Consider the following 72,089-nt stretch of genomic DNA (forward strand, 5'->3'; position numbering starts at 1 on the left):
ATGTGCCATCCTGGAGCATTTGGACTACCTGTGCCACCTCTGTAGGGTCCAGGTATCACCTGCAGTGACACTGATCTTGGCCAAATGCAAAACGAGTGAAAAACACAGTCTGAAAGGAGAGAATTTATTTATTTTTGTATCAATATTAAGGATTACCTCTCCAGTTTGACAACATACAGACTAAACAGGTGGGTGATGATACTGAATCCTTCTTCCTCCAACAGATGTAACAGTTGCACTAAATGTAGAGGCTTATTCACATTGTTTATCAGACTCAGTAAACCATATGTAGCAGTTTGGATACAACCAGATAGTGTAACTGCACGACTAAGAAGATTAGACTAGATTTACCTCCCGGGCGGTCGTCAGCAGCGCTCACACAGAGCTGGCGCATAGCAACAGGTCAGTGAGCCCTGTGTGGCACATTAGCCTTCACCATAGACTGGGACAGAGGCCCTTTTAGCAGAGATGGAAGCTACCATTTCCCTATGACTTCTAGCCTACAGTTAAGCTTCTACAAAAGGTCAGTGTCCTGCTTGAAGTCATAAGCTTTCAACCACATTTTAATTTCAATGTGGTTTTTGAGTGTGTTTATGTGTTACGAGGGCATAGCCTGGTAGCATTGACCTACAGATGGTACAACCTATTTTTTTCTTAGAAAACCTACAACTAGCCTTGAGTTTTCCGTAACCAAATCCACTCTTTTGTAAAGACATAATCTTTCAGCTGTAGTACTTACTGTACTAAAGAAAAACAATTCATTTGTCTGCTCAGGATAGCACAATGTGAGAGGACGGTGCTTTAACATGACAGTCCTATGGGCTGTGTTTACGTGGGCAGTCAAAGGGATACTCTGCACCTGCAGGTTCCTTTGGGTGAGTGTATGCTCATTATATTCACATCTGGGTAATCTGCTTACATCACAGTTTAATGAAGGCTCTTGTAAGTGGTGATTATAAAAATTTTAATCAGTGTTGATCTGCATTGCAGATATGTCCATACAATGCTATCAGATTCTTACCAAGGGAAAACCCCATTACAGAGGGCAAAAGCCATCAGTTGAAACAAGTTGTGGGTAAGAAACTCATAAAATCAAAGAGTGATCACCAGCACATTTAAAATATCTTAAAAATATTTAGTCAACTGTTAAACACTCAATTTCACAGTTTATTTTCTTAAAGCCTCTCTTCCTCCTTATGTAATCCTACTTCACATCCCCTTTGCTAATGTGCAGATTTAGATGATTACCTTATTTGATGTTATTTGTCAGGTGCCGAAAATAACAGGATTGCCGCCATACCAGGTAGCCCTGACCGTACATTTGCCCTCCAGAAGAGACTGACCAAAACTGAAAAAGAGGTGCTATCACTGAAGACCAGGATTGCTTGTGAGAGAGCATCATGGGAAAGGAGGTTTACAGAGCTGAAGAGAAAACAGGAAGAGCTGCATAATCAGGTGTGTTTGTGTGTGAAGTTGTGTGTGGGTGGCTGAGGTTCTGTAATTATACCTTTGCCTCCTTTCCCTCAGCTGGAGTCTGGAGTGTTGGTGAAAGTGGGCAGTTACAGTGACCAGGGAGAGTCAGGAGTGGACAATGGAGAAGCATTTGAAGAGTATTCAGGTAAATGGCAGTAACACAATTATGGCAATGACAGAACAAATTTTCATATGCGCATCCTTTTGTATTTAGCCATGATATCGGCTGCTAATGTCTCACGAGCAGGCGGCCTCCATCAGCGCAGAAGGTCTGAGATGTCATCAAGAAGTGATAGTTATGAATGCAGTTTGTCAGGCAGCCAGTTATCTTCATCCTCAGCACAGAGTTCAAGACCTTCCTCCTCCTCAACTTCAGCCTCGAGGTATTGCTTTCAAAGAAACAGTTTGGCAGAGAGTTGGATAAAAAATATTCTTATATCTATGCTCAGAAGTTTAACTGCAAACAGTGGAAACAGCAGGGACCATTTCAGAGTCATGTGAGGTCCTGTGTCCTATTGAAAATGTATTATGTAAAAAATCGTTCGGCAACAGTTATAATCTTCCCTCTTAAGAAATGCACAGGGTGTATATTCAAAATATAGTTCAAAAAGCAAATTTATTGATTACGTGGAATATATTTTAGGATCATAATTCCTGATTTATTGATGTGTGTGATTTTCTTTCTATTCACTAAGAGAAGTTTTCTTTCTGCAGTGTGAGATCATGGAGGAAATCTCAAGGGCCATATCGAGTTTTTGTTCCTCACTCCCCGATGGACTTACAGCTAGGCCATCGGGTCAGGATCATGCTGCCATCTGGGAGGATCAGCACAGGAGTAGTTCGTTTCCTCGGTCACCTGCAGGGGGAGGTAGATCTCCACCTTGGAGTTGAGCTGCAAACTCCTGATTCAGGGCTATGTGATGGGAGCCACCTGGGACACAGCTACTTTGAATGGTAACCAATGTCATTTTCCTACCTGCCGTACTCAAGCAACATGTACATGTTTTTGCTCTAAGGTTGTGCACCTTGACATTTAGTAATGTACTGTGATTTGGATGTGTGCAGTAAGTAATGCTTTTTACAATAATCTCAGTACCTATTTAAATTCAAATGCTTCTAAAACCTTTACATTTGTTTTGAAGCGTATTTACCTTAAGCACCATTCTTTCACACAATTACACAATGTATTAATACATTAACTTTGATGGATTTGATATTCCATGATTCAATATTTCACCCATCTCAAGGGTTTACATTAAATGATATGAAAGCAGAAGAAAATCTCTGAATACATAACATGTTGAACCTTGAAGCAACACCAAGAGACTACATAAGCATCTTTCAAGTGCCACAGCTTACCTGATAAATGTGGCTGACCATGTCACTGACCACGCCTTACCCATCGTCTGATGGTTGCTTCCAGCTCAGATTATCTCAAACTGGTTTACCGAACCTGAAGATGAGTTCACTATAGTCAAATGTTCTCCACAGTCACCAGATCTCAATCTAATAGACCGTGTTTTGGATGTGGTGAAATGGAAAACTTGCATCATGGATGTGCAGCTGACACATATGCAGCAACTATCTGTGAATATGGACCAAAATGTCTGAAGAATATTTCTTACAGCTTATTAAATTCATATCATGAAGAAGTAAGGCATTCCCGAAGGCAAAAGAAGGTCCAACATAATACTGCAAGGTGTGCTACAGCATCTCCAATCCTCTGGATGCCGTATATGTGCTGCACATGCAGCTGTCAGGTCATCTTAGCTGTCTTAAATTACAGCATTAAAGGCATGAGGTGCAACCTTGTAATGTGAACTCACTTTCCTACAATAACAAACTTGACTGACTGCGTTTGGAAATGTTACTTAAATGTAGTATTTTCTTACGAGACTGCAAAAAAACAAAACAAAAAAACAACAATAACAAACACACGACCTCCGCGACATCTAAAATATTAAAATTATAAATATAAGTTTGATTTTCTAACGTATAGTCTGTTTGAATAGTAACTTAATTTCCTTTTTTTTCCCAGCAAACCTGGATACGGGGCTTTTGTACCTTTCCACAAACTACTAATGGCATGGGAGTAACAAAAATACATACATCTTACCAAGCTCGCCATCGACTAGAGGACCAGGTGAATACAGAGCAGTATCATCAATCTGACACCGCAGCATAATGGTACATTTACACATGCATCTTGTCTGTGAATCGATATCAATTTCCTATTCACAATAAAAACATCAGTTCAACAAACAGTGCTGTGTGAAGGTTAATGTGTTACCAAGTAACTGATGATTGTTTGATGAACTAGTTTAAGTCTCCTAAAAAAATACCCCTTTCTCTAATGCCAAGAGAAATGCTAAATATCAAGTACACGGTCAAGTTTGGCTAAAAGCCTTCAGGTATGAGATTATTACTTGAAGCCGGTATCAGCATGACAAAGGAAGAGGCCATCATATTACAGGCCTGTGAAACACAACCTGTACTCAAGCTTTCATGTTCCTTGTCTTAACTGACAAAGTGACTCCATGTTGCAGAGAAATTGTCCAAAAAATAAAACATTCTTGATAAGCTAACAGCTATGTTTAAACAAAGGCTTTGAAGCCCAAGGTTGTTTGAGTATGCTAACCGAATTCCCTGTTTACACATCATGGTAAATGGCTTGTATTTGTATAGCGCTTTACTTAGTCCCTATGGACCCCAAAGCGCTTTACACTACATTTAGTCATCCATATGTTCACACACTGGTGATGGCAAGCATTGTAGCCACAGCTGCCCTGGGGCGTACTGACAGAGGCGAGGCTGCCGGACACTGGCGCCACCGGGCCCTCTGACCACCACCAGTAGGCAACGGGTGAAGTGTCTTGCCCAAGGACACGGAGACCGAGACCTTCCGATTACAAGACGAACTGCCAACTCTTGAGCCACGAATGCCCCCACATCAAGTAAAACATGGGACACATGTGTGCGAACATTGCACAAGTTATAGAAGTAAAGTTACATAAAGTAAATATTTACATTCATTCAACCGTAACACCCCACTCTAGCTGGTAATGGTAACTGTGTTTCTTGATTAAACAAATATTATTGTTGCATCTCCTGGATAGTTGGCATAGTTTAGATTTTTGAATTATCAAAAAAAAAGAGAAAAGAATCAAAAGCCAAGAAACAGAAGTGGTCCATCGAGTCTCAAAACAACATTAGATAACAAAGAATTGACATGTTGGGTAATATCTGCAACTCTGTGAACTTTAAAAATACACAGGACATTTCTCAGGGATATAGTCATAGAGTTAAGGTGTGAGAAAGGTTGGTGTATTTCCACAAAACGGTTACATATCGAGGTTTTGGAAGGCTAGCAGCTCTGTGAGGCTACATGTGAGCTACTGACCCTGCACACAATGATTATAATACCAATAACCGCAGCGATTAGCATGTTAACAGTTATAGTTTTCAATGTGCATTAGCATAATGATGATTCCCTTTATTTTAACATAAATCTAGTGTTCATGCTGCTTTAAAACAGCAGCATTTTGTTTAATTAATTCGTTCACAATTACCTTATTAGCGTGTAAAACTAACTGAGTTAAGGTGAGCGCTACATTGGAGAAACCAATAAACTCCATATAGACTTTGAAGTTAAGTTAAACGATCTGTCCCTGCAACCTGGACAATATAGAGAGAAATGGAAAAGTTGACTCTTAATATAAAAAACAACTCTCACCTTGTACCAGCATCAGTATGGATATGAGGCCTTTTCCCAGTGAGACAAATTACATCTGCAGGGACTGGTGATGCATGAAGTGCAAGATCCACCAACCGCATACCAGCTGTTTATTTTCTTTTGCAAATCCATTTCATGAACGCCGTTGAGCTGTAGCGTATCCTGTCTTTCATTGGGTGTAAAGTGGTAGCTGTGGACAGCAGGGCCAGCAAAGACAGCCAATCACACTTACATTCACACCAACAGCCAATTTAGAATCACCAATTAAACCAACATGCATGTCTTTGGACTGTGGGAGGAAGCCAGAGAGAGCCCACACAGGCATGAGGAAACATGAAAATTCCACACAGAAAACTGGATTTAAACCACTGGCTGGCTCTCCAAGCAACAGTGCTAATCCCCGTCCCTTTGTGTTGTAATAGACTTCACACATATTATTATTACAATAGACTTTAATAGGTAGTGACAATGCATTTCCTAAATATTCTTACAATGAGTTCTAACACTAAACATTTGAAGTTAATGATCCAATATAAGAATAGAGAATACAAATCATTTATGAGAACTAAATTCCATAACTGTCATTTTTATACGTTATACTGTAGTCTCTCCTACACACACACAGTTATTCAGAGAATGATTCATGAAGCTGATTCAGGTTTACAGAACAAATGATGATGACACATCAGCAAGTTCCTTTTGCTTGGGTCAAAGCCATTTTTTAAGTTCAGTTTCAATTTCCTAGCAAGATCAGCATTTACACTGTATGGTAAAAACATGCAATGTTAGCTTATCTTTGTGAACTACATGACTTTTATATTTACTTATGAAGCTCACAGAGCAAGGACACCAAAAGGTATTTCAGAAGTGGGGAACTAAAAGCAACAGAGTCGCTCTTTGGAGAGACGTATGCCGTGAATCAAACTACTGACTTTATACTACAGAGAAACATGCCCTCTGTGATGTAACCAACTACAGGTTTTCTCATGCCAGATCTCGTCAGGACAGAAACAAAATGCTGACAGGTAGGAACACTTCAAAATTATTGATATATCAGATGAAATACTCTTGAAAGTTTAAAGTTTGAGCTGGTTAATAAAGGAGAAACAAAATTCCCGACCAATAAAAACAATTTAAAAATGCAGCAGGACATCATGCGTTGCCTTTTCTAATGCAAAAACTCAAAAGTCACGATAGAAAAAATTCAGATAACGAATTCAACAATTAACTTTATTTTGGAAACCTCAGACAGAGGTGTAAAGTGGATGACTCAGTGCCTCTTTAGCTCCCAGTTTATGTTGAGGTGAGATCAAAGACTACCTTAAGCCTGCACATTTAAGATGTAATTTCCGAAATGCTGAAGGTTGGATAGATGCAAACATTTATTAAACATACGAGCTATGACAGAGACAGCATGCAGGAGTTCTATTTAGCTGTCTTTTTGTGGTGTTGTCTTTACAGTGAAGTAGATGAGCAGGATGTAGCTCTGAGGTTAACATGTTACCCTTACATGTAAAAGCTCTCTGGCCTGAGATGGAGAGGAGACATAGAGCCAACCTCACAGGGTAAATGCACTCCTAGTACTGGTTACATCAGGAAGGTCAAACATGCAGATCTATCTACTGTGGTGATAAGAAAGCAGCTGAAAATACCTTCTGTGTAACTTGTGTGACAAGTTACCATTGCATGAGCGTTTGGTGTCCTCATTTTCTCCGTCCTCACTTGTCATGTTTGTTTAAAAAAGAAAAAGAAAAGCAAGATAGCAACATCAAAAATGCTCTCAAAAAGGGGACTTCCCAAACCAGTTGGTTATGTCATGGTGGCTGTATCCATAGTTAAAGGTTTTTATAGCTCACCTACATAATTAGCGTTTCATTTTTCTTTTATTGTGGTATCTCAGCTACGTTGCTTTCAATAATATTTGGAAGCCTGGGTACTTTTCTGGACTGACTGCCAGTGTTTTTTAGTATACTGCAACTGTCCCTCGAAAGGATAATACTTGTCTGCAGGCTGTTTCTGAAGAACTAAGATTAAAAGTAGCACATAATACAGCAACAGGTTATTTCATGAGAACTTAACTTTGATGCAATATGCATAAACAAATATGCATAAATGTAACCGTTTTCCATCTAGAGGCACTTTTTATCCAAAACATGGATGACAAAGACATATGACTCCAGTGTCATAAAAAATATGTATAACCTATAACAGATTAACTAAATCATTCATAAATAAAACAAAATGTTTCATTTTTACAGTATAATAGCACATTGCACAGAATTAGTTTTTAAATGACTCAGCTATAGGCACTATGCAACCTTCTGAAAAGGTGATAAGGATGCTATTGAGGTCAAGGCAAGTAGTAATGACAGGTCTGAAAGAAGAATAATCAGAAAAGATCTCTTTGGGCTTTCAGCTTCAGTATCTCTGCAGCTAGTTTCTCAGCATTCATCAGATTTGGAAACATTTCCATGACAGTATCCACCAGATGTGGGTTGAAGATAGTTTTGAGCTTGTTGCGGAGTTCTAACCTTTGTGAGTCAAATGCAGCAGAAGATGGTTGTTGTCCCCTTGAATAGTACTGATGACTGTTGCTAGAGCAGCAAGAATTGTGGTAGTGTGAAGAATGAGTTGAAGAAGGGAGGCTATTTGGTCTGCTGGCTTGTGGTAACCCCTGAAAGGGATCTGACCAGTAATGTTGCTGAACATGGGTGCCTCCACTGTACTGGAAATGGCTGGGGAGGCTGCGCTGGTGGGAAGCAGTGGGTGTGAGGGCATTTGGGTGATAGGTGCTGTATTGGGGTTGTGCCTGAGAGTCCATGTTTCCATGAAATTGCTGGTGAACTGTCGAGGGCACTGCATGAGAACAGCACTTGCAAGGCTGATTGATGTTATTTTTCTCTAAATGTACGGGAGAATTTGTGGCTCCAGGAGGAGCACTCTGATACTGCGGCCTGAGCTTCTTTGAGTTGCGGAGGGAATGCGAAATATCAGAGTACTGACTCTCAAAAGAGCCAAGGCCTGAATCCAGGTACTCTTGAGACATGTTGGCATAGTAATGATTTGGCATCAAGTGCAACCCAGGCCACTCTTTCTGACACTGGGTTCCTGTTACAGAACACGGCATGTGATTTGGATTGTGTCTAGGATCCTCCCAGTACAGCAGCTTATTTTCACTAACCTGAGAAGGGGGTGAGGAAGTCTGCTGATCTCTTTTGAGCTCTTTGTTGGAGTCTCGAGGATGAAAATAGGCATTTTGAGCAAGTGTGGGATCAGACTGAAGCTGTCTGGGTGACAATCTGGCATTTCTCTCTTCTTTTACAGTAGAAATCTGGGCTTTCTCTCTCAGTTCATCAGCCAACGACAGATAGGGTTGGTTTACCCGCTCAGGATGGTAGAACTTACACTTTATGCCATACGTGCACTTTTTCTCTGTGATGGAGAAAAATAAGACACACAAGCAAAAAGATTTTTTGTTGATGAGATCTAATTTGGACAGCACATTCTCTGCTGCAGAAGAGGGTAACACTTCCTAATCGATATGCTAATCGTACCTACCGTATGGACAGAGTTGTCTCTTTTGCTCCGTAGGACGAGGCTTTTTCCGAAGGAAATTGTCAAGGCTGGGGCCGTGGCGACCCAAAGGGTCATCTGGGGGCATGAACCTGTAGAAAAACACAAAAATTGAAGAGTTCTTCATCCACTTGTACAACTCTGCTGTAAGCTGCAAATTCTTTTTCTGGAAAATTCACCACGGAAGGAAAATGTGGTATTTCACAGGCACATACAGAAGAACAGGCTTACTTGTCATTCACAAAGGAGTACATGAGCAGCCTCTCTTCAATGCATTTCTTCCACTCAGGTCTTTCTGCTTGGAGGTCTCGGTAGGTGTCGTTGGATACGATTATTCCATCGGACTCATACGCCAATTTGATAATAAAGCGGTCATCATAGCAAACCACTCGCTTGCCCCCAACACGGCGTGATGGAGTAAAGACAACGATTTTCCTTTTTTCAAGCTCCAGCAGAATGTGTTGATCTGAAAGTGCAACCAGTAATCAGTTACAGATCGAGGAGTTGACATTTTACGCTGTATTAAAATGATTTCTTGTATTCAACTGTACTGTGACACATTAAAAAGATGTGGATTTATTGAAAGATGCATGCCAAACCACAAGGTCAAAACAAAGTTTGTACAATTTTAACAAGGTTGAAAGTTAATATTTGCCTTTATTCTTTGAAAGAGCTTCAACTCTCTCAGGCAAGCTTTCTTGTCATTTCTTTATGTAGTCTTCAGGAATAGTTCTCCAGGCTTTTTAAAAGCTACCAACATCCAATAAGGACTTTATTGGATGTTGGCAGCCTTTTGTTCCCTTCTCTGTGAAGAGCATCCCACACTCCTTCCATAATGCTGATTTCAGTGCCTTGAGACAATTGTTGTTGTAATTTGGCACTATATAAATAAAACTAAAATTGAATTGAATTTCTAGGCCTGGGGAGGTCATTGTATTTTTTTCTTTTCTATCCAGGTATTTCTTTACAAACTTGGTAATGTGTTATGAATCACTGTCATGCTGAAACATGAAGCTGCTGCCAATCAGACACCTCTGGGATGCTATTGCATGGTGGATCAAGATTCTGACAGCACTTTTCTATGTTCATACTTCCACAAAGCACTGGATGAAATGCAGGCCAAAGCCATGACAGAGCCTGCACCATGTTTTACAGATGGCTGCAGACATGTACTGTTGCACCTTTCTCCTGATCTCTTCTGAACAGAACCAAAAATTCTAACAGGATTCATCACTCCATAAGACCTGTTGCCACTGATTTTCAGTCCAGGTATTGTGTATTTTGGCATACCTCAGCCTTTTCTCCCCGTTTCATTTCCTTAAGAATGGTTTTTGACAGCCACCATTTCACTGAAACCATTTCTGACGAGGCTTCAGTGAACAGAAGATGCATCTCTCTGGGCCTGTGTCAGATCTGGATTTTTTTCCTATTTCTTAAAGACACGACTTTCAGATATACTTTGCGTGCTTTAGATTTTTTTTAGGCCTGACACTTCTCCTTTTGTCTTCTGTTGTCCAGGTTCTTCGAATTTAAAGACATGCTGCAAAGATATGCCACATTTTCTGCTAATACCTCTTGGGAATCTACTTGTTATTGCAAAAATACTGGACTGAAAATGAGCAAAAAAGCAGGCAATTTCTAGAGAAAAACTTTGAAAAACCTTCATAAACCTTGGAGAATGATTGCTCAAGACCACTGATTTTTTGGAATTAGAACATAAGGAAATGAGGGGTAGCTTAAGATTACTCTAGATCATGCTACGTGCAAGCTGAGTGAATAAATGCACGACAAAGACACACACACACGCACACGCAAACACACACACACACACACACACACACACACACACACACACACACACACACACTGATAGTGCTTCAAAACAAGTTAAGGGTAAGTGAAATGAACCTTGAACTCTGTGTGATGAACAAAAGATAGAAAACCTTATGTGATAGAAAAGCACTTTTCTAACTTCTGTCAAAACTTAACAACTTACTGTAAATAGATACCAGTAGTTAACTACAACATCAAGTACATTAGGTGTGGAAAAAAAAAACAACACAAAAAAAACAAAACAAAAAAAATCCCCATCTCTACTTCCCGATGGGACTTTCCCATGAGTAACTACATGGTGATTTTTACTTCCTTGTTCAAAGATTGAAAAAAGAACCTTTGGATTGCTCCACCCAGGCTGCACAGCTATTAATTCTTGAGAGCAACAAGGGGCTTATGCTCCAGGATGTGCCATCCTTTTTATTTAGTTGTTGTGCTGCAGGTGGTAATATTTACACAAAGATACACTGACATTATATTCATCTGGGCTTTATAAATACATGGACATAAGTGAATCAGTTGGGATAAATTTAGAACTCTATTATACACGACTGTCTGTGATTACAATATTGTAACCACCCAAAAACAGTCAGAGCGACTCATTTAAGTGTATTTCCACTTTCCCTTCCATGGCCTGGTATGGAAATAATTTATGCTGGCCAACTAAATAATACCCTGTTTCACAGCCTTAACTTTTTTTGCATAGATGTATTAGTTTTTCTGTAATATCTCCAGGCTCATGTGGCAATTATTCATGAATACAGAATTATGTGATAGAATTTCTAAGTTTTCATTTCTTGCTTAAAAAAATCACCTCTAAAACTCACTGTATAATATAGTATTTGTTTCTGTACTAACAAAGAAAAAAGCGTGAGTGGGGGAAGAAAAAAAATATCATCTTAGCACGACTTGTATGCAAAAACTAGAATAAATGGCAACCTCTCTGTTACAATAATTGTGTGGGCTTATTTCATTTGTTTCAGTTCCTTATCAGTAAGAATTTGTTACCTTCTGAGTAAAACAATCAGGCTACCATTTAAGAACATCTTTAGTGATTTATATCCATTTTAGCTACTTTTTGTTCTAAATCTATGGGTAAACATTCTGATTACAGTGTGGTTATGGCAGGATATACCCTGCAGATATTATCTCATTGTACAGAAACTGAAACTTTAAGAGGCTAACATAGTTGGTACTTTAACAGAAGTGATCAGCTTATGTTGTAACCATTGCATGTGCCACACACTGAGCCCGGAGGGGAATTTTTTGTATCTTTTGTCTTATCTGACAGCTCAGAAGGTGTGGTTCTCATTCTCCTGGATTCACTGGTCTTGCCTGCTGCCAGGAGACTAAAATATAAACTTTTAGTCTTCTCTAACATTAAACTAACCAATAATGAGAAAATTAGCAGATGGTAGAACCAGACTGACTGCTAAAAGCAGTCAACGAATTTTCAATTCTAAGAATTTCTTTCATTGACAGCTTACAATGGACGCCTTTTTACACATACAAAACCTGTTCTTTATTGGCCTGGATTCAAAGAGAACACAAGCACATCAAAATATTTTGTCAGCGATGCACACATGTGATATAGTCAGAAACTCAGCTATTGCTCCCCATCACATTTGTTTTTTCCCCCCAGCAATTAGTCAGTCTTAAGGATCTAATTCCATCTTTATGGTCGTGCTAACATCCAGCATGAAAATAATATCAGATTCATTTCTGTTTGAATCAAACCTTATTTGTCAATCACACCCCGTGTGAAAACTGCTTTTTGTGTCACCAGTATTAACCTCATTTAACTTCGCCTCACAGGGATGTTAGGCTGAAATTTGTCCCGTCTACTTGATGGGAAACATCTGTCTGCTTTGCTTTATTTCTGCCATCCTCACCTGTCAGGGGAGCATCAGCTCTGGGCAGCTCTTTGCGCCAGCTGGGAACGAACACAGTAATGCTAGTATGACCTCTGTCAAGGAAGAAGTTCACCGCCAGCTGAATCCCTTGGCATGAGAATACTTCCTTGTTGCCATGACTGTGAAAAAAAAAGAAGCATAAGAGATAACATGGGTTCAGTTAATCTGACCGAAAATAATCTAATCTAATTCATAGTCAAAAGGAGGCTTAACAAATTACACTGATCTGAGCAAACACCACATCTTCAAATGCTGCTTAGAAGGAATCTTCCCTCTGGCTATTACCCAGTCCGAAAGTCACATATTGCACATAATTTCTGGTAAAAGGTGGGGATTCTGAGTAGAGGATCTAGAATTTGCATAATGTCTCAGCGGTCCATGCTAAAACATGCACGGGCAGTGCAGTCAACACCTCCTTTAAAAAGTCAAGTCACACGACATTGTAGGAAAATACAGAGTTTAATAAGACTTTGAAAAATAACTGTCCTTATTCAGAAAGTGTTCATAGCAGCTGTGACATTCATGGATTATGATTTAATCTGATAATCTACAGAGCAGGAAGTATCATCAGGATTACCTCATGGCAACATTGCTGCCGTCAATAACAACAGGCCTCAATTCTTCGTCCGGTTTGTTTTGGTCCCACAGCTGCGCTGTGTTTTTGCAGGACCCAAGAGCCCAACTGGGAGGCTGCAGGGAGTCGTTTTGGCGTGTGCTCCTCTCGTCACTGTCAGAGCTGGAAATGCAAGGTACACTGCTGGTTCTGTTCCTAACGAGCTCTCCTAGCACCGCATTAGTGTCTGTGCTTAAGCCCAGTTTCCTCAAAGCAGCCATGATCTCTGATGGGGTGTAACCCAACTTCCTGAAGAAGTCCACTCTGAGCTGGAACTCCTCACTGTCTGCTTCCAGAGAGTCTGAAACTGAGCTCAGGCTGGGAAGAGCCTCGTCCATCCTGAAGCATCTGAGCCTCTTTTTTTCAGGAGCATAGAAGGTGAATTACATCAACTTGGCCTGGGTGAAAAAAATATGATATTCCATTAGTTACCAAAGGAGTTGTAGCTCATATAGTCTGAAATTTTACAAAGAGTAAAATAAAACATGATAATACACATTTCAGTGGCTGCACTAACCCATTAATTACATACCTCAATATTCTGTAATTTGTTTTATGTATGCTTCAACAAAATTCAGCCTTACATATTTGAAGTTTATAAAAACTCTGGTGTCCCAACAAGATTTTTAGCCCTGAACTGACACCTCAAAACCAATTCCACCAACTTCGCCTTGTGAGATTAAGTAATCTTTAAAGATTTATACAGGCTACTAAAGTAGTAGAGTATGGTGATTAATGGATTAAACATTTAGACAAGTTAAACTGAATTAATCTTCTTCAACCTGTCATTTCTTAAGGATAACGCCAATATTTTTGGCACACCCTGCTGCTTTAATTGAAAATGCGCTTCCTTCCTCTCTTCTCGTAGTCTTTTGAACTATAGTGTAAAAAAAAGAAACAAAGAAACAAGACATATCTGACGCCCAATGGACACTCTCCAGCTGCATATAGCAAATTACGGTGACAGCCTCCAGATTAAGCACTTTCAGCAAGTAATATTACTTTTATTTTTAATATCTTCTTCATAGACATGTCAAGTTAGTTCTTACAGGCTGTAAGAGGCCTGTTGCAACATATCCTACTGTAAAGTTAGATCGCTTACTCATTTTCTTTTTACGCAAGTCAGCAGATCAGAAAGTAGTCCTGCCCTGCTCTGTGTAAAGTAGGCTACTCTTCGATAGCCCATGTTACACACAAATAAACAAACAAGGTAGAAAAGTGTACCTCTACCTGTACTGTACACGCCGACTTTACCTGGCACAGGTAAGAGCTCAGTTAGCCGTGCTACTAACGGGACATTTCCCCCGCTAAGCCCGATCGACAGATCACATTACAGTCAACAAATCTCACCGCAGAGGCGAGCCGTCATTTTACCTGCTCGGTTTCCTTCTGTTCTATTTAACAGCAGAGGCCACTTAAAGTTCGAGTTAATGTTTGGAAGCACTCTTAACTTTGACGCTGTTCCTACTTCATACAGTAGCACCGCCCTCTTGGAAATGATTTCTTCTCCTCTTCCTCCAGGCGCATGCATGCACAGCCATGAAAAGATTTGAATATAAGAGAGATACGATAAGGTGTGCCTGTTTCCGCTGGCTGTCACTCACTCACTGTAGTATTCAAGTTTTTTTTTTCTTTTTTCCATTTTTCAGCAGCAAGAAGAAAGAAAGTCTGAAATATCGCAAAGAGTATCAAATAGCTCACGTTTCTAGTTGCTGTGTCCCCTTTAGGCAATGCGCAATAAGCCCGACCTCACAGCACTCTTACTGTATAGCGTCAAAAAATAGAGCTTATTTGTTTTTCCAGTCAGTCTAGAGCTAAAATCGGAAAATGACACCAAACCAAAGTCAGTACGATTATATGTTATGAAACTGTAATTACAGGTAAAACTGATCTATGAAATATTTTGTCTCCACGTTTTAGTTAATTTCCTTTTTTCTGAGTATTTGCACGTTTATATGGTTATTCATTTAATTCAATATATGCGTGTGTATTTTTAATAGTTTAATATTGTACAGAAGCAATGTCTCGCCATAGTTTTTTTTTTATTTATTATAAAACAGAAATATATTGTCATGATCCAAATATACGTTTTTTAATGGTTGTAGGCAATGGGATGATTGTTGATAGGACAAATTAAATAAATAGGACACGGCGCCCCCTCGTGGCCCCGGAATAGTATTGTGAGTCAAGATTAAATCATTATGCAAGCATGACGAAATTAGAGTTGAACATGTGGGAAAAAAGCAATCGACCCTAAACGTAATGTGCTCAAACATTTGCAATCACTGATTTTTTTTCTTCACACTGGAGGATTTTCCAGAATGAATGTTCAGTTTAAGGTCATGCCGGAGCATCTCAGTCAGATATAATCCCTAAATTTGACTAGGTCACTCCAAAACCTACATTTTGTTTTTTGAGCTATTTAGAGGTGGACTTCTGTGTGTTTTGGCTCATTATCCTTCAAAACCCAAACTCAGGACATTTTCCTTCAGCAGTTTCTAGTAGGCAGCAGAATTCATGGTTCCATCAATTACAGCAAGTCATCCAGGTCCTGAAGCAGAAAAGCAGCCTACCACTACTATATTTGACTATATTTGACTATTGCCATGATGCTCTGTTCATGAAATGCTGTGTTAGTTACCAGACGTAACAGGACTCAAGAAGAAAAAACAGAAGAGAAAAAAAGCAAAAAAGAGAGCAACATAATAAACACAACAAGATCGCAATAATCTAGCTAACAGTAAATAACAGTAGATACTAAATATTGAATGTTATTGCGCAGCACGCAAGATCGATAGCACACAATGTCCTTTGCAGCCAAGAAAGGTGTAGTTTGTGTCTGTGAACACCCGTGTGTACACCTGTGAGCACGAGCACGCTTGTATTCAAAAGGTTTCTCCATGTAACAATCTGCTAGAGGGTGTGGGGAGCCATAGCCCCGTTCCCCAGGGCATGAAGCAGGCATGGAGGAGATCCAGGCCCCAGACATCCAGAGGCCCCATAGTGCGAGAGCCCAAGGAGGACCATCGGAGGGGCAACTGGGTCACCCTCCTGGGAGGAGCTGAGGAGAGCCCCAGACGACGGGTCATCCAGCAGCCACGGAGCAGAAGCCAGAGGGGGCTGCAGTGATGTGCCCGCGGACATACTCTAACCCCCAGGTCCAGGCACCACCTGGACCTGAGGAGAAACCACACCCAGGAGATGCCACCCTTTTCCCTGGGCTGAAGACAAGCAGACGGCCCCGCGGTAGCAGGGACGCCCCGCATCCCAGACCCCAATTGGAAGGCCAAGATGAGACAAAAGTTCAACCTTTGTCTCATCAATCTACAAAATATTTTCCCAAAAGTCATGGGGATCATCAAGATGTTTTGGAGGGTTTTTTTTGGCAAATGTGAAACAATTTTTTGCTCAGTCTCCTTCTCAGTGTGGCCTGCAGTTTATTAGATGTTGTTCTGGCTTTGTGAGCTCCTGGATGAGTCTTAAATTACTCTTGGAGTAATTTTGGTATACTGGTAACTCCTGGGAAGTGACCAGCATACGCACGTGGAGCTTCACTACTGTCCCAAGTTTTCTCCATTTGTGGATAACGACTCTCATCATGGTTTTATGGGGTCCAAAGCCTTTGTATGGCTTTGTAACCCTTTCCAGACTGATAAATGTCACTGACTTTATTCCTCTGTTCTTTCTGAGTTTCTTTATATGATGTCATGACTTGTTGCATGCAGACATCTTTTAGTTTAATTCACTGTGTCAGACAGTTTCTGTTTAAGCGATTTCTTGATTCAGCAGGTCTAGCAGTGGGATCTGGGTGTGGTCAATGAAACTGAAACAAAATCAGGAAGGGGGCAAATACTTATTCACAGAACTCTTTATATGCACGCACACATATCTACATACATATGCTTATTCATATATGCACACATATGTATATGAATACTTCTGTGTTTTTGACATATGCAAATGTGTAGACTTGAACAGTAGAATGTTACACTTTACATTAGTTATTTATAGGTTATTAAATGCACTATTAAAAAGCAAATTAATAAAATACTAGATTGTATAAATTATATAATTTGAATAGTGTAAACATGCAGAATTGAACACAAAAAGATAATAAAAAGTATCCTGAAAAAGCTTGTCCCTAACTGAGCTATGAAATTTTTAGCATCTAGTTGTGTACACGTAAATGATAAATATGAATAACACAAGCAATGAAATAAAAATATAACGTTTTTATGAAAGGAAGGGAAAGCAACTAACAGTCAAATAATTCTACTCGGTCTTTGGGCAGTGCAGCAAAAACAAATCTACAACTTTTTGTTTTACACAGTAATTTGGCCACTAGATGTCACCGTTGCTTCACAGTTTCCGCTGTGCAGGCTCTGCTCTCAAAGGAGAGGTTATGGGAAACGTTGGTCTGCAGGTGGTAGAGGTTTCAGTGGACTGATGGTTAAGTTGTGCAGTGTGTGTGTGTGTGTGTGTGTGTGTGCCTGTGTTTGTAAACTAGCTTTTGTGTAGAGGTTTAATGGCATGGTCGAGTTGGGATCATACCACGTGGAGCTTGTTAATGGCATACACAGAGTTGAGTTCCAGAGAGTGGAGAAAGTAATCAGGGCCAGTTGCCAGACGGCAGCCTCTTCTGAGGGACCACACCACTGGTCCCAGGTGTCTGTAAGGCCTGATATTACTGCAGGGCAATGAGCTGCAGCCAGCAACTATAAGTTTGGGTATACACACGTACAGAAACACACACACACACACACACACACACACACACACACACACACACACACACACACACACACACACACACACACAGAGATAATTACGCTGACTTTAATTCTTTTTCCCACAGACACACCATAACCTTATTTACAGGTACATCTACTTTAATTTAACACTGGGCATCTGCTTTTTGTCACCAACAGTCCCCACGATGTGACTGAGTACACACACATGCTTATTCAGAGATATAGCAAAAGCACATAAATTTACACTTTCTTACAAGAGGATTATCTCTGATTTTATTTGTGGGAGAGATTCCAGAGGCATAAGCAAGAAACATCTGTTGTATGACACTTGGCAAGAAGCAAAGTTATACAGTGTTTTACTGACGCCAACCTGTAAAAGCAACATTACGGGTACAGTAGTTCCTTGTTGAGTGCATTGTTTTGTAATTTATGGCTAGGCTACAATGGAAGACATTGTTGGCATTCAGAAAACTATTGTTCAGTAAATGCAAATCTTGAATCTTGCTGAGAATCCAAGTGCTCAAGAATGGATGAGCTTAGTGCTCGGTTGTTGTGAACATCAAACACTAATTTTCCTTAACATCTTGGGGGAGGCATTGCCCTGCTCAAAGGCATATCTTTTTCCTCCAGGCAGGTGTAGTTTGGCAAGGCTTGTTAAACCTGAGACAGTTGATCAAATATTCAGCCAGGCTCATTGTGCTGCTGAGAGCTTTTGGATGTGGTTGGGATAGTGCCGTGCTGATAAAACCAGCTTTGTAGTGCCTCAGTGCCGGGCTCTCTTTGCTATTCCTTTCACTGGCTGCCCGGGTCAGCCGTCTGTCAGAAAAATTAATTTTTGTATGATTTCTTTAAAAAGATCCAAAGTAAAGAAAAGGCAGCCTTTAACTGAACTAATCCATCTTATGCCAATGGTGTCAGAGTGATTCACGATTTCCAATTTAGCCATGGTTTGAATCTAAAGTAAATCAGGCAGGAAGGTTCTACCCTTTGTGCAGCCGGACGACAAACCCTCAGTGACAAGAGCTTTCAAATGAACATATCCCCCACATTCATCTTGTTCATTTATTACCTCAGACACACTACGACTTGTCCTACATAGAACATCAAGCAAAGACCTCCTGGCATTGTGTGTGAGTGCAGAGGAGGCAACGCATTACCACTGGATCAGTAGCAACACTATTGATAGAAAATTGGACAAAAGATCAGCAGAATGGAGAGGGTGCACGTTTTAAGCTTGTGTTTAATTAGATTTACTTTGATAAGTGACAACTGAATTCCCAGAGAAAGATGTGAGCAGAAAACCGTAATGTATCAGCTACCTGAGCATGCTGCTCAGGCACACCTGTTCATGTAGATGTGCACTGGAAGCACATGTATCTATCTAAATATCATATACTCTAATTTGTTTTGTTTTCTCTTAATTAGGGTCATTTGTCAACCTTTAGGCCAGCAGTTATTAAAGTGTATTTAGGGCCTCTTTAATTAAAAAAAAAAAAGATTAACCTTCCTGTGTTGTATATATTACAAAATTGGAGAATGTTAAAAGATAGCTTAATGAGAGATGTTTAAATCATATTTTTTGTTTTAATGATGCAATTAATCTGTGAAATATGGGTCACCGAACTCAGCAGTACATCTTAGCTCTGTTAAGAGTTTCAGTATTTTTGTTTTACTACGTGCGACTTGACAACTTATTTCCTCTGAAAACCAGTTTGTCAAGTCATAACTGGTTTTACTTCTCTGAGATACTGCTTCGTCAAAATTTGTTGCATACCAAAGTCGAAGACCAAGATCTTGGATTCCAGATAGTCTTAAAACTTTTAAACGAGATCAGGGCAACACTGAAAACAAAAAATTCCAGACAAACATGCATTCATTGCAATCTCTAAAACATTCATGCCTTGAGATCTTTCACCAAAAGAGAGCTAGAAGGAGAATACTGGACTTATGTTTACTCTGTTGGCAGAACACATACTCTAAATTATAACCATAATTTCTAAATATTGTGTAAAATGGCAGTATAAACATAATACAACGACTAGCAGATCTCATAAACCCACGTTTCATTCACAATAGAACATGTTTTACTATCTCGTGAAAATTATTGCCTCGTTTTGAATTTGAAGGTAGCACTGTTTCTCAAAAAAGTTTGGACAGGCACAACAAAAGGATGGAAAAGTAAGTGGTACTAAAAAAACAGCTGGAGGGACATTTTGCACCTAATGTGGTTAATTGGCAGCAGGTCACTATCATGACTGACTATAAAAAGAGAATCTTACAGAGGAAGAGTTTCAGCAATCTGCAAAAAAACCTGTTCACAAATTGTGGAATAATTTCAAAATTTAAAAAAAAGGAAAAACCTCATTTTCTACTGTGCATAACATCATCAAAAAAACAACACCAGAGAATCTAGAAACACATCTATGTGCAAGGGACAAGGCAAAAAATCAAAATTGGCCCTCAATTTGGTTCAGTTCACTTCAGTTCAATTTTATTTATATAGCACCAATTTACAGCAACAGTCCCTACAGACCCGACAATATGGCTCAGAGCAAGCACTTGGCAACAGTGGGAAACCTCTGGCAAAACCCGACTCAGGGAGGGGCGGCCATCTACCTTGACTTCTCGGGGTGAGGGGAAAGAGAAGAGAGCACAGAAAAATATGATGATATACATATTATGCAAGAGATTAATAACCACTAATGATTAAATGCAGTAGTGATGTTCTGATGATCAAAAGGAAAGTTTTAAGCCTAATCTAAAAAAGTAGAAAGAATAGATGTTTCCCAAATCTAAGCTGGGAGCTGGTTCTATATTAGAGCGGCCTCATAGCTGAAAGCTCTGCTTCACATTCTACTTTTAGAAAGTCTTGGATGGTAAGCCACATAATATCTCTAACAACAGCATGACTTCACATCTGGCACATTATAAAATGAAAAACAGCTAGTATCCTCTGTCAGACAAGAATGGAAAACCATCCCTCTCACAGAATGTCATTTTGGGGGATGTTTTATTGCAATCAAATTCAAAATGGCCTAATTTCTTTCAGTTTAAACTTTTGATATGTTCTCTATGTTCTATTGTGATTAAAATCTGGGTTTATGACATTTTCTAATCATTGCATTATGTTGGGGGTGAGGGGTGGGGGGTGGAGGGTGTCAAGATCCCTGTCTAAATAAATAAACAAATCTGGGTAAATTCCCAGATGATTAAACATGCAATTATTTTGCTGGTAATACCTGAAATGAGTAAAGAAAATCAACAGACTATTTATGCAAGATAATTCATCATTTTATTGGGGGGGGGTTATATTGAGTCTGATTATTGAGGGGGTCATAAACCCCCCACCCCCCCTGGAAATTACGCCCCTGCTTTGTACACATTTCCCCAATTTATTTAGAATTTGGGGCAATAAAACAAGGAGATTTTTGTGCTTTTGGTGTCTCATGAAAATGTATAATAATTCATGAGTGAGCCTTTAACTGTCCAACAACCATGCAAATACTCTGTACTTGAAATAAATGTTGTCCAGCCAGCCATAGATCATTTAAAGATCACTGTGTGTAGGTGTGCTGGATCCCAGTGCAGCTCAAGCCCTTGCAGGTGTAACCTCGGCATGGAGCCTCATCCAAGAGCTCCAACAATGTTCTGATTAATTGTTCCTGTCAGCCCGGGTCATTTAGCCCTACCGGTTATTCTGCATATTACTCATATCCACACTAAAAAAAGGCACACACTGGCAGGAACGCATGTGCTTGCACAGGTAAACAGAGGTGGATACAGTACATACGGTTACACACAGACCCACAGACATCGACACCAGCACACAGAAAGACACACAAACAAAAACCACTTCCAATTCCCGGCCTCATGTGTTATAGCAATTCAGGCTCAGGCAGTCAGGCAACGCTCCAAGGTATTCATTACTATTGATGTCAGAATTCACAACAAGAAGTGATGGCTGAACCTCCTGCAGTCTGTACTGTTTAAAGCCGAGCTCCTCTCCCCCAGCTGTTGCTCTCTGTCTTCAGTTAGGAAGGGAGACTGTGGTGATTAATGCACTCACTGCCAGGATCTCGGGAAAAGAACCTCGAATTTCAGCTGAAGCGCTTCGCTCATATTGTGGTGATTCAGTCATACAAAATTTTCACTGTGGAGCAATCCTAAAAAAAAATAACTGCATCAAAATTGAAAATGGTAACGGTCCTGCATTCTGCCATGTCTCTGCTGCTGTGCTGCTCAAGATGAATTAGGCTGATGCCTGTTTACTCGGAGGATTGTCTCGAATGTACTGCTGTTTCTTCAGTCTCGGCTTTGCTTTTTTTCAAACTTGAACAAGTGTTTATCAATCAAGCAGGTTATGGCCAGAAGGAGCTAAGCATAAAACAGTCACAGTGCATGATTGTGTTTGCGTATGATGGTAGTAGAAGGAAAATAAATAGCCTAATAGTGTTTGTTGGGATTTTATTAGGGAGTTATTCCTTTGTGCTGCATAAAAGAGGTAACATAGTTTCATGGTGTGACAGCTACTCTCAGTTCTTGCATTCACTGGTTGATTACTTTGATGTCTGTTCACCTCGGGGCTCCTGTTCTTGCTGACGTTGCTCAGAACTGTGGTATAAGCTGTATACTGATAACACAAACTTGATTTGGCTTGGTGGAGGGGCTGAACGCTGGAGATAGTGCTCGTCTCAGTGTGCGCAGCTCTTCAGTGATTCCATCACTATATTCAGTGCTTGACTCATAACAACCTGCGGGATTTGTTGATAGAGGCTTTTGTAGCTTTACGACAGAAGCAAATTAATAAATAATAATTAAAGGACTCCAGCTGCAGGGATGGCAAAAGACTCATTAAAAAAAATAAATAAATAAAGATTACAATCAAATAAGCAGAAGATTGGGTTTCTTAACACTAGTCAAATGGGTCATGTTTTAGAAACACTGCTGTCCAGCAGAGCAGAACCACAAAAAATACACACTACTGCGCCAAGAGGACTGTCATTTATATGTAAATTCAGAGGAAGTCCTCTTAAAACATGTAAGTGGAATCAATACAAACCCAAATAATATATAATTCATTTTTAATTAGCAATGCCATTGTAAAATGAATAACTTGTAATACAGGTCTGCGATGCTTATACACACAAATTCAGTTTAATTAGGAGAAAAAAAACAAACAGTAGCACAAACAGGGTCTAATGGTAGTATAACAATAATATGAATGTTTCTGACCCTTGAAATCAACAAATGTTAAGCAATTTCAGTATTTACTGGAGATTTGGTCAGTGTTTGACTTGATTTCGAGGTATTTTATTCAGAACAGAAATGAGAGAAAATGTTTGAGTCAGTCGAGTTGCTTATTGCTAAAATACATAGAATTCATAGGCTTATTAGATTTTTACAGATTAATTAAAATTGTGTGTGATGACTTTAGTACACCAATTCTAGTTTCTTGTTGTTTGTTTTTCATCTGTCTATGCTTTAAACCATATTGCAAGACCGCCCTGGCTTTAAATGTTTCAAATGAAAGCTGGAATTACATTTGCAATGAACATATTGCTTTTCCAACCCATTCAACAGTCTCCTATTCTAAATGTGATTCAACATTTTATTATTGCAAGAGAAACACTGAAGAGGAAAATCTGCTCTTAATAGCAAATGGCTAAAGTATCCTTAAGAGGTGTGAGAAAAAGAAATAACAGTCATCAGCTTAAACTGGGAGTGATTCTTTTCCTCCTCTTTATTTTCTTTTTTTGGTCATTATATACCCACAGGATCATAAGGGGGTGTTGACAGCTCTTGTGCTCTACTCTGTACGTGTGGGCATTAGTTTGCTGTCAGTACTGGTACCATGGGGTGACTGTTGTCATTAGCTGTTAGATTTCTGATTCGCACCCAGTGGGAGTGGGCTCTCAGGAGCCAAGCTGCCAATTGGCTGGGATAACGTACAGTAGGCCTGGTGCCCCTGCTTTGTCCTCTCTAATTGAACTGAATCTGGATTTCTGCTTTTTACACCAAAATATTATTTTACCCTTTAACTGAAATTTAAATCTTTTTTTTTTTTTTTTTTTTTTGTGTCCCGTTTGGATCTTTAGCCATCAGAATTGTTGTCTTAAGGCCAAGAAAGATGCCAAGCGGATTTATTTTACCAAGTGGATCATCATGGCCTTGCCATATTGGTCCATTTGATTGACTTTTATTATAATTATGTATTTATTTTACAAACGGGACAGACATGACTGGGGGATAGGACAGGGAGAAAGAATGAAAGAAAGAGAGGGAGAGAAAGAAAACCAGAGGGGAGAAGAGACGGTGAGAAAGGGGGGAAGAAAGAAAGAAAAACACACAAAACACCTGGATCACCTGTATGGAGAAAAAAAAACAGAAGAGAAAGAAAACAAAAAAAGAGCAACATAATAAATACAGCACCATCACAATAAACTAGCTAGCAGTAGATAACAGTAGATACTAAATATTAAACGATATTGTGCAGCACGCAAGATAGACAGCGCACAATGTGCTTTGAGGCAGTGTGCACACCTGTGTGGATCAGCATGCTGTATTCCAAAGGTTTCTCCATGTAACGATCTGCTAGGGAGTGTGGGCGCCATAGCCCCGTCCCCCAGGGCATGAAGCAGGTATGGAGGAGATCCAGGCCCCAGATATCCAGAGGCCCCAGAGTACGAGGACCCGAGGAGGACCACCAAAAGGGGGGGAACCGTGCCACCCTCCTGGGAAGAGCTGAGTAGAGCCCCAAACGAGAGGTCACCCAGCAGCTACGGAGCAGAAGCCAGAGGGGGTTGCAGTGGCGTGCCCGCCGGCTCTGCCGGCAGCCAGCTGTGCCAGAGAGGACCGAGCTTCAGGCCCAGAGGCCAGAGGCCTGAGGGCACCACACCCTCCGGAAGGGGCCCAGCCGGGCCACAGGCGCCAGGCCCCACCAATCGGCCACCAGGAGTGAGCCGGTACATACATGAGCGCCCAGCCCCAGACGACAAGGACCACCAACACACCAACGTCTGAGGGCATCAGCCACCGGCAGGGAGTGTGGTGAGGGGAGATAGGCCTCCGTACTTTGGAGGGCCTGAGATGTTCCCAGAGAGGTTGACTCTAAGACCCAACCTGACATATAGACACAGACAAACAGGCACACGCGGACACAGACGTGCATTCCCACCCCCATATACACAACCAAATACTCGGCACTCACCCAACGTGTAGACAGACACAAATAGACACTGCACAGACAGTCGCACTCCCCAAACATACTCTATATCCCAGGTCCAGGTACCCCCGCCCCCAGAGGGGCAAGCCGCACCTAGACCCAGGAGATGTAACCCTTCTCTCTGGGGTGGAGGCAAGCGGACCACCTCCTTATCTGCAGTAGCAGGGAGGCCCCGCATCCCAGACCTCAGTCTGACGGCCAGCACCTCCTCCCAGCCCCCCAGCCCTGACGGCTAACAGAACCGGGGTGAGTGAAGACCTCAAACCTCCCTACGCCCGCTCATATGTAGTGTTGCTGTGTGCTGTTCTAAAGTGCATTTAAAACTCAGGAGAGCATGGTACTTGCTTCCTCTCAGAGAGCAGCACGGCTCCTCCCGAAAACCCTTAGTGTCTAAATGCATTTAAAATTGAGGGTAGGGCACCAGCGCCAGAGGTGGGTTGGAGTACACCGACCATCCTCTAGATGCTGTAGAACGTGCCCACCCCCAAGGCCCTATATGTATGTGTTATGTGAGAGTGTGAGTAATGTGGGTGTCTAGGTTGCAGAATAAAATTGAGGCACAGGCGGCCAGAAGGGGACAGAGGGGGAGTGCCTCCCCTGCACCCTGGTGACATACCTGCACCCCAAGCCCTGCGTGTGTGGGTGTGGTAGAGCGGGAATAGGGAGGCAGCTGAGGATGGGGAGGGAGGAAAGGGAGGGGCAAGCGGCCCCTCCCTGGGGCCAGCTCCCCCGCTGACCCCAGTAGGCACCCCCACACTCTGGAACCCACCAGGGCAAGGGGGCCCAGGGCCATCCGGACCGGGGCCTGCAGCAGCAGCACCGCCCAGCCCCACAGAGTCCGGGGCAGCCCACCCCAGAGAAAACTGCACCCACCCCATCATCCAATCATCTCCCAAACTACACAAGACAATAGACACCCAGGTTGAGTTCATTCTCTACCTCTCCTATATCTCTCCCGCACCTGCAGAGTGAGCTCCTGTAGAGAGGAGACCACCTGCAAAGATACAAAAACCTCCCCACCAGTTAGAGAGCCCCCTAGTTGGGCCGATGCACCAGAGGTCCCCTGCACTGGGGCTGAGCCCCCCTGCACCCACCCGCCCACAGCTCCGGTGACACAACAGCCAGGACCCAAGCCCCCAAGGCCCGGCCAGCACCCCAGACTGAAATTTAAATCTAAAACTTCAGACTCAGAAAAGGCAAACACAAATCTGCATAAATCTGTCAGATCTCCACAATTTAAACTAACTATTAAAATAGCTTGTTATTCATTGTTTTTATTATTATTAAAGTTTCACTAATAAGTTAACTGAATGTCTCACTGGTGCAGCGTTTAGAACTGTTGCCTCACAGCCAGAAGATTCTGGGTTTGAATCTGCTGGCTGTCTGGGGCCTTTCTGTGTGAAGTTTGCATGTTCTCACTGTGCCTCCACAGGTTCTCTCTGTGCTCTCCAGCATCCTTCCACTGTCCATGGAGATGCCCTACTGTGTTAACTGGCAAATTTAAATAGGCTTCGGTGTGGATCTAAGAGTGTATGATTTTCTGTGTCAGCCCCTGTGAAACACTGACAACCTGTCCAGGTGTCTACCCATCCTTTCACCATGTGACAGCTGGGATAAGCTCCAGGAGCCGGCAATAAAACAAATGGATGGAATCAGTTAATTATGCTCGCTTTTTTAGGTGTAAAAAGGAAAAAACAAGCCAAAATTTTATTTTGCATCTCATGCACATAGATGGGCACAGTAATTAGTAGTAGAAGTGTCATGGCCCGCTTCACCACACCTTCCCTTTCTGTCTGTGTGGGTGGCAGCTGTTTTCTGCAGGTACTGGAGAGAAGGCTTGCCTTGTCCATAGTCGTCAGCACCGATAACACCTGGGCCCATTGAGCCAGTGCTCTACAAAAGCCCACCATAAGACACCATTCTGGATTTTGGTTGATGTTTGGTTTGTTTTCCTTACACTACGCAAAACTCAATTTCCCAACTCTTCACTCCTGAGCGCTGACACCACTGACTTCACCTGCCATTGTTACTCTACATTATTTCCTGATACTTCTTTATTTTAAAGAAATATCTTAATTGCCATTTGTGTGTGCAGCTCCCATGTTATCATGGCTGTGTGCCTTGGCTTATGACAGTAGTTGTTTTAATAAAATAAATTAAACAAAGGATCTAATGACAACACACAACATGAACATTATTATCTTATTTAGATTGAAAAAAAGACAAAACATCATAACTTACTTTTTCATCCTCTGTGGTGAACCACCATGGCTTGTCACGGTGCTGCACAAATAAAGTAGTATTCTTGTTATTTGATTCCCAGATGAATATGTTTTTATGGCTGCAAAGCTATTTTAGTGCTAAGCATATGAAGACAGACCTGGATGGATGGGAACCATAATCGAGCTTTAAGTGTTGGGTTGCTCATACAGAATTTGGAGAATATGGAAGTTGTCCTGTTAAATGAGGACGCATTATCCCACTTGTAATGATTAATGAAGTCCTTCGGATATGACAACTGACTTCGTAATGGCTCCATTAGGAGTGCCCCCTGAAGCCTAAGACAGTACCTTACCCGCTCTGTGGACAACTATCATGCTTTTTTACTATGTGTGCTTTGGGGGCCATACTGTGTGCATTTGATGAGCTCTAAATCACTTACATCTTCCACTGAGGAAAAGGCTTAAACTGCTAAGAGAGAACCATACTTCATTGTTTTTTTTACTTGGTTATTCTCCAGCAGTTTGTAGAGCTTTTAACCTCACACCGGTCTTTGTTTTCCTCTCCTCAGTGATGTGTAAAAATGTAATTCTTCCTTATCATGACCCAAACATGCAGTCATTCATCCAGCGGCTGCCAGTTTTTATTTACTCGGCTTCAGTCTGCTTGTCAGCCTCATGCGATGAATACCTAAAATGGAATTTTGAGTGGTTAAACACAGGTAGTAATTCACTGTTTTTTCCTGAATAAAAACGATTACCACACAATACCATGCACATTATGATGTTTTTAGCTCAGGGGTTTAATAGGGTGATCATTTCTTGTCATGTCATTGCCAAGAACTTTAATGGAATTTCTGGATAATTGCAAAAATGCTAATGGAAATCAAAGCCTTTGGAATGTAAAATTGCTGAAAACAAATACTATGAAGGCGGATGAATCACCAGTAGTGATAGCACTGCTAATATCAATAATGAGAATACAAAGGGAATTGTGTGATAATGCGTTTATGCACACAAAAAATGTATTACCCAGAAGATAAATGGTAAATTACATAAACATCAAGATTTTTATAGGAAAATATGAAAAAAATCTCCTGATATGATGAAATGATGCTCAGCAAAGCAGCATCAACAATACACAACTGTGCAAGGGGTCCAGATTCACCAAACATTGCCCGTTTCAGTCTCCTGTATAGAGGACTATGAGGGGAAAATAGGGACTGTTTCAATTACAGTATACATGGAAAGGCCATTCCTGCAGCGGGGTTGATATGTCATTCTAACAATGTCCAATTAAAAAGAAAGAATGCTTCCATTATTCTTCTATTAGAATACCCGTGCCCGAAACGGCACTGAAAGACATGCACCTCCTGGTTAAAGGTGAGAGTCCATCAGGCGTGAAATGAGTACAGCACACATAAAATAATTCATATTTCCCCATGGCTGCCATAATTTAGTTTTGCAATTATACTGGGTGTGTATATGTGTGTGTGTTTGTGTTTTAATGCCAGTGAAACATGCAAAATAATATGTTTATGCTGGCTCCTATTTTTTATGTGATTTATGATGTGCAGTGTTGGTGAAAAGACCTGCAGGAACAGTAAATACAGTAGACATGATAAAGGGAATAGTCTCTTTGCAACATTCAGCTATTTTATAGAACTTTATCAGGCAATTAATGAATTTTACAAAACATTAATAATTCATTTCATAAAACAACAACAACAACAAGAAAAAAAAAGTGCCAACACACTATCTTCATCTCCTTCCAGCTTCTTAAGGATACCAGATGTTTCGTCTCTTTCTGTTTGGTACATTTATTATCTGAATATATTTGAATAGCTTTGTTTGAGCAAGGCATTTGATCAAGCTGCTGCAAGATAGGGAACTTTTATTTTTAAATAGTGTTTTTTTAAATAGCCTTTCTAATTTGTATGAAAAATCTAAATATTGAATGCAAAACAAACAAAAAAGACATAGTGGCTACAATATGAAAGAAAAATACCCCCTGCAAATGTGCTATGTGAACACCGTACAACTTTCCAAGTAAATATTAATAGTTAAGTGTGATGTCCTTGTTGGTTAATAGTCAAATGCACACTTTCACTTGAAATGGAAAGAAAAGGGCATCTAGTTTACATGAAAATGAACTTTGCTTAAGTGTCTGCTGTGTAACTGGCCTGGCATGGAAGAAATACTTATCCAAAGAGAAATGGCCTGCGAGGTCTTTACCGTGACCCAGTTCAAACTTTGCGGGAGGCAAGAAAGCTCTTCATAGCCTCTCTTCTTCTCTCACACAGTGAAAATGATGGAATACATTAACGCCAGTGGAGGACTATGACCTGACACGTAAATCAGTGGCAATGAAAATGTGCCTGACAAATCTAAAAGAGATGGTTAAAGCATTCTGTAGGTTCCCCAGTGACAAGACTGGGCGAATAGCTCAAGTGCTTAACAGTACAGTAAAATACACAGCCTGATTGAATCCATGAACTCCCACTCCACCAGCTACCTCTTCCAGTTACTACAGTGGACCTAATTATCCCATGTAAGCAGCAGCCTGCGGATAAGCCGGTCTAAATACTCAAAACTGTGTGTTAAACCTCACGATTTAAAATGGCGCGGCCGTGCTTATCAGCATTTTTTTCCTGCTTCAAGCTTCCAATCCCTTTTCTGGAGAGCATAATTGTTTTGATATGCTCATCACGTACAGAATGAAATGTTGATTCCACCTTAATTATGTTCCCCAGGGGTCATTGCTGTGACTTCTGCAAAGTAAATAAGGCAGTGCTGCATTCACACAGACAAGCCTCGCAGTGTTAGTTACCCTTTGAGCTATTTTAAGTCGAGTCCAAATGAATGCCTCGTTCGCCATAATTAAACAAGCCACCTTGACACATTTCAACAATTACCTTTTAATCACTTGGGTCTCTCTAAATGAAAATCTCACGGATGACGTTTATGGGTTTGTCTGTGTGGCTGGGGCAAAGGGTCAGCCTCATCAAATGAAATTTGAAGTAAATCATATGAGGTAATTGAAAGTGTGAAAGGGGGTCCAGTCACATCCAGAGACCAAGTAGGCTGTATTAGCAGAATGTGATTGGCTGCAGGGAAGTCAGGTGTAACTGGCCACAATTTCCCTGTGTAACTTTTGTCAGTGATACTTTCCCTAATTGGTCTTTTGAGGACGATTTCTTAAAAACACAAGATGATTCCAACAAAGGATCGCGTCATCTCTTTTTGTTCCTCTTCTCCAGCTGAATATCCTTTAAAAAATCCACATTGTCACGACGCCTCTAGTCATCTAGTCATATTTGCATATATCTTATTCGTTCTTTCCTCTCCTCAACAAATTAAACTTCAAGTCGAACTCAGGACATTTTTCTGCACTGAAACCCAATTACACTCCACTTATTGTAGACAGCCTGGCACACTGTACTCCACATTCAAAGGAAATCTCGGCTGTCTGTGTCATAACTTAAGAGCTTTCGCTTAAGACAATTCACTTCTCTCAGTTTTGACTTCCAAAAGCAATAAAAAAAAAAGATACATACATAATAACATTCTCAAATAGATACGTGACTAAAATCAGAGAAATTGCATTAAATTTATTTAGGGAAAGACCATGTTGTGGACACAGGTCATGCAGTTACAGCTATACAGCAGCAAAGTGAATGTGGAGGAACATTGGCCGATTTAATTCCTTAGTGCGTAAACTAAAATCATAGCCAGCAGTTCTTAAAAATAGTGTGGTTTATGATTGTTGTTTATGCGTGCTTTTTCAACTTTTTCAAAAAAAAAAAAAAAGTTTAATTGTGCTCTGGCGTGCACAGTTCTTATAATTACTAAAGTACTGAAACATGCTGTGAACACAAGCTAGCTTGTTAGCATACACTGGATTAGTTACACATCAAGCAACTGCAGAGCAAGACTAGCATTTATTTTGAAAAATAATGTCTCACTGCATCTCGAGATTGAAGACTCTTTACTGTCATTATGCAAGCACAATGAAATTAAGGTAATATTTATATAATATACTTATAAATATAAATACAAATACAAATGCAATAAATAAACACAATTTACTGACATGTATCTAAAAGTAAAATGTTTATACACACATATAAAGGGTTGTCATATATATAACTTATGATAACCCAGAGCTGGCAGTCTTTGTTAGTGTGTTACGTGTTGCAGGTGCCCCATAGGTGTGCTCAGGTCTGGTCTGGGCCCGGGGTTCCCATATATAAAGGTGCACTCAGTAAGAATCAATACTGAGCTCCATGCAAACATGCCAGCACTAATGATTTACTGACTTACATGCCTCATGGCATTTACTCTAATACGTTTATTTAGTGTCATTAATTTCAAATAAAAGCTTTTGTTCTTTTTCTTGACTAATGCTGTCGCCTCCTGTTATTTGTCATGGCTTTTCAGCTTGTCATGACACACTGCTCAGGTTTAAACACAAATTTTAATCAAGTCTCTAGAATAGATGCAATGAATATTAACATGTGTATTTTCAGGTGCTGTGAAAGCATGAGGAGGAGGCTTTGTTTAAACCTCAAATAAAAGACCAACATCTACATTTGTATTTGCAGCATTTTTGCATTTAAGAAGAATAATAGTCTTTTAACTTAATATTTAAGTCATAATTTAAGCACTGATGCAACATGATACACATGATTTCATCTCATTTGGTCACATCTCATTTTTTTTAAGATATTTTGACTTTTCTGGTTACTTTTTCTGATCTAATTGAATCAGATGGATGGAGAAGCACTTGGGAGAGCAGAGAACCTGACAGCTTTTCTTTCTTAATATGAAAATAACATCGCAAACACAATTTTGAGGACCTTTTAGTCTTGCCATTTATTAAAATGATCATTTTAGACACCCTGTTATGTAAGTAGCTAATAATGTTGCCCACATGATGTGTAATAATAACAACAACAATAATAATCCAATATTTTGCTATACTGTATATGTCAGGGTCTTCATACAAACAGACATCTTTTTGCTTTTTCAAATGTATTATGCAAAGAGGAATTATTACTAGAAGTGGGAAGTGCTAAAAATGGGATGTATTGTTAAAAATATCTAAGACATTTAACTGAAAAACAGAGTATTAAATTGCATTCAGTGTGCTATTTAGATGTCAAAAAAATAAACAGCACCTTTCACTGCTTTCACATGCACGCTGTTTTTGTGTTATTGTTTATTTTAGACTGAGAACTAAATACTAGCTATAAGATTTTGGTCATTTTAATGACTTAGGATTAGGGCCAGCTGCAAAGTGGCTTTTAAAGAAAGAGGAAACACTACGGAGACATATGAAGCAAGGAAACTAAACCCACCTGCTGACTGGTGCTACTTCCCAAGTGGAGAGAGAGAGCAGGGGGCAAATATGGCCCCAAGACAGAGGGTCTGTCACAGTGTAGCCAATGCCAGCCTGATTTCACGGTCGAGGTCCCCCAGAGAAGAGAAAGATGTGCCATTACTGCCTGTAAGCATATTTTCCACCAATAGGGGTCACTCTGTGTTTAGCAAAAACGGCCGACGGCTGATGGGAAAATAGTAACAAGAGGGAGAAAAGGGTAATCAGGATGCAGCGTGAATGAAGGTGAATGTGGAGGGAAAATTACATTGGTGAGAGTGGGTGGTCAAGGGGGAAATGACACAGGAGATGAGTGTGGACATTTGAGGGGAGACCAGATTGATCCAAGCAAATTAACCAAACAACAGTCAGATGGACAGGTACACAGAAAGACAAACGACAGATGGACAGACAGACAGCCGGGGCGAGTGAAAGCATGATGGAAATGAAAAAAAAAAAGTGATTGAAAAAAGGAAGTGATGCAGGGGCTCCGCTGGGATGGATACCATTTGGCAAAAAAACCCATCCCCTAGTTCTGCTTCTCGAAAACTGGTCAGTGAACAGACTGAAAAGTTCTCAAAATCAGACCCTCAGTGACAGCTATGGTGATATGATCCTCAGGGAGTGAAAAGGATGGATTAGTCCATTTTTATTGCTTGGCGAATGCACCCAACAGCCCTGCCTTCTCATCAATCATTCACAGTATACTCCTATTCCCCAGTAAACTGCCCCCTCGTCCTCCTTTTTCTCCTTCCAAATTCTCTCTTTCCCCATTCTTCTTTCGTTCTGTCTGTTCTCCATTGTCAGTCCTCTGAGCCTCGGAGCACAAGTTGAGATACATTAAAGATGAATGGGCAGGGATGTTCCCATAGGATCCCATCTTAAGTTTTTGTGGATTGAAGTCTGTTCTATTCTCCTTTCACTCCCCTATATTGGTAATCCTTAATGTGAAGTGAGAGTTGAAGAGTGTTTTCAAGGTAACCCTCCTCCCCGACAATTAGCAAGAGCTTAACCGGCATCCAGCCAAAAGATTCTACTCACAATTTAACAGTCAGGGAAACTCCTCATTAGAGAGTTGCACTTTCAAGAAACTGTTAACAAATCATAATATTAATAATAATACATACACCCCAGCTATCCTAGAATAGAATAAATGGAGTCTAAGCTTTAGAGGATAGAAACCTTCAGCCCTCTAGAGACCGACCAAAGCTTTCTACTGGGGTTAGGTTAGTGCAAGGTTAGCCGCAGAGCTGTGGCCTTGTTAGATAAAGGGGGAAAACAAATACACAAAACAAAACACTACAGTCTTTTGTGCCTAAGATTTAAAAATCTGAAGCTCAAATATTTTAGATTTTTAGAAATGATTTATGCTCACTTGACCAGAAATAATCCTTCACTTGATGTGGGTTAATATCCACAACATTTGCAAAGCTTCATTTAGCCTTGCCAAACCTTTGTGTATTCAGGTGACTACCTATTCAAACTGGATTTTGTTCAGTGTTAATTACAGTTAAGCTTTTTAATAAAAACCATCCATCCAGTTTCTTCTGCTTATCCAATTCTGGGTCGCGGGGGGCTGGAGCCATAAGACAAGTGGCAGGGCTGACAAACAGGCCACTCACGTTTATGAGCAATTTAGAATAGCCTCGTGAGAGGAGGTCAGCAAAGGGAGAACATGCAAACCCTGGTAAGATTTTGGATTCAAAAAGAGGAACTGCTGATCACCATGCTGCCCATGACATGGTGTTACTATTAACAGTTCATAAAAATGGATTAATTGAACAGTCTAATAGGTTACTACCCTTGGCTGCTTAAAGGGAGGCACACTCGTGGACCAACACCATCTCATGGTGCTGCAACAAGTTATTATGCCATGGTGTAAAATAAATGCCCTTTTTTCAGATGCTACCTGATTTATACATCAGAGGGATGAGAGCTCTGTTTTAGAAAATGAAAAGATCTACTTTTGATTTTTTAATTGAAAGTTAGATTAGTGCGGTTTAATGTTTTGAAAGTTTGTCAGCAAGCAAACTGTTGTTCTTTGACAAAATGGCACAAACCTCACCCTCTGATGGGAACAGGCTGAAGGTAGCATAAAAGTCAAATGACTTTCAGTTTAGGGACTGCACTTCAACTCTCACAAAGCTTTGGTATCATTGCTCTTTCCTTCAGATTCCTTCACCTGCTGTTTACGTTCACTTAGTAGGGTAAAGGAAAAGATACTAGTCTGAGTTAAATATAGTGTTTTAGCAGATGTTCTAAAGCTCTGAATGTCTCCAAACACAGATTCTAAGACAGACGTGAAAAACACCAACAAAAAAACACCAACCCCAGATTCACCACTATTTGACAAATTGCAATGAAAACAAGCTACGTGGACACCTCTTTGCATCTTTAAAAAGATTATTAATATTCCTTCTCCATTCAGAGATCAAAGTAATTTCCCTCATTTATTTGAGGAGAAAATGAATTTTCGTGCTGCGCCTTGTCTAATGTTTGAGTGTCTGCAGTGCATCCTGGGTGATTAACACCCAGGATGCACTGCTTGTCCAGATTTGAATGCTCCAGTAAGGTGTTGCCTTGGGTATTTTGATTTCTGTCAACCAAAGGAAATGACAAAATGAAACGCTATGCTATGAAAATCGTAAGCTGCCGTCAGAAGCACCGTCTCAGTCCATTTTTTTGAATGTGAAGAGGCTCAATGTTCCTCTTTAAAACTTTTACTGTACCTCCTCCACACAGAGAATTTCCCTAATGTCTCAGAATTTCTTGAAATTATGCATCCTGAAAATTATTTTAAGAAAATCTGCTCTCCGCTTTGGGAACTCCTCAAAATCAAACACCTCACACTCACAGAAGTGTCTTTTTGTCTGTGACGTAAAGCATCTTCAAAAGAAGTGTCTTTATGTGTGTTTAAGTGTTAGAGTGGATTGGCTAGAGCTCCCTTGTTCACAGTTAAGCTACAGGAGCTCTCCATGTCAATATTAGTGTTTACATTCACACTGAAATGGGACTCAGTTTGTTACTCCTGAGGATAGAAGTCTAATCCGCCCTTATGTTGCTCTTTTAATATCCTTAACATTTATTTTTCAAGTCAGATTTCTTTTATTGATTTACTTTTTTTTAAATGTATTCAGACAATTAAATTGAACCCAGCGTGTCAGTAACACACCTTTAACCAAAGCGCTTTCCACTGGAATTATAAAAGACCCCCTAGACAGCAGCAAGTACTGTATAAGTAGCTGTTTCCCCATACTGTTTGTCTACTAGTTAGTCAAGGGTTAAAAAAGATGTTGAGGATCGTTGTTTGAACTTCATATCCAGCACAGACAAATGATATGTGTGTTTTGCTAATCTGAATTTTGATAGAGTCGCCTTTGGAGATAAAACGAGATAGAGCACATGCCACATCAAAGCATCAAAGCAGACTGAGATGCAGATGGACTTTGTGTCCCTTCATTACACATGCACTAAACCTCTTGGCTGTGATTTCACTTGCTACTGGTGAAGGGATTCGTGGCTACTTAACCAGCTGTAGTCCGGGCCGGTTGGGAGAAATGGTCAAACGCGTTTATTTCTCTCAATTGCTATTACTGTCTGTACCTTCATCACTAAACGGTCCTTACAGAACCTCATTTCCTGTATCAGATAAATCGTCAGCCTTTTGTTCCCCATCTGTCTGTCTCTCTGTCTTCATTTCTCCTCCAACTTGTCTCTCGCTTGCTCCTATTCTGTCTTTTACGCACACACACACGCACACACATGCACGCATGCACACACACACACACACACATGTGTAGAGTTGGGATCTGGGTGCCATGACAACAGGGCACGTCAAAATCCAATTAAATGGGACTTCCTCCCACTTCACCAGACCGACAAATAACTTCCTCCTACCCTCTTTTCCCCTTTGCATGGAAATAACTTTAGAATGTTTAAGTTATTCACATCTGCAGTCTTGTAAAGTTGATAAGATTATTACGTCAAATCAGACTGGTGGAGGAAATCAGTGGGTGAGGGGGTCAATTTTCTTCAAAATGAGTAAGTGCTAAGCTGCAGCACATATGCACATATGCTATTTCTCTACAGATGGTTCCAAACTGCACAATAAGAAAATTCATGCATGTAGTCATGCAATAAATTTGCAACTTAATGCATTACAACGTGTCTAAAAAACCCTCCCATTGTGCTATAATGTTTAAACAGGCTTTATGCTCTCAGAGTGAAGCAACCCATTGAATCATTGCTTACCCTTCTCCTGACAAGTGCCATATTGAATGATACATGTTCAATGGGGTGATCCAAATGCAAAAAACACAGAAACATGATATACAACAAATGTAAAAAGGCACACTAACATGCTGTGGCAAAGCTAACTTCCTTAAGACCTCGGCTTGTATAGCTTTTCAATGAAGCACACATCTGTAGATGCCCATCTGCTGCTAGGTTTTCACAGTGTGTTAAACGGAGTGGGCATCATCAATCACTGCCACCCCCACATAGGCACTGCCAAGCCCCCAGAGAGAGATGCAAGAGCTGGGCAAGACAGAGAACCAGGCTCCCTGCCTCCAGAGAGAAACAGCTTAGATATTACGCCTCCGAGAGGCTGGCCTGGTAATGTCCCTCAAGGGCTGCCTTCATGCTGCGCTCAGTGGCTGCTGGGGGACAGGCTGCTGCTGCAAGACAAAACGCATGAGCCTGAGCATCACATTAACGCTGTGGCAAGCCTTGGGAGGCCTGCCACTGCAGATTGAAAGGCCAGCTCCTCCACCACAATTAAAAAGAAAATGATTAACAATTAGCCTGCTAGACAGAAATAAACAAGCGGTTTGCTGAGACAACTTTTCCACTGCTGTAGACCCATTTGCGTAATGGGGGTGCATGTATATTTTGTGCAAGATAGTGAAGTGCACTCCATGTGCTGATGAGTGTTCATAGCCCACGGGGCTTAGCAGGGTTTGTGCCTCCTACACCATGCTGCCCAAACCCACGCACTCCACTCGTCTGAGCAGAGAGAGGAAAGAGAGCGAGGTCGCCTGTTTAGGTTGTAGCGTACTGTTGGCCTCAGCACCACTCGTGTTGCTCTGTTGTCGACAAAAATGTTTTTTTTTTCCAAATAAAAAAATGGCTGGTTTTATCCTTGTTCTTTGGGGGGCATTATTCAAATCTTTATATTTCCCTGTCTTGTTTAAGCTTATTGTGAAACGGCCCTCGTGACACTTGTCGAATGCTGACTCAGAGTGACTTTTATAAATTGCAAAATAAATCAAAAGACACAAGAGAAAACACACTTGATAAAAATCCTCTGACAATTGAATGATAAATTTGCTGGCCTGTACCCGAATGTGCTCTGGATTGCCTGGAGGTTATTGCTGTGTACTTTATCCACCATTGGTCATTCATCACCTGGGCGCAGTCTCAGCCCCTCACTGACATATGCAGAGAGAGAGAGAGAGAAAGCAGATGCAGGCAGGTATCTTTGTGGTGTGAGGGCAAGCTAATCTAACGAGTCACAGATGATTGGTGCAGTTTTGGTGGAAGTATCACAACCCTTCATGACACTTTTATTGATTGAGAATCTGTTATATAGGTGACTGAGTGAACGAGGGAGAGATTTCAGTGAACAACTTTCACAGGTGCTATTTCTGCGACAGAAAGTAGTTCCAATGAAAAGTGTTCGCAGTAAAGTTTGGGGATTCTCCTTAGTTTCTGGAACAACATACTGATTTTTATAATTTTTTTAATGTGATGGGAGCATTAAAAAGAAACTCTTTATCAAAACTGACAGAAATACCAGATATGCATCTCTCAAAACCTTTCGTGCATAAACTAAAGTTGTGAGTGGGAAAAATATATGTGAAGCGGCTCATAGTTTGGTTAAATCATAATCATATGAAACGCCTGGGACTGCAATCATTATGATATAGGTCAACACATCGCAGACGCAGAATGACTGAGGGCTATAAAGCTGAAGAAAACATGTGAAGACAGCAGCACAATCCAAGGTTGCTATATTTACCAAAATGATGCTCTCATTCCACATCTAAGATTTTCTTGCTTCACTCTGTTTATTCACATGGGCTTGAAAAACAGAGTGCAAAGCCACGCAGCTACAATATGGGGAAAAAAAATCAAACCTATAACAACATCTTAATATTACAGTGACCACCGTGAGCAATCAAACAAACCGCAGATCTGTAATCAGCTCTGTAACTGTTGTAGTTGCAGATTTTCACCTCATCGTGTGACCACCTGCTGAAACTGACAGCAGTAAAGGCAGGAACTCTGTGTTACGGACAACATCTTCCTTGTTTTCTTCTGAATACATTAAGAATTTCTCTCCATCAGTTACTCTGGTGCAGCAACAGTGCGATGCTTGACACCCTTTTTTGCCTGGAAAAATTCCCAAACAGTGTGAAAGTCTCCCACATTTAAATTATGCATATTCATAAACCATAATCATGGCTGACACTCCGTAAAACTTCATTACATATTCATACACTGTGACTTTTCCCACATATACAACTTAAAGTACTTGTAAACTCTAAGAGTTCAGCAGCATACGGAATTAACAGGGATTACAGGAAGTCAATATGCAGAAACAAGGATTTCTGTTCTGGTTAGGGGTCACTGCATCTTCAAACCACCGTATTTAAAGATTAATGGCTAATTACAATTAAAACACTCCAAGTAAATTCATCTAAATGTATGTGAGACACAAGCATGCTCAGATTTAACATGTAAATCCTGCAGTAGCTCATTGCACCTTATTACTACAAGCTTAGCAAGTGCTGCTGTTGTTTGCTTGGCTGATGAAGCCTGGAAATGAAGTGTGAAACAAATGCTGCCCAGTGTAATGTAGATAGTCTGAGTTAAGAATTTAAAAAAAAAGGGAAAAGCAAAAGAGGGACCACATGGCTAATACGTAGTAGAGAACAAATAAAGTGACAGACCTGCAGCTGTCATTTAGAAACAGTGGACATCTTGCCAAACGTCTTACTTCAGCACACAGGGAACGTGTTTTCCTTTGAACTGCTGCCGTTTATTTCTCATCCTTCTGTCAGGAGAAAGCTGCAGCATGTCGGCAGTGCACTCACCGCCTTTGTCTTGTAAATTCAACTTCTGACATCCGCAACACTGTGGAGGGTTGTCGTTCGACAGAAATAGACTTTTGTTTTTGTTTTTTGGTCTCTTTTTTTTCTCCCTTTCCTCACAACAAAGCACCTCTGTATCAAAACTGCAATGGGTGTACCTTGAAGTAGGAGCCATATATAGAAATCATGTAAATCAGGCATGAATTAACACTGAGGTGGAGGAACATTTCAAACACCTTCAGAAAAATGATGATGCTGGCAATGACAGAGGAAAGAATTTTTATTTCCTTTTTTTTATATAAAGGAGTCAAGCAATCCAAAAATGTCCTTTGTACTAATGGAGCACAGGAACATTTGGTAGTACCTCAGATAAATTAATGAAAACAAATGCTCTTTTTTTCATTAAGAGCAGTGCAATTAATACCCCAGTGGTTTCGATATTGCTTTTCAGCTGAAAGTCTTCAGACTAAACTTGTACGTATTTTGAAGCAAAAATAAAAAGTTTTTTTCGAGATCAATACATAATAGCCTGAGATTTAAAAATACTGTGCCGGTACACTGCACAGTCTGATGTGGGATCAATGCAGAAATGCATCTGGTTCACAGCAGGAGAGATGGAGAGTGGATCAATAATAAGCAAATTTCCAGGAATTGCAAGAGGTATCGACTATTTAATTAGCCATTTCTCTCAAAAGGTGCATCAAAGACTCATGATAAAGAAACGCTAATGGGCCTTTGTGAGAAGACTACAATGTGCAGATGAATTGCAGGACAACGACAGAAGCTATGCATGGATTATGAAAGTCAGCTGTCATCTGCAGCCTTATTCAAGCCTCGAGATAAGGAATGAGCCCGTTTAATGCACATGTTGTAAATGTGTTCATTTTGTATTCTCGAACATGGTACAATAAATAATTTATTCTTATTTTTTTCCCTGTCTTACAGATTCCTTGAAAAGAAACTAACAATGAACAGATCCCACTAACAAGTGTCTGTTTATGTTGTTTGTCAGTAACAAACGTACAACGTAAAGCTCCAGCTGGTCCGCAGGTTCAAACCGACTCCGTTTTTTGGCTGCTAGGAAGAGTGCCAACCGCTACAACACAGTGATGCTCCCAGTCAATGTAAATATTAACTTTAAAGATGTCCTTCAGAGTAGCTTCTGCTACTGATAAGGTCACATTTAAATTAAATGCTAAATGATAGCAAGTAAACACTGATATCACAAACTGGCATTTAGGAGTTTAAAATCACAAAATATGCTTCACAATAAACTTTTTCTTTAGTAAATACAGGCATTTTGGCACTTTCTTGCCTGCTTTCTCTTTTAAAGATAGCGCCTATGTCAGTGTCTTGCTCCTCCGAGCAAGGGGACTAATCTTTCAGAGGGGTTTTATTAGAGAAAAAACACAAATACACAGTAAAGAGAAAGCAGAAACAGCTGGCCTGTGGATTCAAACATGAGGTGAATCATGAAAAATACACAGCGAGAAGTCCGAGAAGAAAAATCTGATAGATGCCTCAGTGAGGCAGAGAGAAGTAAAAATGCTTACACACTGAGGCTGAGTGACGCTTATGGGCATTCGAGTTTTTCTTGTGATGACTCCTCTCATGATTTATGTAGGTATAGACGTCTCCTCTGACCTTGAGAGCTGCTTCACTTTGTGCTGATGTTCGGGTTAACAGGGGATTGTGGGAATTGGAGGTCCCTTGGAGGCTTTTTTTTTCATGACCTCACACAGATTTTTGCTGTGTGCTGGTATCATGATCAATATCCACCTGAGTTCATGTGGGTTTTTCAGAGATATAAGGTACTGATGATGGATTGAGGTTTTGATATTGCTTTGAACCCACCATCCCTGGAAAATTTATTTTTGATATTTTGCCAGTGTGCAGAACATTGAGTTTATAAAATCAACTTTGCTTTTAAAATATAAATGTGAAATGAACAGTTTCTAGAAACTGCTGTGATTTTGGGATGATTCCATTACAATTTAACCCACTTTTCTCCATTAGCACTTGATAAGACTGAAAATTCATAAGTAATAACATTTTATTTGGGTAAATTTTCCTTTTTCTACGTATCAATTAGTAATTAATTATGAATAGATGGACATTTTTCATTTCGCCTCACCTCCAACATCTCTCTTCTGTCATTTGAAAGATTAATGATGATCAACTGAGGCTGACTTTCATAAATTCACATCGGCACCCTGAGGCGGATGTTCGAATCTACTAAACCAGTGTATTCCTCCAAAGATTTTAAATATTCAGATGAGTCCCTGAGGCTTTGACACAATAAAAGCTTATTTATAGGGGCATGGCAAACACACCTTGCATCTTAATGCACTAACAGAGGAATAAGATGAATAGCGTGGTTACATCTGTATCATGTTCACGCTATATCAATCTGTCACTGTGCCGCGGCTGGTTATTCAATATTGTCCTTGGCCTCAAACTTCACGAAGTGAGATTTATGCTGTCATGCTTGAGCTTGCAAGCTCCAAATCACAGGCTCAAAATAGTGTGGAGGCATTTGATTTTGCTGATTTGGAAATGATCTCTTCACTGATGGAAACTGCATCCAGGCGTCTTTTTGTTTTACAATTTTGTTAGGAAGAGATTGATGTACAAACTAACACAAATTATAATAACCACACCATAATATGGAAATGCTGTACAATCCCTTTGTTGACTGTTATTACTTCTATGCAGTGCGCTAAATCTGAAATAAATAACCCAGTTAACTTAAATTTAAACAAATTTTTCTTTACGGGAACAAGAAAAATCATATGTCCTTATTGATCAAATGTTAAATACATGAATTTGGGGATAAATTATGTGTGACTGGTGTTAAAATGAATGTGTTTTTTATCCCACATTTGTCATTTTGATTAAGAATAATCATTTGGGGCCCCCATTCAGCTCAGTGGGATGAGCAGGCGACCATATGCCGCATGGCTGAGAGCGGCCCGGGTTCTAATCCGAGCCGGCTAACCCCATGTCTTCCCCTCTCTCTCTCTCTCTCTCTCCCTCTGCTTCCTGTCACACTTCACTGTACCCTTTGACATAAAGCCCTAAAAAAGGCCAAAAAATAATATATATAAATATATAAAGAATAATCATTTGCATTATATTTTAAGCTATAATTTGGTCCATCTGTGTGCAGGTAATCCCTGCGCACAGATACATTACATTTCCCACACCAACTGCTGACTTTCCGATCTTCGTTACATGGGTCTGAAAGCGTGTTATCTCTGTTTAGGCCCTTTCTGGTTTTTCCTGTTGGGGGCAACCTTCCAGTCGACTTCTCAGATGTCGTGTGTCAAGCTCTTTTGAGAGCTCAGTGAGAAAGACCCTTCATGCATTGGTGATGCCATTCTTGAGTTCAGGGTGCTGAGCTGTGAAAAAGGTTTAGGCATTCAGGGTGGCAATGTCAAATTATAACACAATACCATGGGCTACCTTTATGTTTTACACTTGCAGGTGGCGGTGCCAACCATCTGGTCCTTAGTATCTACACCTCCTTTGGTCTTGTTGGAGAATGTGATTAATTGTGTTTTTTCACCTTTCTTTCTATTTCCATCCAACATTTTGTTGTGATACATCATGCTCAGGAGTACAACAGCCATTGGTTTCTTGCTGGCATAGCTGACTGTGGTAAGGCTGCCATTGAATGCAAACTCTGTGCTGCAAACCTCACATGACTCGTCGCTTTCATCAGAGGAAGGATGTCTACGTTGTCCTATTGAACAACTGCACAACTGCTGGACAATGTTTTCCCCCAGGTTCTTTTGAACATTTTCGCCCCGTTTATCTCCCTGTGAAAATAATCCCAGATATTGCATAGAGGATGCATGCATCACAAACCCAGAAGATGTTTAGGCCATACTTGACCGTCTTATGCTGTAGAAATTTGAACCTACCCCTGAATAGCACAAGCTGTTTGTCTACAGTGACACAATCACTGGGGATTAATTGCTGCCTGAATGCTGAATGAATACTGCCTGATAGTTCTTGCTGTTTGAAATAATCTATGTGGTAAATAAATTGGCCCACTTATGGAAGCTTGGGGTGGTAATTCAAAAACTACAATTTAGTAAAATGTATAAAAGGTAAGTTAAAAATTGAATGTTTTTTGAGGAATAGCCAGAAGATCAAATGAGAACAACTTTACATTAATTAGATATTGCTAGAAAACAACCTAAATGACCCACTTATGCATATTAAACTAAAATGTTAAGTTTTAAATGTGTAGCATAAATAAATTCTGCATATATATTTTTTTTTTAGTAAATCCCATAATCCTGTGAAGCTTTTCTTTTTGAGCATGTCTTGGTAACGATAAAACTTTGTAATTGCACACTTGCACACGGGCATGGTTATCTGTTGCATCCACCCATCCATCCATTCGCTTCCGCTTATTGTTTTCAGGGTCGCGGGGGGTGCTGCAGCATATCACACATTCACTCCCACATTCACACCTATGGGCAATTTGGATTAATCAATTAACCTATCCCCACAAACTGCATGATGTTTTTTAATTTGTTTCACCTTTCATGGCACCTTTTCAGGTGCTCAGAAGGTCTTATCATTTCTGATTTTATTTAAAACGCGCCAGCATTATACTCCAAGTTACATTTCCACTGTGTGTTTATTGAAAAGTGTTTTAATTGGCAGTACTGTTTGCACCAATCCAGTTCACCTGAAATTAGCACCAGAACTGGTTTTCACTCATGCTTGAAGTCATATTAGATTAAAAAATTAAAATTACATTTATTCATTCATACATTCCAGGTTGCATTGCAGTGCAGTGGTAAGCATTGTTGCCTCAAACCAAAATTTACTTGGAAATTAGGACCTCTTTTTTTTCTCTGGGTGCGTTGACTTACTTCCAATGTATTAACTTAGCACCTGATTCTCAGTGGTGATGGATGTGAATGTAAATCATGGCAGTCTATTCAGGGTGCCACTGAGAGCTGGAATAGGGTCGATTCCATAGTGACCCTCTGCAGGATAACGCTAAGCTGGATTGTGTTTTATTAAATCAGAAGGATCATTATTGCTTGAATTGTGGAAGATAATCCACAGCGACAAGGAGATAGAAAGATAAAAATGAAAGGAATGGCAATCAGTTATGTGACTCACTTATTATGAACATAGCTAAATAGCATAAGCGTGCTCACACTCAAATGCTAGTTAAAATCAATTCAATTCAGTATTATTTATATAGCACCAAATCACAACAACAGTCACCTCAAGGTGCTTTATATTGTAAGACAACAATCCTACAATAATAAGCATGACAACAAAACCAGATGTTCAGTTCAGTTCAGTTCATTTTATTTCAAACATTTCAAACATGTGCCTTCACAATCATTACAAAATATCATTCCATTATTTGTTTGAAAAGGAGTAGGCAGAAGTATTTACTTATTTGTCCCTACCCCCTCAAGTTTTATCTCTCATTCATTTAATTTTTTTTTTTTGTTATAAATGATGTTATAAATGCAATGCAGAAAGTCTGTTACTGCAAATAAACACTTCAGTAACACAACACAACCTATTAAGCATTAGTAAAGTGTTAGTAAATAAAGCATTGCTTGTACATATAAGTATGTAATTTATAAATACATATACAATTGTTGTTCTTTATAAATCATTTATAATGCCTACATATTCACACATTTAATGACAGTGTGTTTTTATGTTTTGTAAACAGTATAATTGCTAATAAAGTAGGAGCTGTTATTGGTTTAAAGCATGTTTATTTAGTAAGTGTTCAGCAAATTATTTCGAAGTATATTTATAGAAATGATGGCTCAGATATTTTATATTGATTATAACCATTGAATAATGGTCTTGATTAGATGCAGTAACATCCCTGTTTCATACAGGCTGGATTTTAAGGATTCCATGGAAACGCCCTTTGATTGGGGATTGTCCTTGATGGGGGAGATACACCCCTGATTGCTTCCTTAGGAGCTGCTTTGAGTTTTCATTGTGCCGGAAGAGGAGAGCATACACTACGTTCATTTCACCCGTGTGAGCGCTCAGCACTGGACAACTTGGCTTCTTTGTTTAATTTAGGAGCACGTTAGAAATAAACCTGACTTGATGCTGATTTTTCTGAAGAAAAGCGACTGATTTCAAAACGGAGGGAAGTTGATTTAAGAAATTTCAAACTCTTGAACATCATAGAGACATTTTTCTTGCATTGTCAGTTTAATACACAGCAAATCCAGCATATCCAAATTAACACTGTCAGATTTGATTTCAACACTATTAAAGTGTCTATATGGGTCCACACCAGAGAGTGTTAATTTAACTCTTTTTGGAGAGTTGGTACGTTAACTCTGATTTAGTGTTAAACACCAAATCTGTCTGGAGTTGATAATTTAACACTTACTAATGCTAACTAGGTGTTAAGAGTATATATATTAACTCTCAAAGAGTATTTTAGTTTAACTACGTAAGAGTTATCTTCTAATTAATTCTAAAAAGCGGGAATTTTACTGTTCTGAACTTCTAGAAATTTCTTTTGGAAATAAACATTTATAAAAAAGATGCAATGGTTTTTGAAAAACATTTATTCTGAACTGTGCACCACAATTACAAAATATTTTCTGAAAGATGTAACAGTGTACATGTTCTCACTTTCTTTAGAATTTTGTTTATTGGAAAAGGTCTGACATAGGTGAGCTGGTAAATGCAAATAACAGCATTCTCATCACTTATTTCTTCAATACAATATGCATGTCCTTCATTCATCACTTTGTGAAACTTCAACGCACTTCTGCTCTCCCCCATATTCCATCTTCACAAGCATATCCTATGTGGAGATTGAATAAAAACTAGTTGACACTAATTAATGGCACAAATAATCCGGTAATCAATTGCAGCACAGTAAAAAAAAGGAATCCTCTCTGAGCCATTACTTGTGTAAAGTATTTTCCCAAAAGACAAGGACACAGGCAACAGGTAATACTGAACTAAATGTAAAACCTCAACCTTTTTCATTTTTACCTAAACCGTGTGCACAAAACTCTGGAGGGATCTAAATGCTAACGTAGAACCCAGTCAGGACATCTGCTACTGCTGTTTGCTCGTTTTTTTATGGGAGATCGTTTTCAGGCTTCAAGTAGCACCATTATACCAACATTTCACATTCAAGACATTGTTTTAGGTGTATTTGACCAAAAATTTGACTGAAAATTCACATGCAAGCTTTTTTTCAAGGCTGTGGTATTTGCCCGTAAACAATACCTTTCAGCTAGCTAAAACAGAATATTATGCTATCACCGAGCAACATGGCTAATGCCTTCCACACAGCTTTGTCTCAACTCCAAAGAGCCACAGAAGTAAAAACTAATAATAATAATTGAAACAATCTTTGAAAAAATGACTTACCAAGCATGGCAAACAACTCAAATATGTAGAGCAAAATGTTCTGAAACGGCTTCACTTCAGCTTCAATTGGAGCCTATGGTGCTGGGGGCAGAGTCTGTGAATTTACTCTATTGGTGTCATAGCCCCTGTAGGAGTTCAGAGTTAAGAGGTCAAGAGTTAATGTTTCCATTGTAACACCTCCAGATTTGACATAGAAACACTCATTTTTAACACTCGATTTTAACTACTATCATTTTACACCTCAGAGTTACATTAAAAGAATGTGACTCTACTTAGAGTAAAATTAACTCTACTTTTGCAAGAAGACACCAAAACATTTAACACTTTTGAATTTGCTGTGTATGATGGAAACCTTGTTTATGGCGTTTGCAGATGTTTGTGAAGCTCTGTAAAAATATTTATTATTGATTTGTGAAAATCTTATTCATTTATTTATTTCAGTTGAAAATTATATTTTAATATAATAATATATAATATAATATCAGTATATTTCAGTTACAGTAACAGTACCTTGCGGCTTCTGGTCATGTACACTTTCACTATTTTTCTAAATAAAAATGGCTTATCTTTGCATCTTGTAATTAGTGGTGTGCCATATTGCATATTTTGGTATCAATCCAATACCAAGTAAATACGGGCCAGTATCGCCAATACCAATACGATACTGATACTTTTCAATAAATAAGGTGGATGCGTCATTGAATTGCTAAATCTCCATTAATTTTCATGACCTTAAGTGTTTTTTTGTTATTTACTTTTTTTATTATTAACCCTTTAAAGCCGATAAGAGCGGGCATGCTCCATTTTGAGTAACTATTTTTAAATCCCTGTAGAACCGTGTAAGCTAGCGCAATAATTTTTTTTGCATATGAAACCGGAGGAGTCATACTTACATCTTATGCCATCAGCTTGTCCTAGGTCACAGTTTCCTTCCACATATAGCTTTGCAAAAATTGCATAAAAAGCGCTTGCAGGAACAAAAACATAATATTCCAGAAACAGGCTTTGCCGATCTGATCAGTTGTTCATAACACTTCTCACATTGAAACAGAAGTCAGCACGAACAGTGTTGCCAACTCCTCAGTAAGGAAAATCGCTATTGGCTGTCCTAAAAGTTGCTAGAAGTTGCCAAATGACGCCATCGCCTAATTTGCATAATTGGTCATGCTAATGTAATTGTAACCTACATTGTTGGAGAGAGAAATAACATCGTGAAAGAGACATAAAGTGAGTAAAAAACGTCCTAAATGCATTTAGAATTTATTTAGAACTACAAACTAAATTTCTTTTAGCAATTATAGTTTTTTTTAATGTCACAATTCCAACCCTGCACCTTTATCTGGGCTTGGACCGGCAAAAGTGACCCGAAATAGGCACTCTGGTGGAGTTACTTTCTCTGTGTGTGTGTTTGTTTATGAGTAGTTTTAAACCTTGTGATCCACAAAACAGCATAACAGTAAAAGAAGAACTGACTGCGTTACAGTCAGTGCGGGAGCAGCGGCTTTGCTCATGCGCGATTCATTTGCAGATTGGACGCAGAGACGTGAACATCTCCTACCCTGATAGCAGCTGGGGCATAATCCTCCGCCTGTGACCGCTTTGGCACGGGCGAGGTGCCCACGGAATCACCCGCTGCTTGTTGAGAGTAGGAGCGATACACGCATTCACGTCAAAAAGTTGTCATAAATAAGTCTCCAATAATACCACAAAAAGTCGCCAGATTTGTCGCCAGTCGCTTTTTAGAAAAAAAGTCGCTAAGGGGGTCTGAAAACTCGCTAAATATAGCGACAAAATCGCTAAGTTGGCAACACTGAGCACGAACGCATGTCCGCTATTTCCTGCCCAAAACCGGAAGTGACGTCATTTTCGCGGAAAATGTAGTTTTTTTATTTGTAGGCCTTAAAAGCCTATACTGGTGTTTTTATAAGTCATGTTTGACTTTATGCTTTTCCAAATAGTTTCTGGGATGCTTAGAACTCGAATTGCACTGCTGGAAATAGTTTATTTTGATGCACATGCTGTTTTCTTTGCAAATTTGCATCATAGGATTGTTTTTTGTTTTTCCTGCAGTATATAAAAATTGGTGTATCTCAAAAATAAAACTATGAAGACACTCAAAATAAATTTCCTGTTGTTGTAAACTATTTTTTGCAACCTTTTTGTATTTAAAGTTTTGAGGGATAAACCTCTTAAATTTCTTCAAGTAGAAATTTATGTAAAAAAACAAAAACAATTTTCAATTTTTTTGTAGTTTATTGCACTTTTTTGCAATTAATGTAGTTACTATGGACTTAATGCATACATATTATTAAAATATAGGCTATAACAGTTGTATTGATGTATAGCAACTTGAAATGCTCCCAAAAATGGCACTACAGCATGTAAAAATATAAAGTAAGCTCTGGCGGACTTGGTTCTATGGTAGGTCTTAAAGGGTTAAATAGTTAAAACCCAGGACATAATTAGTTTATAATTAAATAGAAAATGCTTTATTATCTTTTTTTTTTTTTTTTTTTTTTTTTTAGAAAAATCTTAAATAAAAAGTGCACCCAAACCAGTAAACAAATTAAAACAAACAAGTACTGTTGAGAAACTATAATACAAAAATTACAATTAAAATTCTCAACAACAAAAACAACATCTGGTGAAAATATAAATAATATGTAAACAACTTAAGAACCCCCAAAGTGTCTAAGTCACATCACATGACGGTGCAACATTTAAACACAAGAGCGAGGAGGGGGCACAAAGTGTGCCTGCTCTGTGCTGACACGAGTGGCGAGTCTGGCGACCTGGCTGTTTCATTTTTGCAGAAAGCACAGCAGAGCGGAACTTAAAGTAAAGAATCGATCTCACCAGGCTAGTATGGATCCAATACCGATGCTGACTTGGCATCGATACAATCAATATTTGGATCGATCCGCCCACCACTACTTGTAATACATATTTGTTCTGAATATCTTTTACTTATTTAATTTTTTTTCATTGTGATAGTAGCTGAGACTTTTTGCTGGCCTTCATTTGTAAATGCTTTGTAAGGCATACTTCACACAAAATATGTGCTCACACAAAACACTTAAATTAACCATGAATTGCAATAAGTATTTACAAAACTCCTACACTCATAGATAATTAGTGGCTGTGATAATCACCATATGTATAAATTCACAGGTAAATACTTTCTAAATGATAATAACTCATTTCACTTAATGTAATAGTAATTTAGCAATTCTTAATAAAGTATAAATATTTTGACATCAAACATATGCTCATTAATCAAGAAGAAACTATTCATATTTCTGTTCACAAATTACATACTAATAGCTACTAAGAATTAATGCTTTATAAATGTTGAATTATGTGTTAATACCTCACTTACTTAAATACTTAAAAATGTGCATTTGGTTTAAAGTGTTACTTTTAACCAAAGAAGTTCTTCTAAGAATCGTCCAACAGTTCTTCAGCTGAGACACCTGAGTTAGAAAACACAAACACTGCAGTTGTCTTTACTCGCGAGGGCAGTCACAGAGCGCTCGTCCTCGCAGGAGGCACTCACGGACTCGCGCTCTGTCACTGTCTGCGTTCTTTATTTATACAAGCTGGTCACATGTGTGTACAAAGATAACAAAGTTATTCCAAGAACTCAGAGCTGAGGTTCCCCTTTTCTACATCTGTATGTTCTTAGAAAAGAGGAAGCTGTTAGTTGCTAAATAAGTTTATCACACAAGAGTTTATGTGAAAAGTCACGTAGACATGTGGATTGCTTAGTGATCCATAAAAAGAGCACATTTCATGTAGCTGATCGCACTATGTACAATTTTCTTTTGACATTAATGCATCTTAAAGAACCACTAATGCACATTTGCAGCCATGTACACACAGCATGCTCAGCATGCTTTCTTAAATATCAAAGTGTAAAAAGAATGAAGGAGCATTTTCTCAAGGTGCATAAGTGGATTTACGACTTAGACACAGTTAGACTCACCAGCTGGGCATGGAGAATCACGATATCTCAAGTTGAGTGGCACGGGCACCATCAGTCTCCTCAGTAATAATGTTATCTCCATCATTCAGGTCATTGTGTCAGAATAAAGTGCACTAAAACACAGCAAATATCAGCCAAATCATTAGCTTGAGCTTGGTTCTGACTAGTCTTTTTCATGTCCATGTTACCTAAGTTTAATTGCACATTAGCTTTGTTTACTGAAAAAAATCACACCACCTAACATGTCATATGGTTGATTGGCTGGTCATATAAAGCATTGTAGCTGTTTTTGATTTAGTTATTTAAAAGACTAAATGGAAATTGTTACTATTTTGCTTTATTTTGCATAGGAGGAGTAACCGTATCATTACCATCCTGGATAACTTAATTGTACACTGTAAAAGTGTTTTCATTTTATTAAAAACCCTAAAGTTATTATCAAAGTCATTATCAAACCCACCAGAGCAATCACACAGGCGTTTGGTGATTAGCACTTAAACACAACATATTGACATTTTAATGCTAATATTAATATTTAATGTTAACTATACATTGAGTACATTTATAGTTAACTTATTTATAGTTTTTTTTCACAATTTTCGTTATAAAATGTAATAAAGATTAAATACAACATGCTTTTGGAAACAGACAATTGCTCTGGTAGACTTCAAATGTATTTTTTAGTCTTTTAGTGGGGGACAGGGGCATAGCTTCAGACTAATACAAATAACTGCTAAGAGTTTATTCTGAAAAATGTATCTAGAAGTTGAAGTTACAGAAGTGTGACTGCTCAGCTTAGGTTTGAAATTTGCTACTTTTCAAAAACAGCCTTTTCTTTGCTGAACAAAACTGCTGACTATGATCAATACTCTTTGTCACACTCAGCAGAGGGAACATAAATACACAAATAAATTCAAAGATAAAGAGCAGGACAACGTGGAGCCTATACCACCATTAGTGGTTAGTACAAACATAATTAGTACTAGAAATATAATTACAGCATGATAGGCCCAGACTGTATCCAATACATTTATCTAGTACTGCAGAAATCCCATCTCATCACACAAAGCTAACAATCAAAACCAGCGCCTGGATCTCTTTTTGTGAATTCTTCACAACATATCGATTGTAAGTGCAGCTGTATCTGACTATAAATGCCTGTGCTAATGGAGCTCAGTCTGGGCAAGAACATTAAGTAATTTGTGTCATCTGTCTATGATGGTCATCAGCTGATCTTACTATGTGCCAATTGCATACTCATTCCTAAGATAAAGCATCCTGTACTGCACCATCTGTTAGTGCTGATACTAAATGGTACTCGCTAATAAAGCTTCCAATTCAGTTCAATCCTCTAGCCATCAACAACCATAGGCTGAATATAAAATATTGGTGTAGCCACTGTGACATCATCCATTGTTATGTGTGCTCGCATTTTGAAACACTCAGTTAGATGACTGGCTGTTGTAGTCTTTTATTTATTTATATTTCAGAGAAGATGTGACTGACTGAAAACCTGATTTTGCTGCCAGCCTACATTGTAGTACATCCTAAAGCATATGCTAGTTTATCATCTGATTCATTCTAAGCAGGACCCTAGTTTACAAAATGAACATCCTTCCATATTAAAGAAGATTTGAATCCATAAACGAATTAAGAAAATATCTGCAGAAGTAATAAAACAAGGGAGATGTTTAGTTGTTTCATAAAACTTACATACATTTTGGTTTTTTCTGCAATAAAAGGAGTCACCCCCTCCTTTTGGCCATTAAATAAGGCCCAGACAGTCATTTTTTGAAAGTTATTCAATAGAAGAAAAAGAATATGGCACTCATATACTTTAAATTAATCACATTTTATATATGTGCCTAGAGATTGACCACATATGTAGGCACCAAAGGCGTACTCACAGGTGTTCACATGCCGAAGAGGCGAACTTCACCTTCAGACTTAAGACATTAAGGATCATTCCTATATTTTGTAATCTGAAAAAGGTTCCCCTTTACCTAAGAAGTGAAGACGAGAAGGAAAGAGACAATACAAGTAGCCTCGTGATAAAATGAGAGTAAATATTGGTATAGCAGCCTTTCCCAGATAGAGGGAGTTGCAGACAGACAAGGATTAGTGATGCCAAGGACGCCTGCTTTATACTTGACAGGTAATATAATCTAACAATTTGACACATGGAGTCTTTGTCCTATAGTGTCCTGTAGAGTTATAGACTTGACATACACTTGCAATCTATTGACATCTAGCGGTGAGATTTTCTACACTGTACCTTCACAAAAGGCTTCACCTGTGGAAGCCACATCTCTTGCATGCGTCTACGTCATCAAACACCTTTAGACTTGCAGAATGCCAAATATAAGGTCACTTTGCAAACAGCAGCCACTGTCAAATGTTTTTCAGTGAACTAAACTAAAAACAACTAAGTTTGGAGTGTGGCAACCAACTTGTGCTACAAGCATCAGTCAGCAGATCCTATCAGATGACATCAAGTGGTGAAAGCTCCCTAGTTAATGAGGTCTCAGAGGGTTCATGAGCTCCAGACTGCTCATCTCTACTTCTCTCTTCCACACATATTGTCTTACTACCCACACATTTTTTTCTGTGTATACTACTGATGACTGGAGGCGTCAAAGTTCATGGAGTGGGTCATGTTGTGGGTCAAAGGTAGCTGCAAGATGAACAGGCATCTTGGGAAAGCTTATTGTTCATGCATTGCTTGTTTTAAAATGATGTATGCAGCAGAGAACAACAGAACACCAGTACCTGCTGTCTTTTGCTGATTGAGCCATGACTGAACTGCTCATCATCCCATTTACTCCTTTTTGTAAAGTGCGTTAGCAGTGAAGCTCCTGACTTTACAGACTGCCATTCACATGTACTGATATTTTCATCACATCAAGCAAATCCCTCTCTGTTTTAATTCAGCAAATCTGACACAAGCTTTAGCTAATGTGATCATTGGGGAACCATTCTGGCAATATAGCCCATGGGTTCTGTCATTTCCCAGTCAGAGGTAAACACAAAGACAAAGTGTGGTAATATATTGTGGATATAATTACAGCATGTGCATTATAAAGTTGGCAACCCCAATTCCCAGATTAGTTATTGAAATAAAATGAAAAGCCCTCTAATTGACTGGGCTCCTGGTGATTAAAGGAGACAAATTACTGCCCAACCCTGCACAGCAACAGAAAATGAATGGGAATCTTCAGTGCTCTGTGGATTCCCCTTGGTACCGCCAAGGCCATCCCACATTAACTTCAAATGTGTGGTAGTCATTTTTGTATTTGTCAAGCAAATGCGCATTTTAAATTTACTGAGGCGTAATGTGACATAATCAAGTCATAATTTATCAATTAGAATAATTACGAAGCAGATCCAATTTAATTAAAGTGTTAAAGGCTCAGAGGAAGCCAGCCACACATAAAGCTGCGTATGTGTCTTTCTTCCTGGTTGTGGCCTCTGATGCTCGGTTGCATTTACTATCGTTCTGATTCTTTCTCCATCTAATTGATTTAGGTTTTAAGGATGAAGGAAGGGAGAGCATAGTTTTTAATCACTTCCTCCATAAAAACAAAAAAAAATCTTAGTGGGAAAAAAGGAAATTGTAACGCCTTGTGGCATTTTAACTTAGAGTTTGGCTGTGCGTCAGTGGACACTAATGAATTGGCACTGTCAGCAGTGTGAACTCTAGACCCAACAGTGGGGATGTGCTTAGTGCTTGTGGTGAAGCACGTCAGCGGGGTAGGCAGAGTGAGCTTGTAAGACAGAAATGAGAGAATAAGATAGAGGAGGGAACGCACTGAGAGACAGGAAAAAAGGTCTCATCAGCCATGTCTGAAAAGATCAACTGGCTTTACTTTTGGTTTAAAGTTACAGGATCTCAGTCCAGTAGTTTTAGTTTTACATTAGGCATTTAAAACATTCCCTCTCGCTGTCAGTTGTGAGGCAGGATTTATTTTATAGGTTTTTGCTTTAACTTATCATGATAAAGTAAATGCTGATTTTGTTGGATAGGTCAGGGAGGTTCCAAAAAAGCCTATTTTTCTTTATATGCCACTGGGTCATCTCCCAGGAAAAGTAGAGATTGATTCTGCCACTAGAATCAGGCAGCTATAGCTTTTACCTTATAGGTTATGTGGTCAAAAGTGGAAAATGGAGGCAACTATTCCTGCAAAAAGAAAAGAAAACCCTGTCACAAAGGAAAGCAGAGAAGGCCAAGATAGACAGTGATAAAAAAAGAGGTTACAACAACAACAACTAAAGGTTATCTCAAACAAGCAATCACGTGACAACTCCAGGACTGGAGGTGGTTCAAAAGGAAAATTCACTTGGCATTATTTCTACTAGATGAGTAAATAACAAAACAAATTCACTTTTCCCTGTTACAAATGGATGTTTTCAGACGAAAAGAGATCTAGTCTTTTGAGACAGCAGTGGGGCTGTAAATCAACCAGAACCTCACCCCCTTCCTTCCTCCCGTCATCTCCTCCTCACTTTTCAATCTACCACTCCCCCTACTTCACCACTTCCTCCCCGTGTTCCTTTTGCCTCATACTTGAGGACAAACAGCTCCCCAAAGTGACTTGACGCCTCCCTCAATGACAAACGGTCATTTAAAAAGGCCAACCTGTCAGGCACAGCAGAAGGAATTGCAGAGACGGATGAAGGAAAAATGTACTCAAGGTAAAGGGGACAAACGATAAGGGTGAGTTGAGCGGGAAGGGATGAAGATGAAGGGGGAGGAGATGAAGACTCTTTGGAGGAAACAGATTGATAGTTCTCGACTCCCTGTCGTGGTGTGAAGTCTCTCTGTATTTTCTGTCAGTTTGTTCTATGCAGACTCACTGACTACCTATCAGGGAGTCTGCATGTATCCACTTTAAGCAGTGGATAAGATGAGCACAGTGGTCTTCTCTGAATCTGATGCTTCTTAAATATCCCTGTAAATAATCATTTCAATGTTAATGTAAGCTCATATAAAATCATAAAACTCAATAACCATTCATGCAATCGGATATATGCAAAATGATAATACTAAGGTACAGTCGGGCAAACCAATGTAAAACTGTGTTTTCAGTAACTGAGAAAGCAGTACACAACCTTTCATTATAGAAAGCACAATCTGAAGTCTTTTGTTAATGTTTGAGTTGAACAGTTTATTAAATATATTCGTTTCATTTTTTAGCTGCTGGAATAATTTCTTTGAAATTCTTGTCCATGTTAATATGATTGCTTCAGCTTTACATTTGTGCTGCAAACCTCGCTTTTATATAATCCAGTTTCTACAGGATGCTCTCTTCCAATGAAGCACACTAGACTAACTGTTAGAGACAAACTTTGTCTTGTGGTGTCTTGTGGTGCTGGAAATAGTGATTGGAAGGTGTGTAAATGATGGCCATAAAGGGATGCACAGGTCAATAGCAATATTCAAACCATGATTGACTGGGATTAGGAGGCACACACAGTGCCAAGAAATCAGTCCCAGCACCATTACACCACTATTAGCTTGGACTGTTGACACAAGGCAAATAGTTTGAAAATGCTCAAACTAACGCGCCTGGCACCGACAACAGGACAGAGTCCCATGCCACATGTCTCATATAAACATTAACTGAAGGTCCTGATGTGAAGGTCTGTATTAACGCATGCACCACATTGCCGCCATGTGATTGGCTGACTGGATAATTGCGCAATTAAACATAGCTGTTTTTACTGTAGATTCACTATATATACTTCATTACATTTTTCATTGTCCAAGTGCCTTTTGTGTGTTTAGGATTAGGACAGGCATTTTATTATTTACTTAAATTATTTGAAGTTTGGACTCCAGGATTGATTTCTTTGTTATTCTGATACTTACTTTGCTTTCTTATGGTTGCTGAGTCTTGATTTATGTTTTCACTTTATGGCTTTCCTATTAGGTTGCTGTTACTAGGTTGTGATCTTATGTTTGGGTTCATGCTTTCATTATCATTCTGGTAATCACATTGTATAGTTTTATATGGCTATTCTAGTACTGTTTGGGGATTCTTGGTCTCTATTTATTTCAGTTTGAATATTGAGTTTTATTTCTTGCATGATTAGTTCCCTCATTGTTTCCTTATCTGTGCCATTAAACTTCAGTGTTTCCTTGTCTCTGTCTTCGTGGTGTCTCATTTTTGTTTTACTTTTCTGATTTTTTCCTGATTGTTCTCACCTGTCTGTCCTATTAGTCTGCACTTAGTCTGTTCCAGCTTCCTGCACTGCATGCATATGTAGTGGTGTCTTTCCAGTGTCCTCTGATGTGTTTTCTGTATGTTCTTCTGTTGTTGATCTTTGTGGATTTCAGACTTTGGTTTTCTTTGGCCTTTGTTAATTTGTGGACTTGGATTACTGAAATTAAAGCCTACTGTATGGGCAGAAATCTGTGCCATCAGAAACTGAATTTGAATAAGTTAAATTTGAATTTGAATTGCTTGGATTGAATCTGAATTGTAACTTGAATAAATGCTTTTAAAAACTGAATATGAATTAGCCTAATTTGAAATTCAATTTATTGGTTTGAAAATGATCATCACTAAATTGAAATTGAATTTTATAGTTTGAAAATGAATCCATTTGCTTTGAAACCGTATTTTATCCTTTAAAAATTTAGCTCTCGAATAATTGCAGATTCACTTCTCACCATTCAATTTCAGTTCCAAAATTCAGTTTTTTGGGACTTACATCCGGTTCCAGTTCAAGAGTAATCGAGCGCAGATTAATAGAACTACGTTTTACTAGCGGACCGAAAGTGTTACTGACGGGAATCTACAGCGTCTTGAGCTGAATTAAGACTTCAGAAGTCATTCGTCATGTCGAATGATCAGCGGATAAACTCTCAGGTTGGTAATAAATGTATTACATGTATAAGAACAAGCGTCATGTTAACAAATGATAGCCGTACAGTAACTTTTGTGCTTATTGTAGCTGTTAGCTAAAAATGCTAATTTAGCGTAGTTTGCCCTGGATTCAGCTTTGACAAACAAATACGATCGACTGTTTCTAGTAGAATTCCAAAGTTGTCATCTTGTACCCTCTCAGTGCGCTGTATGCTTGCAGAGACCCCTGCAGTAGGGAAACATGCAAAACAGTGTCCAAAACTTTGTAGTTGAGCTTTATTTATGTCTTACACAGCATCCCAACTCTTTAGCTAACTTAATAACTTTAGCTAAAGTGAATAGTTAGTGTAATTCAGTTTCTGATGGCACAGATTTCTGCCCATACTACTGTTTGTTGGATTATTTGTGTCTCCTCCATCCAGCAGTTTGGGTCCTCTGCACTTCAACAAAGCCACCACACTCTGACACAGTAACATACCCTTGCATTTTATTGATTCAACTCTGTGACTCAACACTCGTCAGTGATGATACAAAAAGATAGTATGTCTACAATACATTCTTCTCTATTGAGTTAACCAATTAATGCGTAGAGGTAGTCGTCAATGACAAGCATTTTGGATGCAGCAATTTCATTCCCCTGCCGTTTTGTATAATCTGTCACCAAGGGAATGTTTAAAGACATTTTAATCCTGTGAGTGATCTTCTGGCTTTGATCTGATGATTTTATTAATAAAAGTTATCAGTTTGAATTCTAACAAATCAAAACATTATCCTAACTGGATATGAAATCTCTCCCTTATTTGCTCATTCAGCACTCTGTCATATCTTACTATGAACATCATTTTGTATTGTCACAGCTTTAGTTATTACATATAAAATGTACACTATCTGGGGGATTGGTAACAAAAAACTGTGTATTTGCCACAACACTACTTTTTCCCTTGCACAGTGTTTGGATCTATAACAAAATCATAACACTGTATACATGTATACATACATCACAAATGATGCATACATGTCTGGATTGTCAGCCTAATCTCATAACAACGAGTGAAACAATCACGCTTCCATCGATGTGAATTATTTACGGGTTTTTTTGTGTTAATGTGTATAGATTTTAAAGCAATATGTATAAAGTGAATTTTGCTTCATAATATTTCGAACAGGTGTCATCCTGGCTGAGTTGTCACCATGCCAACCATGAAAACGAAAGCTTAATTGCTGTGTTTTAACCAAAACCTATGATCTTTTTCCAACTCAGTAGTTTTTATTGCCCAATCTTGCCTCAGTTATTGTTACTCAGCCAAGCAGCAGATTTTTTATTAATAACATAAATGACAAAAATGATGTATGCACATCTGTACACTTGGAACTCTGGTATGAGTGTCAAAACGCCTTGCTTCAGCGGCCCCTCCAACCTCCAAATGTGGACCTTTTTTCCCCCTAAAAGTGGAAAATATTGAATTGGTTTACATGGACACGAATCAGTACATATGAGAGTAGACTGATGAAAAGTCATGTTCAGGGACAAGAAAATGATGTTGAAAATAATGGAAAATTCTTTTTGAGAAACAGTAAAAAACAAGTATCAATAGATTAAAGGTCATGACCGTTGCAGGCACTGCATCTGAAATGTGTCTAAATGTTAATTATAAAATAAAGAGTCAGTTAGCCTATACAGGGAGAAGTGAGTGAGGAAATACGGACGTAATTCAAGATGCATCCTGCCCACTTTTCTTTTTATTGTTCTAATGAATTGAAGTGAAATGTTTTCTTTCCTGCAGGAAAACACATCAGGCCAGCCACAAGTAGGCAACAGTACTGCTTAGTATATACTATGTAATAACTGTTCTATTATCTATCTATTATTATCATTTTTTACCCACTTTACACGAAATCCATGTAGTTCATGATTTCCTCCCAAAATAAATAAAAGGACACACACAGAGACAGGCATCAATAAATCTGGTATTAAAAGGAGACTGCCAATTAAACTGAACAAAGACAAAGAACATTGTGTTTCCTCAGATGTAATATTTTAGCTTTGGCTTTCAGAGATGTTCCTTGGGCTGTCGTACTGAGTTCGACAAATTGTTTTATTTACTTATTTATTTTTTTAAACTATGAACAGCTCCTCTTTTTTCCTTTGTGCACTGTGTTATGAGAAAATAGTGTCCATCAATTGCACACTTGGAAGTCAAGCTCATTTTGAACTGACATCTGTGAGTGCACTTAATTTTGTCATTTCCGACTGTGAGCGCTGTGCAGACAAAAGAAAAAAAATAGCCTTTAAGAATTAGTATGAAGTATAGATCTGGGACACAGCTAAGGTGTGAAGATTGTTCTGTTTGGAGAATTGCAGCCAATTATAGCTTCTGAGCATTTTGCTCTTTACAGATACTTGAAATTCTCAGAGTTGTGTTCCTTGAAATAAAATAAATATAAGCTGATGGATGCATCTATGCAATCAGTTATTTCATGTTGTTGTTGTTCTGTGCTTTTCCAAAGAGCTGCTGAGACTTTGTTTCTACCAGCAGCTCAACCTGGCAAAACTCAACCGCAAAAGAAAAAAAGAAACAAAAATGAACTTTCCATCCTTAAATACTCTTTTTTTTATTAACTTCAAATTGCGACTATTTCTCTCCTTGAAAACTTTCGGTATTTTCTTTTAATAACTGCAAATTTCTATCTCAGCTTTGAATCTGATATTACAGTCAGCTGTAGTGGAGGGAGGAGACCTTCGCACTGCACCCAAGTCACACAATGCATGTGGGGCTTTGCCATATGAATTCAATTTTCATTACACCCCCACCACCACATCCCACACCCCCGTAATAAATGCGGTGTGAATCCAGGGAGGCCATGGCAGCAAAAAATAAATCTGATACATGAATAAACGATGTCCCTAGGGAGGGCAGGCTCCTCCTTTGTGAGGAAGATTGACTCCTCCAAGATGGGACACATCAGCCACAAGGAACGGAAACAGAAATAGAAACTGCAGACAGAAAGGCACTTTCTCGCAGACTTTCTGTTCAGCCCCGCAACCAATCTCGAAGCTGTATATAATAATAATACATATTCTATGCAGTGTGACTGCAAGCCATCAAATTCTCCCACAGGTCAGCAGTTTTATAATTTCCACAGTAGGAGAATGTAATTAAACTTTGACACAGAAACTTGGTCGCTACTCTAAAGTTGTCAGTTTATTCTGCTCTTCGGTCGAGCCAATTCGTTTTTATGATGCACTTGCATGATGATGCTGGTGTTTACATGTCTGACTGACAGATTTCTAGAAAGGGGATGGTATGCTACTAAATTATAGTTTCATTCCACTTCTATTGCATCACTTTGTGACAACAGTACTAGTTGCTGTGGAAGTATGTTTGTGCACTTCAGCAGGCTTAGAAAACATAGAATCCTCTGTTTTTTTTTTTTGCCTCTGTGTGTTTTTCCTATTGACAAGACAGCAATATGTTTGTTTGCTTTGACAGCTGGGATGTTGTTCTACCACAGTCACAGGTGGAGGTATGACTTATATTTATGTGCTGCCAAAGTTATCGAGACATTACCTTTTTTTGTCACGTTGACTGGACAGCAACGTGTGTCTACCAACTACGCCTGCTGCTTTAAAAATGCTGTCTTGTCACATCCACAAAGACAGGTATATTACACCTTGTCACTTGATATCAAATGTAACCTACTTGTAACATTTAAGAGGAGGGACTGTCGCTGAAATGCCAAAACTCTTATTGCTGTAAATTAAATTATAAAGCAAAAGTCAAAGGCCATGGTTGTTACTAAAATGCACACCGACATATGGTCCCTATGTGCCAGTAGTGGAACCTTAATAGCAATCCCGGAGCATTTGAGTAGTATCTCATTAATTCACAAATCTCTGAGGGAACAAACGCTCAATTTACAAATTGGTCTACACAACTGTGGTGAATCTCACTGAGAGCTATTAGCTCGACCACTGAATTCAACCTTCTGCAACCTCCAATCTGGCGTCACAGCAGATGGGTGGAGGTCTGTGATCTGTTGAGGCAATTTTGTGCATGGCTGCCATGGCCTGTCCTGGTGTGACATATCCTGCTGGTAGTCGGGCTGTACCCTGACCTTCACACTGGGCTGGCATACAGCTGTCTGGCTGGGAAATACAAACACACACTCACATACACACAACACGCAGTCAATCCCTGGGGTAGAACAAAAAGTTTAGATTTAGCTGGGAGAGAGGTTTGGGTGTTTTGTACTGGCCAGCTACACCAGACAACTAGCTGGCAAGCAAAAGGGCAGTGTCCTCTGTTGAGCAAAATGTCAAATGTGGCTCCAAAATTGATGCTTAGTTGGTCGTAGATTATGTTTGAACAGATGACTGAGATTGGGAAAGGATTGCATCTGTGTGAAGTGATTATGACAAGAGAAAACGTGAAAGTAGAGAGGTAAAATGTAGAGGAGGACTACGAACACACATACTCACAAGTCCTGTACAAACATATGGTCAAATACACAATGCTCAACCCATGCACTTCCTATTTGCTGGGTTAGGAGAACATGTAACATAAACCCAAAGAGACACTTCCTCCGAGGGGAGAGATCTCCTCTCATTACGAGCAGGATTGACACTGGCCCTGGCCTGTCCAGAGGGAGGTCTAAGCCAATAAGAGAGTAATTGAAAGAGGCGCTTGACTTCCCGTCTGTAACAGCTTACAGACCAGGCCTGATGTGCCTCTAGGAGCATGGTGTTTAGACAACAGATGGGCAAAGACAAACAACATGAAGGCTAGCTCAGAATTGCAGGGTAAAAAAAAAAAAAAAAAACTCTTCAAAGAGCGAAGGCCTTTTTCACCTCCTTTTAGATGATCGCATTTATCTTCAGGTATAAGCCTGTGTGATGCCTTATCTCTCAAACCGAAGCTGGTAGATTAACATCTTGTCAAATTTGCCTCATATAATGCACTTATAAAAAATGAGTGAGCTCCATAAAGCTTAAAGAACCAGAAAAAAGAAATGCACCAACAGTATTGTGTTTCATTCCTTTGCATTATCCCCTGAGCAGCTGTGGTCCTAAGTGTCAACTGCTGAGCCAGAATGTGGAGAGTTAGATGCTGTGCCATATCATCTTGTCTCACCGAGGTGTGTGTTGAGTCCCGGCGGCTAGACTTGTTACGGAGATGACAGCATGTTATGTTTCACTACACAGCCCTCGCACTGACAGTCTGAAAGCCTGGAGCTAAACAAACAGGTATCTCAAGATCGCTCTCTCTCTCTCGCTGTCTCTCTCTCACACACACATATGCACACCCACAATTACACATGTGTATTCAGTACATACAAGCAAGTACAATAAATACACACGCCTCACAAGCACTAAAACATGGGGCAAACACATACACATATACATATACTGAGCAAACACATTTTGATGTTGTACAAAACATCTGCATCACTGCGGCACTTTTGCTGTGGAAGTGCACAGATGATGCAATTCCTCCCTTTTTTGCACCATAGGTAGGCGATAATCTCACTTCTAAATATTATGTTAGCGGTCATGTGGTCATGTATAACGTTCAGCGATCATTTAGAGTGAATCAAATCTTGTAGCAGCAAAAATCACTTTCTAAATACAGACCTTGGTTGGAATAGATGAGGGTTATGCATCAATTACTGTACTATATGCACCTGTAGGCATCAATAATTCAAGCACACACTTGAACCCCAGGTGTAACAACAAGGCAGGCCTTGAAACATTCCTGAAGAAACTGCAACGCAACATTCGACATGATCAAGAGACTGTGCTGGCAGAGTGAACACAACAGAATGCTATTCTAAGACTTGGAGAGTTTTATCCAGTAGCAGCTCTGAGTGCAGTCCTTGGCTACTGCAGTGATGAAGTTCTTTTAAGCCTTAGTGCTCCCGAGAACGTAGGTAGCAAGCTAAAGGTAAGACGGGATGGATTTGTGAGGAAAAGACTTCAGTTCAAATCCCAGGGCTGATGGTGGAAACGAAGTTTGTAACACACTTAGATTTTGAGATAAACTCCCAAGCACTAATGTATCCAGTTAGAAACAGTACAGTATAAATGAAAAGCGGGACCACTCTAAAAAACAGCTTATAATGAACTGACATTACCTTTAATTAGAGTTTTTCTATCAATTGAAGTAGGAACTGTTCTCGGGTTTAAATTCGACCCTTTGGGAAACAAATGGCTTGAAAGCAGAATGTCTTATTTGGAAGCTCCACTTATCATGCAAAACTCTCAAACACGATCTAATGAGAATACTTATTAATTTAGGTCTGTGAGTCATTTTGTGATACCCCATCCAAGTACCACGTTTGAGCTTCCTCTCCCTTTTCCTCAGTCTCATTCCTTTTGACCAAGTTTTTCCTCCTCTGTGACTGTCATCTACAATGCAACCAAAAGCAGCTGGAGAGAATAAGGATGAAATATTGATAGTGTGGCAGTAATGAAGTCTTAACAAGAGGAATCTAGTCCAAACAATGAAAGAGAGGGTCACACGGGGAGGAGGAAGGTGTGACGTCCATTGTGGCACATCAGAGCCATCCGTCTTGTTATTTTAAAAGGTCAACTCAATTATATGGCTACCACAGGTAATTTATTCAATTGGCAAACTTAATAAACACTGGAAGGCATGCATCTGCCAACTCGGAGTCTAGACTCTGAGTGTGTCACTTAATTACACGTGCACCTTACTGAAAATCAACAAAAGGTAATGATCTATTGGTTAATAGAGGTTGCCAAAGTGAAAGAGAAAGATAGACAAAGTTTTTAGGGGAATTGGGGAAATGGGAGGGGCCTTATTTAGCAACTTCTATTTCCACATTCACGCAAAAAACAAAGGGCAGAACAAAAGAAAAGTACCTCTTGAATTACTGGGGGAGCTGGCACACTTGTTTTCTGTGCTCCGTGTTGGAATAAAAGATTTGTCTGCGAATAATTTATTCCAGTACTCCCTTTGCCATTTCTCGCTCCTTCCCCCAGTGATACACAGAGGCTTTTGTGGTAGAATTCCAAATGATAAATGCTGCACATTTATAAAAAGTTGAGAGGGGGTATTTAGAACACGGGAAGATACTGCACAAGGCCTTCTGCGTTATTCAAGTCCCAGTGGGAGCCACAGTATCTGGGGATACGTTATGTAAAACTGGTCAAAGCCATGCTAATGTGATTTTGAATGCATGACTTCATCATCTGTGTACCACAGGTATTGCATTGTAGGACATGTTGCTTATGCTCATATGTCACCCAGAGGCAAAGGCCCATGTCTGAAATCAATAAATAATTCCAGAATTACAGCCTACAGTGCAGCACGAACATTAATCACCTTATATAAAAACGTGTCTTTATTTTAAAGACTCGAGCTGGCTGTGTGGGACCGAGATACAAAGAAGGAAAAAGATGGTTTTCTAAATGTGATCAAGTAGATATGATGGTGGGCAATTAAAATTTCTTCTCTTGCATTTTTACATTAGTCTATCCTTCCTCTAACAGCCTTGCGATTATGGAGTGAATTATGGAGTGTAATATTATGTTAGATAATGCTTGTGGGACCGGACTTGTCCCCAAAAAGGGATGCTGTTGAAATGATGCATGTGGGTGTGCATTTGGTGTATTGCTGTCTTTGCCTGAAGCGAGAGATGAGAATATCGGAATAAAGAGTCAACTCTTTATTCAAGTCAACTATTTTGGTTGAACGCTGATACATGCAGCACCAGAAAAAGAAATAACAAAACATCCAAAGACAGAGAAACCTAACTCACATGCAATATATGTGATGGTGCTCTTGACGGGGGAAATCATAGCTACTCAACAGGATCCCATCATTTTTTTTCTTTCTTTTTCTTTTTCTTTGATTTTTTCTTTTTTTAAATGTCATTCTTGGACAAACTGTTGCACCTGTGACACGGCTTAAATCAGCCGAAGTCCTTGAAAAGCTCTGATCTGGTGAAGAACCTGGATGGGAAACCTAATTGACTCATTGGAGTTTTATGAAGCGTCCTGCACCCATACAAATGGCAAACCAAGTATCCTGCCTAACCGAGAAGTCACTCAATAAGATAAAGGAGGGCCTGGGCACTGGGAGTCTCAAATGTTAAAAACATAATAGTCTGTAAAGCAGGAGTGAAAATAAATGGATGGAGGACGGCATTAGATTAGATGTCAGACACCGGGAAGAGATTTGTGTAACGTTTCGTGTGACTCCATTGTCCTCTAGTGAAATATGCAACGGAGAAATGAGGATCTATTTATGAATTGGGGTGACAAAATGAAAATACAGTTTTTCACAGCACATCATGTTACAACATTAAATTGAGTGCTTGTAGATGTCATCAATTTTTTGGCACAGTGGCTGCCTAGTGGCTATAGAAGGAAGCATTTGACAAGGTCACTGGTAGAATTTTGGCTGTTAAAAAAATTGGTGAGGGAATAATAATAGGAAATGATCTCAGTTTCCTCCTCAGCTGCCTCTTAGCTGTCCTTGATATAGGAAACAGCTTCAGTTGCTTCAGTTAAGTTACTGAAGCATAGAATAGAATAGAAGATTGTAGCAGGAGAGGCCGTTCTCAGGTGGAAGTTTAAATTTGATCAAAACCTACCCGTGGTCTTTCAGTTCTGTAAATCATGCTAATAAATGAAGGAATCTCTGTATGCATCTGTGTCCTTGTTGGTTCTGAACAGCCATTCAGCTAATGCTACAGTTACACTAGTAGCCAGTAACCAAAACTATTGTGATTGTATGCAATGAAGTTGTCATCTTGTTATCTTGGAAATATTTTTTTCAAAACTAGGGACCAGGTCTGCGGCCACTAGCAGCCAGTTGCTATCTTCAAAGCGACTTTGAGTCAAGCTAGCGGTAAAAAGATGGGATCAATTTGTTATCAGTTTGCAATGAATGTGATTAAATTGGCAATGACATGCAATATGATTATGATAACAGGGCAAGTAACTGTACTTGTAAGTAACTACTTAGATTCAGAGTCCAGCCAGAACCTCAAGCCCTCCACAAATAGTTATGTAGTTGCTCAAGGATGGTGATTTAACTGCAAGTTGCTAAGTGACATAGGCAACATTGCTTTTATATAGGAATATAGCTTGCTGGCATCCAGCTGGGTCAAGTCCACTAATGCAAAGAGACATGTCGCAGATGATGTCTCCAGTTCTTTGGAATGTGTTGGCAATCTATCTGTATTTATATATTCAGTCCGAGTTGGACAACAATTGTTTGGTTGCCCAGAGCTTGAGTGTTGACTAATTTTTTATTAAATTTTTCCTTGGTGCAAGGGGGTTGCCATCTTATTTCTACTCTAGTGTGACTAAGCCATAATTGTTGGGGACCCCAGGAGGTGCAGTACTGAGTGTAAAGTTAATTAGGTTAAAAGCTGTCATCTTTCATGTTTCCTCAACATCCACTACAAACAAGGAAACGACAACAAGAAGTGAAATCTCATAGGAAACCTCTCTAAAGCTTTACCTGTTGTGGGTTCAGTGAGCTGGGGGCCTGATCCTGTCTAAATTTTTGTTTGTGTGTTTGTCCAACAGCTCATTCTAAAGTCAAACTGAGGTGCTATAAAGGTGACAGATGATAATGCCCCTGGTCATTGAACCAAGGTCTGGCTGCTTCACCTTTCACTTTGATCTACTATATTATTTTAAATCTCACTGCAACAGCTTAACATCCTAGATGCACTGATTTGTATTATAAAAGGACTGAATTGTACAAAACTGAATGAGATATACAGAAGATTGTCTCGGGCATAATGCAAACTTTGCTCATCTAACTTTGATTTTACCTCTTATTCCTTTAGACTTTATATCTGTTATCCCCACTTTAAATATTCATGACTTTGATCCTTTGTCGCATTTCTCACTCTGTCTGTGTCCCTTGGGATTTATGAATGACTGCATGGCTTTTGTCACTGAACTTTCGGCTCTAGTGTGATAATTTTCCTGTCTTTCACGCTGCAACTAAAGTAGAGCATAATGTAGACTTGGGCACCTGTAAAAGCTCCCACTAGTGAACAGCAACTTGCTTAATATATAGGAGCACCGATGACACGCTGACATGGAGCAACACATCATTTTAACAGGAGGAGGTTGCACTCAGAACAGCATAAAATGAAGTATCTGAATGTATTTCCCAATGTTTATCTATTCGTGATAAATGGTATCAAGTACATTGTTTAATCTTTAATTACGTGTGTAAGACTTTGAGTAATGACCATCCACTTATTCAAACCTGTAATTTTTTTTTCCTTACTACGGGAACCCTTCCCTAAGTGGTATCATCACAGGCAATCATGTCTCTCCAGTGACACGGCTTTCCAAGCTAAGTACTTTAAAATAATTAATTAGGCTGTATGTTCAGCTCAATGGCCTGTTTTGTTTCCTCCACTTTCTTTAAGTGGTAGCCTGTACTATAGAGGATATTTCATTTAACATCATAATTCTTTAACAAGTCTTTCTTGAATTCTTAGATAAATTTGACATTATTCACCTAAAATTGTTTAGATTTCTCTAAATGTATTTTTCTCTAAAAGAATCCACGTTATCCTCCAGAGAGCTTGTTTGAATAGCTACGCAGAGAAAACATGCATTATTCATGATCAACTCCTCCGAATAGCAAGAAATATGACCCTCAATACTATCTAATAAATAATGCAAATTTCCTTACACTGTATCTTTACCACAAATAAAGGCTGCATTTAACTATATAGTGACCTATGAAACAGTTTTGGCGTTTGAATAGGAAGGTTAACAATAAGGGTTAAGGTATTTTTCCCAACAAAGCTTGTGGTTGATAGCTCAGCTTTCTGGATAAAAGGTGTCTCAAAAAGTGAATTTTAAGCATCTCTGATGCACATTTTTTCTCCTATAAAGATTTCTTTACAACTGCTGAACACGCAGAAACAACAAATGTCCAGCTCCCTGCTTTGCTCATTATCTTGACTGGTTGCAGTGCAAGTTCTGACTACATCTAACCCAGTTTAAAAGAAAAAACAAACCTAAATGAATAGTTGTCTCCAATTCTAGCATATTATTTCACAATATAGAATTTAGCAGTTTTACAGCGCAGGAGGAACACCACTATCACCCTAATTTACCCCATTTATTTTGTTTTTCACAGTTCCACCACTTTAAATCGTTAAAGGTGCCATAAGGTGGCTGGAGGGTGGATGACAAAAAGAAAACTTCTCATAAAAGAAGAGCTGGTGTCTGCGTTTATAGCCTATGCAATGCAGTTTTAGTGATAATATTGCCACGTATTTTATCTCCGTGTTCTTAGCGTCATAGTTTATGCTTGCACATTTACAGAAGAGACAATGTCACATTAATGTCAACACAATATATATATATTGCAGTTCTTTTTCACACAAATGTCTTTTCTCGCTAATTCACTAAAAAAAATCTTTGCAGTTAACAAATAAAAGAATAAATATACATATGTAAATAGTGATTATTATCATAATGGATAATCTAAGAAGCCAGTTTTCCTTATTCTGCTGAAGAAGCCCAGTATCTCAAGGTATATGCAGATCATCATTCGCCAGCACCGTTTACAACAATTGTAGGTTACACCAGCAATTTTACATCCCGCCTCTAATTGAGCACTTGTGTGTGTCAGAATTCAATCATCCTCTCTATTCTTCTCTCACTTGTTCTGTTTAAGGACTTTCAACCAGATAATTGCAGCCTCATCCATCACACTTTGCTTTTGGGTGTTCCTATTGTTATCCCATCAGTTAATTGCTGCAACCAATTTTTATAAAGGTTAGCATGTCATTTGGGCACTGTGCAAACAATACCCACCCTTCATTGGGGAGCGTGAATATGACATTTTGTTCTCATTTTATGAAGTGTGTTTACCTTGTAATAATTTTGACTATGAGCAATTATTGGCTCTGGTTGTTGTTCTGGGAACGCTCGGCTGTTGACTCTGTAGCTACGGACAGCTTGTTGTAGTTCATTTCCATGAATCACTACTGTGAAACAACAGCGATAAAATGCAGAGTCTTGGTTTCAGTAAGCCCTGCTTTCTTTGCCACATTTTTTGCAGAATCTGATGCAACACAGAATCACTTATGTGCTCTACGGTTCTTGAATCCAGCAGCTTTTCTTTTCTTCTTCTTCTTTTTGTTTTTTACTGAGGGCTTCCATTTCACAGGTGGGCTCCCCTACAGCGGAGGCTCTGTTTGTTTTATATGAACTCACTGCTGACCCTGCTGACCACAAATCACACTGAAAGGGGAGTGAGAGAGTAGAATAAACCACCATGAAGGGAGGGGAAAGTACCTTTTAAGATCCGTCAAAGCCTTTGCTAATAGGGGTTATCCATCCAGGGCTTTCAAAATGTCACATTCTAGCCTCATTCATTTGCATAACCTCTAAAGCATCCAAGACAGCATGCAGCGCATTGATTCAGCCTGTGACTTGCTTTCCTTGTTGACACAAACGTTTAAGCGAGTGTGACTGTGGCACTCCTTAATCCACTAAACTGTGTGGCAAGTAAGTACTCTGTCGCAGTTTTACAACCCCATCATGTTTTATTCGTACACACTCAGGTTCTCTAATCTGCTGACTACTCTTGGGTAAATATCATTATTTGATCTTTGACAAATTATGAATGTTTCTAGTGAACTGAACTGTGAACAGCTCCGTGTAACGTGGAGATCCTATAACTCAGCAACTTTAAAGTCCATGAACGGATGGTTTCCAAAAAACAGCATTTCAATAAAATATAATAAGGTTACTAAAAAAACGAGAACATCAGATGTATTATTTCCCTGTTTTTTTTTTTTAATTTACATTTGTGTTCAGGAACTGAACCAGTAATGCCCATACTGTGTCATCAAAACTCATACTCGGTGGATTTTCTAGAGCTCTTTATCAATTCCTAAATTATTATTCATTATTATTACTAGTAATTATTGAATTTTGTATTGTTAATTATCATTATTAATGACAACAGAAATAGCAACTAAATTAATTGTGCTTGAATAATAAATATCATAAACACCGCATGTCATATATCTAGAAATCTGATAATTTGATCTGTATAAAAGATGTGTTTTCTGAATATATTTAAAAACAAAAAACTGATTTTATAGGTTTTGTTTTTACGTCTTTTATGTCTTGCCTATCAAACATACTGAATGCATAGTTACATCTATAATTATTTGGACTATAATACAATTATATTTTGTCTCTGTTCGCCCTCAAAATGGATTTTTAAATCAAACAGCTTTTAAGGTTTTAACAAAATCATTTAATTATCAGTTTAGGATTTACAGGCGTTTTATACTTAGTCACTCATTATCACAGGCTCAACAACTCCAGGATGTAACCGTTTGTGGGGTAACTTAAATCCCTGGCATTATTCTTCACACAACATAGATCGTGGATTTGTAATTACTCCAGCCACTATCTGAGGTAGTGCTAAGCCATAAGAAAAACAAAAAAGCTTGTAAACCAAGCAACCAAATGGTGTTCTATCATACAAAGTTAGTGCCTGAACCTAGAACAATAAAACACTGGTGTTGGAGTGCATGCTGTTTGTTACCTCCTTCATGATTAGATTGGTATCTTGGTGACCAATGCATGCACGGTGCCATAAATGAGCTTACACAGCTTACACAGTCTGCTTCCCCATGAAACTGCTGAAACACTTTTACGCATGCTTCTAGACAAAAACCACATTCTAACTAAACTCAACTTTGGTCATATAACATTAGTTATATGTCATAATTAAAACAAAACAATTTATATATATTAATCTTTTACAGGAGTTTTGCAAATTAACAGCATGCTAATGACATTTATAGCTGATACACCTGATTGTGTTTGTTTTCCACTTGTTTGTTCTTTTGTGCAATAAATAAATAAATAAATAATCTGCTAATGCTGATTGGTCAGTTTGGATTTATGACTGGATATACACTCAGGGATGGGACCTGTTTCCAAATGACTCCAGCAGACTTTAGGTGTGTAGTTAAAGTAAATG

General features: G+C 39.2%; 2 protein-coding genes across 2 annotated transcripts; one reads left to right on the forward strand and one right to left on the reverse strand.

Annotated features, from left to right (window-relative positions):
- The first annotated feature begins 395 nt into the window (after positions 1 to 395).
- Positions 396 to 3,783, forward strand: LOC146378052 (uncharacterized). Its single transcript, XM_084944670.1, has 8 exons — positions 396 to 523; positions 775 to 875; positions 991 to 1,075; positions 1,271 to 1,455; positions 1,528 to 1,618; positions 1,721 to 1,856; positions 2,188 to 2,427; positions 3,512 to 3,783. The coding sequence occupies exons 2-8, from the start codon at positions 807 to 809 to the stop codon at positions 3,567 to 3,569; spliced, it is 864 nt and encodes a 287-aa protein (XP_084800796.1). The 5' UTR covers positions 396 to 523; positions 775 to 806; the 3' UTR covers positions 3,570 to 3,783.
- Positions 3,784 to 4,913: 1,130 nt separating this feature from the next.
- Positions 4,914 to 14,796, reverse strand: zc3h12aa (zinc finger CCCH-type containing 12Aa). The gene is made up of 6 exons (XM_084944880.1): positions 14,513 to 14,796; positions 13,103 to 13,536; positions 12,505 to 12,644; positions 9,011 to 9,245; positions 8,765 to 8,871; positions 4,914 to 8,638 (listed from the first exon to the last, which is right to left on the reverse strand). The coding sequence occupies exons 2-6, from the start codon at positions 13,474 to 13,476 to the stop codon at positions 7,596 to 7,598; spliced, it is 1,899 nt and encodes a 632-aa protein (XP_084801006.1). The 5' UTR covers positions 13,477 to 13,536; positions 14,513 to 14,796; the 3' UTR covers positions 4,914 to 7,595.
- Positions 14,797 to 72,089: the final 57,293 nt, after the last annotated feature.

The sequence above is a fragment of the Perissodus microlepis genome, chromosome 11 (assembly GCF_051167445.1).
Source record: "Perissodus microlepis isolate ML-2025 ecotype Zambia chromosome 11, ASM5116744v1, whole genome shotgun sequence".
Taxonomy (NCBI): domain Eukaryota; kingdom Metazoa; phylum Chordata; class Actinopteri; order Cichliformes; family Cichlidae; genus Perissodus; species Perissodus microlepis.

What these genes read in the sequence shown, in the direction of transcription:
- zc3h12aa (XM_084944880.1), bottom strand. Translation starts at nt 13,476, where the DNA reads ATGGACGAGGCTCTTCCCAGCCTGAGCTCAGTTTCAGACTCTCTGGAA. An exon ending in GGCAGCAATGTTGCCATGAG is followed by an intron (nt 12,645 to 13,102) that starts GTAATCCTGATG and finishes TTTTTTTCACAG; the next exon opens with TCATGGCAACAAGGAAGTAT. An exon ending in AGCTGATGCTCCCCTGACAG is followed by an intron (nt 9,246 to 12,504) that starts GTGAGGATGGCA and finishes TTGCACTTTCAG; the next exon opens with ATCAACACATTCTGCTGGAG.
- LOC146378052 (XM_084944670.1), top strand. Translation starts at nt 807, where the DNA reads ATGACAGTCCTATGGGCTGTGTTTACGTGGGCAGTCAAAGGGATACTC. An exon ending in TCAGTTGAAACAAGTTGTGG is followed by an intron (nt 1,076 to 1,270) that starts GTAAGAAACTCA and finishes GTTATTTGTCAG; the next exon opens with GTGCCGAAAATAACAGGATT. An exon ending in GGACACAGCTACTTTGAATG is followed by an intron (nt 2,428 to 3,511) that starts GTAACCAATGTC and finishes TTTTTTTCCCAG; the next exon opens with CAAACCTGGATACGGGGCTT.